This window comes from Lycium ferocissimum, chromosome 6 (genome assembly GCF_029784015.1).
Source record: "Lycium ferocissimum isolate CSIRO_LF1 chromosome 6, AGI_CSIRO_Lferr_CH_V1, whole genome shotgun sequence".
Classification (NCBI taxonomy): domain Eukaryota; kingdom Viridiplantae; phylum Streptophyta; class Magnoliopsida; order Solanales; family Solanaceae; genus Lycium; species Lycium ferocissimum.
The window spans coordinates 68,401,092-68,462,039 of NC_081347.1; the positions used below are offsets into that span (position 1 = coordinate 68,401,092).

Sequence of the window (60,948 nt, forward strand, 5' to 3'; positions counted from 1 at the left end):
AGGAGGTTTGGCGATAGACTGCGAGTCGAAGGGTTTCAAGTTGAGCAGGACTAAGACAGAGTACTTAGAGTGCAAGTTCGGATGTAAGTCGGGTAGGACGAGGACGTGCGGCGGATACTCGGAGTCATCTCGAAGAAAGAAAGTTTCAAGTACTGGGGTCGATCATCCAATGGGATCGGGTAGATTGACGACGATGTCACACATCGTATTGGAGCGACGGATGGATTAAATGGAAGCTCGCATCTGGGGTGTTGTGCGACAAGAAGGTGCCACCTATACTAAAGGGAAAGTTCTACAAAGCGGTGGTTAGACCGACTATGTTGTATGGGACAGAATGCTGGCCAGTTAAGAAAGCTCATGTCCAGAAGATGAAGGTAGCAGAGATACGAATGCTGAGATGGATATGCGGGCATACCAGGAGAGATAGGATTCGGAATGAAGTGATTCGAGACAGGTGGGTGTGGCCCCTGTGGTGGATAAGATGCGGAAGGGAGGTTGAGATGGTTCGGCCCTGTGCAGCGGAGATGCGTTGATGCGCCAGTGAGGAGGTGTGAGAGGATGGCAGTGGTGGGCACACAAGAGAGGAGAGAGGTAGGCCAAAAGAAGGCACCCGGGAGAGGTGATTCGGCGGGATATGGCGCTACTTCGGGCTTACCGAGAACATGACGGTGATAGGGAGGGGGCGAAGGTCGAGTATCATCGGCAGGGACTGGGGCGGGGGGCCGAGGTTTTCTTTTCCCGTGTTAGGAGTATTATTATCCTCGTTCTGTGTGGGTCTTGTCTATTTTTGTTGTTTTATCATGACTTCCTTGCTCTTGTTATTTCTCATTTTCGTATTGCTTTGATTTGCTTGTCCGTATCTGACTCTTTTCCCTTATTTTCTTTTGAGCCGAGGGTCTTTCCAAAACAGCCTCCCTACCTTCCAAGGTGGGGGTAAGGTCTGTGTACACTTTACCCTCCCCAGACCTCACATTGTGGGATTCAACTGGGTATGTTGTTGTTATTGTTGTTGTTCTCAAGGGAGAGAAAGAGACCAGGTTTGATCAAATTAGTATTCATTTTGAATTTTTCAAATTAGAAATGAGTTTTTCTTAAAACTTGTACTACATATGGGGTCCTATTTACTATTATATGCCTTTGGAAAGTGAAGCAAAAGATTTATTTGTTTATTTCTTTCAATTTTTGTTTTTTGTGGTTGAAAAAAGTGTACCTAGTGCAAGTTGGATGACTTCAATCACAATTACATCAACAAATTTTGTTTTCTAAATGTTATTCGGAAAGACTTACAAAATCTAAACAAGGAGATTCTATGAGAATATAATGAGGAAACTTCCACAGCCACTTCATCCCCTATTTGAGAAAAGTGTGAAGTGCACATGGCACAACCTGGCCTGATGTTTTCTTCTATCATTTTTTTCACCCAATCTGGCGTAATCCATGCTTGTCTTTAAGTTATTAGTTCACTTTATACCCTCCACATGGTCATGCATTTTGCTTTCCAATGCACTCATTTTTTATAATGCGATAGGCTTGTACACATCTCGACTATCGACTATTTCAATATATGTTATTTTCCACCAACATTATTACTTATTTCTGCACGTATTACCTCTCACTAGCATAATTATTAACCGCCTAGCTGATTTTTCATTTACTATGATTTAAACCAATCCCGGTAGTTTTTTTTATGATATTCATCCATCTTCATTAACCGTCCAGCCATATCCTTGGGTGCCTTCCTAATGCACTTGGCATTCTTTACTTTTAGTCAAATGAGAGATTAGAGAAGTGCTTGCAGTTGTAGAGTTTCTACTCTTTTTGTTGAAAAAAAAAAAAATTGACTCGCCAAGACAGACCAATTTATTGACTGGAAAACCAAAAGAAAGATCCAACTGACAGCAATATGTATGAGCCCTTTGTCGTAAATTTGGACTAAATGAAGCAATTTCTAATGAGAAAAAAAAAAATATCAACCACTTAGGTAGTAGCCAGCAGCCAGCCAAATTTTGTGTTAAATACTGTAATATAAAGAAGATAGAATGATAATTTGCTGCAATGTTCTTATTGACAATAATGATCTTGACATATATCCATTATCTCAAGATGGTTGTAAATATACTCTGGAGGACATTGTCAGTGAATTATGTACCTCAAATTAGGATGGAAAGAAGCTTTTTTTTAAACTGGAAAGATGTGAAAAATAATTTACATTTTTAACATGTCTGGTATTGACACCTCCGAGTTTCATGCGCCATAGTTACCCTTGACCTTTGCAGGAGTTACTTACAAAATTGCAAAGGCTGCTTCATTGTGTGTTTCTATTATGGCATGTCAACCGTCTCATGATCCGGAGTCTTGTATGTGAAAGCTGATTCATCACTGGATCGCCTTTTGACAACACTCGCCCTTTGCATTAACCGGACCAGTGCTTGCACAACCTCAGACATTGGGGGTCGAAACTCAGGTTCAGGCTGTACAGGAGATAGTTGACCAGATGTCAAAAGGTTACTACCAAGGAGAAAACAGTCACATTCAAATTATTGCAAGTAAAGTAAATGACTTCAGGTATGTCAATGAGCAAGTATTCATTATGGTTGAGTCCATCAGATCATTCTTCACGAGTTGAGTGAGATTTCGAAGGCACCTCAGACCAAGAAAAGCTTAATTAAAAATCTGGCGAGTTTGGTCCTTGAGTATGTAAATTTGCTATGATTATTGACTTTCACTTCCATCAAAGATAATATGGAAGTCGTTTCATCCGATAAGCTTTGTACAGATTAACAAATATTATGCTCCAAATGAAAGATCATGCAAGTAAAAGCTCACCTGAACACAGAGCGCAATAATATCAGCAAAACGGGACAAAGACTTTGCAGGATACATGCCATTTAGTGAAGGATCAACCATTTTTGATAAGGCATCTATATCATGGAGTTGAGGTGTAGCCCATCTCACAAGTGACTGTTCCGATCTCACCCTTGAACTGTATGATTTATTAACAAGAATCAAGTCATTAAAAGAATTCAATAGTGTAAGTTGACTAGCAATGTATACAAGATCAAGTTTACCTATCAAGTGGCTTCCTTCCTGTCAGCAGCTCCAACATTACCACACCAAAACTGTATACATCACTTTTTACAGTGTATATTCCAGATAAAGCAAATTCAGGAGCGCTATAACCGAATGAACCAATCATCTGTGTGGAAGACACCTGTCAAAATTAAGAGATAATTACAATTTTAGGCAATGCTCATAGCAGAATCAGTTAGTTAAACTGATTGACATCTTCTGATAAACATTATAAGCACCATGTACCACCCAATATTATTAACACCCCTGTTAAAACGACAACAAAGACGTAGATTAAATCTGATGTACTAACTCACCTGCCGTTCTGTGTTTGGATTCAAAGCTGCTAACCCACAATCTGATAAATGGGGATTGAGCTCTTCATCAAGTAAAATATTTGCGGATTTGAAGTTTCTATGTACAACAGAAGGGAGACAGACTTCATGCAAGTACCTGAAAAGACAAGGTTCAAATTTTAAGCTAACCCAACAAGAAAAGGGCAAGAAAGGTAAAATACTATACAGCTATAACGTACTCTAAAGCTCGAGCAGTGCCAAGTGCTACTCTAACCCGGGCATTCCAAGTAAGCAATTCGCTCCTCTCATCAGCAAAGTGCAGCATATCATGCAAGCTACCATTTGCGACATGGTCATAAACCAGAAGACGCTGCCCATGCTCAGCACAATATCCAATCAACTGAACAATGTTTGGGTGTCTCAGCCTTGACATATTTGAGACAGCTTCGAGAAAGTTATCTTCCTCCTGCAGCGACAGTGCTGCACTGTCGATCTTTTTGATGGCCATTATCTGGTATAAAGTATAGACAGATGTTAGTTCATAAGACTAATTGACATTTTCAGTTGGCACCTTATATAGAAACTACAAGAATGAAAAAACTAAAAGTTTCCTCATCAAAAATGTTGTTGACACGTGAAATTCTTAAATCATTTATTTGAACAGTTGACATCAAGTTGGGAGCAGAGAAATAGTCAACCCAGTTGGTTCATTCAAAAAGAAATAGCCAGCAGCACATCCTATAATAAACCACAAAGTAGAAGATATATAATGTCAATCTCTGAAACTTCTAAGTTTTGCTTAGGACTACATCATGTAACCGAAAGACAAGGTTATACTCCCCTTCAGTTAATTCAGGCTGAGGAGAGAAGTGAGATGACCATCAAAGTGACCATAATATTAGACCCATCAAACATACTCAGCTTTAGTAACACATAGATCAAGTATTTACCCTTGTAAAGTTTGTCCGAAGACGAATATTGTGAAAGAATAAGGGTTCAACCATAACTTAAAAGGCAATGGATGTAGTAAGCCAAGATCTTTATATGCTACTTTGGATGCCTCAATTACCTGAGGTGGGACATTACGTAATGCAACACTCTTCGCACGTGTAACGGCTTGATACCATGTTAAAGCATCTTAGCAACCCCCAAAAACCTTTAGGGTGATAGGTGGAGCGGCCAACATCTTTATATACCCCTTTTGATGTCCTTATGTAATCAATGAACATTATACAACTCACAAGTATGTGATTCCCCAAAAGCATCAAAACGAAATATGTCCTCGGGTGACAGACTATATTTATTCAATATTGTTCAGCTTTAAATAGTTTTGAATGCACATCATGGAAGCAGGAATGTTAAGATCTGAAATTACCTTCCCATTAGGAAACTCTGCCTTATAAACACGCCCAAGAGATCCTTCACCAATGAGATTTTCTTGACTGAAGCTGTTTGTTGCTGTTTGCAATGCAGCAACAGTATAAGAAGATGCAGTTATCGGAGATTTCACTCTCCTTACAGATCCATTCTTCCCTTGTATCATTTCAACTGTCACCTTTTCTGTAGGTGGAGGCTTCAAGTCAGCTACAGCCGCCGCAGGCTTTGCCCTTTGCTCGTGTACCTCCGTATTCACTAAGATTAAGCAAAATACATGAGAAATGAACAAAGTTTGTTCCAATTTCCAAATGAAGATGGCACATCACAACACAACTGTTAGTCAGCTGAGGGTATTAGCACCAATCACAATATTGAGCCAGGAAGGAAAAAAGTTAAGAGAACACACCTTTATCTGTGATAACTGGACGACTTCCTGTAGAGGGTCTTGTAGCAATTTCCTTGCCCTTTCCCCTCCAGAAGCAAAATACAAGTGCTGCCAGAGCAAAAAGAATTGCAAGAGAAGATCCAAGAGCTATGCCAACGATAGCTACAGTAGTCAATCCCTTCTTTTTATCACCATCTTCTGAAGATGGTTGGCCATCAGAACCTGGTCTTGTACGTGAATTAGGAGGAGAGTGGTTGCGGTTGTTGCGAGATCTTCCACGAGGTGGTGGAGTGTACGGTGGTGGGGGTGGAGCTGGACCATTTGCAAAAGAATTTCCATCATATCTGTCATGTTAGGTGTTATGTTACATTCCTTGAAACTGTAACATTCTAAACCATGTAAAAAAACTATATAGGATGTGAAATCACTTACATGAAGTTAGGGATAGATAGGAGCTCATTCGGGATCCATCCATTAAAATTATTCTTTGCAACATTTCTGCAGAAAGGTTTTGTTTTGACCATAAAAACTCTACTGACATTGAAGCAAACTAGCTAAGCCCATTAATTTAAGAAAAAAAGTATTGAAACTTACAAATTAGTCAAAGGTAGACCAACCAGGATATTGAGACTGCCACTTAGCTGATTGTTCTGCAGATGGCTGCCACAATTGCCAATGTTATGGTAACTCAAACAACGGAACAATAAATCCTATCAGTAGAAAGTTATCATACTTACAGTGTGGAAAGATTTGTCAACATACTGAATGAAGGAGGGAGATCTCCAGAGAAATTATTCGATGACAGATCCCTACAGTAGCAGCAAATAAGTGAAAAATTAAAACTAGTGAAACAGATGTTCTGAAGCCATGAGCAATCAATATAGCCAGAAAGCTCTTCTTAGCAGGAATACTGAGCTCTAATGTAAGTTTAACAGTTTCTTATATGGGATTCTGAAAGATCTAATAAATGAAAACAAAAAGCAACTGAACGTTCCAAGAGGAGCAGGGCACCTACCCTAATACAATCAAAACGATTTTTCACATAAAAAGGGTATGAAGGAAAATAAAAGGTTGGACTTTACAAGCCTCCAGACTTCTGTTCATTAAAATTAAGCAGATTAGATCCTAGATTTGTTTTGAGAAAATATTCGGAAGCACTCATGTCTGTCAATTGCAGGCACGTCAAAACAGATGAAGTTGGACTGAAGTAGGAAAAGAAGCACTTCAAGTGTGGCAATGAATGAACTCTTTTAGAAAGTATTCAGAAAAAAAAAGGGGGAAAAAAAAAGAGAGAAGAACAGAAAAGAAGAATCTACCAGAAGGGATCAATTAAGTTAAGATTAAGTAGAACACTTACAAGGCTCCCAGATCGGAGTGGTTGGTGAACACATCTCCAATTGTTTGCGAGAGTGAATTATGGCTAAGATTCCTAAAAATGAATCATAGGGTTAGCTACTTTGAAACAGTTGCCTGAAATGATTAATGAAAGAATAAAGAAAAGACCAAGCAAATGCTATTTTTGTTTTGGAAAGTGCCAAGTGAGTGTGGCCACTCACAGATAGTTAAGTGTAAACATGCCAGCAATGGAATAAGGGATGTTGCCATTTATATTGTTGTTTGCAAGATTCCTGCATTGACAATGATTATATTGCGAGTGAGACAATCATAAACAGAAAAGTTTTCAAACACACCAAACACTTCATAAGGAGCAAACATTACAGGCTGGTAAGATTGGGTGGAAGCTGATATGGAATTGAATCATGAATGTTGTTGCCGCTCATATCCCTAAAGACAAGAAAGTGCAGACGTTTAATTTTATTGTGACCGTAGGTCCTCTAAGTTACCCTTGACCACTTAAAAAGAAAAAGCTCTTACAAGTTCTTCAGTGAGGTAAGACCATTGAGCATGTATCCCAACGTTCCATTTAGTCCCAAATCAGGAATTCGACTGTTTCAGCAAGAACTAAACATTATATCAATCAAGTCATAACTAAATGTATAGTGATGCACACAAGATTAATGGTATGCAAACTTACATTGAAACAACAGAACTGGCCTGACAAGTGATTCCTTTCCAAGACTCACCACAGGGATCACCACCATTTGACTTCCAATTAGCGAGTTGCGAAGGATTATTCAGTGAACCATACAAGACCTGAAGAGCTTGCACTGCAAATTACAAGAGTCAGGCAACGACACAACCAGAACATCTCTTCAACAAGAAAAACAAGACTCAATATTTATCTAGTAAAACCTCAATCTTTACCAAGAATTGACTCTTAAACTAGTTAAAAAGAAGAGAAACACCCAGAAAGGGCAAGAAAACATATTACCCAATTATCAAATCATGCATTCATTTAACAGTCTTAGCATTCCAATACTAAAGACTCAATCTTTGACTTGCTTTGAATCAGAAACCAAACAAAAAGGGGGGAAAAAAGAACCCCAGAAAAAAGGCAAGCAAATACATTACCACATTAACCAAATCAGGCATTCAAACATCAAACAATCAGAAGAATAATGTTCTTATATCACTACACTCAAGAGTGATAAAAACAAACAAAAAAGCTTCCTCCTTTAACACATTCAACAAAACAGAAAAACACCCAACACTGAAAATCAAACACTAAGCTCAAAATCACTAATCAAGCTCTAATAACAGATCCAAGATTTTAAACCAGTGAGACCCTTACATTACCAATATAGATTCAACACAAGCAAAGTGAAAAAAAAAACTCACAATCATTAGGATCAGTGTTCCCTTCCACAACAAGCCATGAGTTAAAAAACACTGCCAAGATCACCACCACTAGCAAATGGGAAAAAAGGGTGTCATTCTTACAGCTATTTCTATTCATTTCTGCCTTGTTCTTGTTAACTGAATGTTACAAGAATTAAAGGGGTTGTGCAGAAACAAAGCTAAGAAGAAGAAAAGGCATGGTAATAGAGAGACATGGAAATGACAAGGTAATATCGCCAGTAATGGTAGATGTCACCATTGTTAAAAGAGCTCTCTCATTCCAAGCTTTCCTAGTAATGAAGAGAGAGAGAAAAGTCTCCCACTGGCAGTGTGTATCTATACGTGTCGGCGAAAATTGATTTCTTTTATTTTAGAAAAAAAAATACTATTCTACTCCTTCCATTCAGTTTTGATTGTCCATTATAAACTTTATATAATGCACGGTCCCGACAAATAATAAATAAAGTATATAATTTACTATAATACTCATATTAATTGATGTATATTTGTATTGGACTTGAAAAATAATTTAAAATTAGTAATTAATGTTATGGGTAAAATAAGAAAAAAGAAATTATCTTTTTTTCGATATGTTAAAAGTAACAAGTAAAAGTGAAAATTTATTTTTAAAATATCGAACAAGTAAAAGTGAATAAAGGGAATAGTAGCTTTAATTAAATTTGCTTAATTAGAGAACTCCGTTTAATTGAGTATCTTAAATTATAACTGGTCTCAAACTCCAAACCAAATGATCCGTATGCCTCATTACAATTTAAATATATAAAGTAATACAACAACAACATACCGGTGAAAATATAAAAAGTAATAGTATTAATTAATAATTATATTTTTATGTTATTTCTACAGATCTTTTATATTACTTAATACTAAATTTTTAAAAAATATATAACTAAGATAACATTTACACGAACTATAACAAAATCTCCAAATGAGTGTAAAAATTGAAAATTGCAATAGGTTAACAAACATATGAAATGCAATTAATGGGGCGAGTTCATACGGCCGACCAAAATATTTTATTATTAGGGTATTATATATATTTATTATGTCTCAATTTATATGGCACCGTTTGACTTGGCAAAAAATTTAAGGAATAAAAGAAGACTTTTAAAATTTGTAGTAAAAAACAAACCTTATATATTTGTGTGCCTATAAATCATTTTATTAAAGGAAAAAGAGAAATTTTAAAATTAAATTATTTTTAATTATAAAAATGACGGAAGGAGTAGTACCTTTTTATATTTAAATTTTGTTATAAAAGTTAGATAGTACAATATTTGTTATGTACTACAATTTATACGAAAAGCTACTAGTGTTATAACCAGGGGTGGATTTAGCATATATTATGGGGGTTTTGAACCCCCATGTATTTATGCGGATCTTATATTTGTATTGAAAAATTCAATAAATATATAAGAAATACGATATGGGAATCCATTAATAAAGTGTGTTGTTAGTTCGGTGGTAAAGAAGGAACTCTTAAATATTTGTTTCTTTTGGTCAAGTGTTCGAATCCTTGGTCACCTTTAGGTTTTTATTTTGTCTCTTTATATTTTTTAATTTGAAATGAATTGGAACCCACAAGCATCAAATCCTAGATCCGCCTCTAGTTATAACTTGCCTTTGCATGATTTGTGATATTTAAGAAATTAATGTTTGAAATTTTACACATTCATTCTTATTTACTATTTTTAGTACTTTTCACTTCTTTGGACTTTAACGCATGAAGGGAGTAATTTGTTGTCAGTACTTTTTCACGCCTATATTTTAATTTTTTCATGATGGAGAAGATCTCTTATTAAAAAATTGTACTGGAAAGTTTGGTATGAAATAGGCAGTCAACCGGCAAGCAACATCTTCGCAAGGGAGAATGGATATTGCTTTAAAGGGAAGATGTTTCTAGTGGACGATAATACCCCTTTGCTAGAGCCTATTTGCTACTATGCCATTTCATTACCGACGTAGGATTTGGTAATACCCATCTCCCAATTATGACCTTTTACTGGGCAGGAAATTAAAAAAAAAAAAAAATAAGATTTGAAACTTGTGATCTAAAATAATTCATAGATATTTGTGTTACTGTAAATTATTTCATTAAGAATAAAAGGGGAAGTTTTCAGTTAAATTATTTTAAATTTAGAAATAAATCAATTTTTTTTAGAACAAACTAAAAAGAAAAGTATATCAAATTAATTGAAACAGAAAGAATAATAAATAACGGGGTATGAATGGGTGGGCATGTAGAATTAGAGCCCGTTTGGATTGGCTTATAAGTTATTAAACCAACTTATAAACAATTTTAACTTATTTGGGTGTTTAAGAAAAAATAAAACGAACTTTAAATTAAGTTAAAAAGTGCTTAAGAAATTTGGCTTAGCTTATAAGTTTTTAAAAATAGCTTATAGTCGCTTTTTTTTTTTGAATGTTTAATTTGTGATCGGAACATAAGTTGTTTTAAAATTATGACGCTTTTTTAAATGTAAAACAGAAATAAGCTAAAACTAGAAGTTGTTCAACCCTTTTTTTTATTTTTTGGCTTAAAAGCCATTTTTAGTTTTAAATAACTTTACCTTTTTATCCCTTATATTTTATGTTAATTTCAATATTACGCTACTTCTAAAAATTAACTTTAAGACTTTTATCCAAATACATAACTATTTATTCATAAAATAACTTTTAACACTTAAAAAGTATTTTAAGCATTTATATTTAAACGCCACTTTTTTTCATCTAATCCAAACGGGCTCTAAGACTGAACTATCTTTCAGGAAGCTTTATTGAAACTTTGAAAGGGACTAATTTGTAGGGATGTGAATTTGGAGGGGGCATCTTTTTGTCATTAACACTAACTTTTCCTGTTCTAATTTCCACATGTTTGAGTTTGACTTCCTTTGTTGGAAAGCAAATTCTGGTCCATCAAATCAATCCGAATAAATAAACAAATAATAATTCATCCAAAAAGCATGGGAAAACACTTATATAATCAAAGTTTTTCCGTCAAATAAAAGAATTTCTTAATCCAAAATTTTTAAAGAATTTGGTGTCACAACAAAGAAAAAAGTGATTTTCTTTATATTACTACCTACACATGGCTTTGGTGATTAATAGAGAATTGAAGGGAAACACATTAAAATCCATGAAATAGAGTTGTTGAAGATTCTTAGAGTCGGAATTTTACAAGTGTTCCTCAAGTCATGTAAAAAAGATTGTAACTTTTGAACGGACAAGTATTAGCATTTTGGGTAATCTATTCATGAAGAATACTAGTGTTTGATAAGAAATATATATGTCTTTCAGATGCCAATAGTACTTGTGTGATTATGAATTCGCCTAATTATGTAATTTAAATAATTAAATAAAAAAGTAGTAACAAACTTGAAGTGTTGATGCTGATAATATTAGGAATTAAAAATATATACTTGAGTAATTTATGTATCTAACTTATAGTGCTAGATTTTAGATTAGAGAAGACAGTAGTAGATAGTCGTTATGCTCTAGCTATTCAGGTCCAAGTACTTGATTCGGCATAATTACTAGCTAGTCTACTTTTACGATAGTATCATTGCAATATCTTTTCTCTATCTATGTAAGTTTCATTTGGAACTTCTTTTGGTTTTTGACCCGGTGTCGGGTTTCAATTTTGTGACTGATTAATTCAGATAACTTTCACCTTTTTTAGGTAAAGCGTTTTCCAAGTACTGATCCTTAACTCTGAATATTTAACACATAAGTGTTGAGTTCTCCAAAACCACTAACCGACAAAATATTAAGATTATATATAAAAGAAATGATGTCGAAATAATTAACCCCAAAAGTGAATTTTACCTTATGAGGGAGGATTGTCTAAGTCCATATAAGGAGTCCACTCATCTCTTAAACCACCGATGTGGATATTTAACATATATAGAGTATATCATTCAGCTAAATCGATTAAGGAGCCGTTTGGACATGGTTTGAAATCATGAGATGAAACTATGATTTGAAACCATGTTTAGACATGCAATTTGGATTTCTTAAGTTGTATATTTTCTTACAGACATAAAAATCTCACAAGTTGTGAAAACTATCAAAATATTATCAATTCTTATACAATCTTACCAAATAAGTAAGTCATAGTTCATAATAAAATTAATAAGCTACTAGAAGGCCTTTCTAAAACAGAACATCAATTGATCAAACTTTAGTTCAATAAACAAGAAAATTTAGCATGAATAGTAATGTAACTACTCTTTAATATAAGGGAAAAGGGTCAAAATACCCTGGTAAATGGTTGAAAAAAGGGTTAAAAATATCTACCAACTTATTTTGGGTCAAAATATACCCTCTCGTCCTTAAAATATTTAAATTTTTGAAATCATGGTTTGAAGGAAATTATCCCCAAAATAACCCAAAATTATTTTTAATTTCGTCTCATCATTTAAACCCGAAACGCCTACTAACTAAATAATAACTTTTTTTACGACTTGAAGTTTCGTCTTTATTCCCTGATGGACTTAAATTTAAAACCTACATATATAAGGGAATAAAGGATCTTTTGTTATTATTTAATGTGAATTTTAAATGGAGCGGGTTTAAAAATATTTAATTATTTTGGGGGTCCTAATTTATTTGTTTAAGTTAATATTTTTTTGTTTTTTAAGGATAGGAGAAAAGCTATTTTTGACCCAAAAATAAGTTCTTTGGTATTTATTTTTTAGCTTTTTTCAAAGTAGAGGGGTCCGGATTTTCGCCCTTTCGCTTAATATAATTCCCTCCAGATTTTTTCCATAAAGGTTGGTAAATGATTGGTGGGAGTAATTGTTAGAAATATCTACCAACTTAAATTACGTATTTGTTTACAAAATATAAACTATGGATAAATTTTATATTTAAATTTTGATAATCTTGGTTTTAAACCCCAAATACATTTTTATAAATGTCAGATTGATTTTAAATAATTTCATCAAAATGAAACGTATTAAAAGGAAAATGAAAGTAATTATTGAAATATACTTATTTGAAATTTAATTATTATTAACGTAATTAACATAAAAAAGGGAAGATTGGAATATTTTTTTACGACTTCGAAACGTTTCGTCTTTGACTGTTGTTTGATGGACTTAATAGCTTTCTTCGTGGAGAAACATATATACAAGACAACTCTCCTTTTATATTTACATTTACATAAGTAGAAGAAGACAGAAACCTTTTTGTTGACTTGAAATTAGAGGCAGCATCACAAATTAGATACCATTCTAAGACCACATATAAAGCAATGTCCATCTCGTGAGTCTTTTTAGATTCCATCTTTTAATAATAAGCTCTGCGTTTATATCTTTTTGTTCACGAGATAAAAAGACTGTTCTCATTCATGTTTAAGTTTTTCGTGTTTCTCAGCAGAAACAAAAAAAAAAAAAAAAGAGAATCAATTGACCTTTATGGTGAATTTAAAATTATATTTTGTTGTAATTTTTTTTTTGGAGGTTTTCGGATTCACATAAAAAAAGATGTTAAATAGAAAAAACTAAGAAGCCAACAATAAAGAATCTACCTAATTGTTGGATGTTGTTTATTATTGGAGAAGTCTAAGAGCCCGTTTGGATTAGCTAGAAGAAAAGTGGCTTTTAAACCTAAAGTTAAAAGATTTTTAAGTGTTGAAAGTTATTTTATAAATAAGCGAAGCATGTGTTTGGATAAAAGTGCTGAAAACATTTTTAGAAGTAAGGGTAATATTGGAATTAACAGAAAATATAAGGGATAAAAGGATAAAGTTATTGGTCAGACCAAAATGACTTTTAAGCTAAAAAAAAAAATGGGGTTGAGCAACTTCTTGATTTTGACTTATTTTAAGCACTTTTAACTTAATTTAAGTTATTTTCTATTTTTATCAAGCACCCACATAAGTTAAAATTAGCTTATAAGCTGGGTTTGACCAACTTATAAGCCAATCCAAACGGGCTCTAAGAGTAATACAGTAGTTGATTTAGTAGAATATTTAGTTTCTTAATTTTAATAAGAGTCTAATATTGTATGATGAGTCTACTATTTTATATATGTGTGATGATTAATAAAATTTATATGAGACAGTTTTCCATTTATATTTTCTACTCTAAATTTATACATACCACAGTTTTTCATTCATATTCTATATGATTTTGTTGCTTGTATCTCTCTCCAAATCACAAGACTAATAACATACTCCATTTTTCTTTTCGATTCAAATTGTAACTAGTCATACAAAATCATTTCTTCGTTGTTATTACTCTGGTTCTTTTTATAGATATTGTTATCGTCGTTATTGTTTTGTCGTTATCATTTTCCCAGCTGTTAGGCAGTAAATAAGAATCTATCTGCAAGTTGAATAACTCACCTGAAAGCCTCTGGCCAAGTATGACCGTTATCTAGGGGACATTAAATAGAAAGAGCACTGAAATATTTAGTGGTTGGGTTCACAATAATAACATGTCGTACCAATATGTCATTCTATCGAACTTCAATTAACCAACCGGGAGGGTAGACACCGTACATTTCGAAATTTTGTAGAAATCTACATACGAGTCCAACTCATCTTGTAACTCTAAGGTCCGATAGGGTTTTTTTTAAGGTTATTCTACCTTAAACCTTAGCTCATGCCTATATAAAGGGACACATTTTCTTCAAGAGGCATCTCGAATATATATTCCATAAACTCATGGATATTCACAAAGAGATCAAGACAGATCTCGAAAATCCCATAAACTTCCCGGGATATTTACAAAGAAATCAATATGTGGCCGGATATTTCTTGACTATCAAATACTTCAAGAAGATGCATAATATCCTTTAATGGAGTCCAAATACACCCCAAAAAATTCCACATCCAAATCATCATATATAGGTTCGAGAAATACGCTACTAACGGCTCTTGAATCACGGAGAAATTTAGAGAGAAGAATCAAGGGATAAACAGATTTATTTTCACACAAATATTCATCAATACAATCTCTTTATATTTGTGGTTGCATTTATTTTTCACATATTGAAATTTTTTTTGCAAACAAATTAATAAACTGCAGTAACAAAATAAATAAAGGAGTGAGTTCATCTATCAAGATTGTGAGTACAAATCTGTGTATTCCCTTGATTCTTCTCTCATCGATTTTCTCCGTGATTCGAGGGTCGCTAGTGGCGTGTTTCTCGAACGTATGATGATTTGGACCTCCTTGTGATGTATTTGATCGCCAAGAACGCCGGACATGGTTTTGAAAAAGACCTAATTTGATGTCTTAATCTCTTTATGAATATCCCGGGAGTTTATGGGATATTTGAGATATGTTTTGATCTCTCTTTGTGAATATCCAAGTGTTTTTAGGATATTCGAGATGCCTCTTCAAGGAAATATATGCTCCCTTTTATAGGCATAATCTATGGTTTAGGGTAAAGTAGCCTCCAAGAAATTCTAGCTAACGACATTAGAGTTTATGAAGATGGATTGACTCATCTTGTAGAGTCCTATTTCGAATCCGGTAAAATTTCATTATCTACAAATGCCCCCTACTTCAAGGCTTGTCGGAGTGTAGACTTGCCGAAACTCAAAGATGAGACTTGAAGTACCCATAAAAATAGAGCTTCCATCTTGGCGGTTTTGTGGCTCTAGATTGTTCAGATTTGATTTGTACAGGAGAGATGAAGGGCATATTTGGTCGCACTGGGAGTGCCAATTTGTTTGCAACAAATTTTGATATGCGGAAAATAAACTGCAAACACAAACAAAATATGAAGAAACAGGAATATTTTATTGATAAACAGTGCAGATATAATTTTGTTTATTCCTTGATTCTTCTCTCCTAGATTGTGATTCGAGGGCCATTAGTATCATATTTCTCGAACGTAGGATGACATTCTTGTGATGTATTTGATCTCCAAGAACGTCGGGTAGTTTGATAAATACAGGATTTGATGTCTTGATCTCTTTGTGAACATCCCAGATATTTATGGAATTTTCGAGATGCCTTTTCAAGGAAATATATGCCCCTTTTACAGGCATGATCTAGGGTTTAGGTTAGAGTGGCCTCTAAGACCCTAATCGATCTTAGAGTTTGAAGATGGATTGAACTCATCTTGTAGAGTCCTATTTCAAATCCGATAAATTTGGCTGTCTACAGACGCTACCAGCTGCAACGATCGAAAAGAAGTTGCAACGGATAATTAATTTTTTAAGTTTCTATTATAATTTTAAGCAATATATGAAATAAAACGGTATATATTGTTTAACTTAAAATTCGTTTATTAAGTCAATCAGTCAAATTATTTAGAATGAGGTACCAGCAACGTAATTATGACGTATTAATTAAGAACAACAAAGTGTATAATCAAAGTAAAATAATTGAGAAAACCAGAGATAAAAAGACTCTTATTGATTCTCCTGGCTCAGATGATGAACAATATCTGACGATCATATTGAACATGAGTTGACACAAAGTAAGCATAAAGTCGTGTGCAATAAAGTGAAAATTAGATAAATACCATCGTGGGGTAAAGGGGAGAATTTATAGAATAAGTAATAGTAATTGCTTCCTTGATCCTAGCCCGTTTCAGCCGTTGCATGGCATAGATCGTGTCGTTAAATGAAATCTCAGGTATTTCAGTGCCTAGTCGTTATCTGAGTTTTCTTGTGTTGGGGTACTAGCTTTGAACCTTCTCGGATGGATTGTTTCAGACTTTTATTATCCGGTGCAAATGAGGCGCATCCAGGTGATGATTCTCGAATGATTAAACAAGTATTTGGTTTTTCTAACGTTGATTAGTTAAATAGTTGACAATGATCTAATTCGCTACACTTGCAACTTGTGATCAAATAGTCCTCGCTTCCAGTATGTTTTGCCGGTGCGCATATTACATACTTCTTAAACTTTTAAACTTGCGATAATTAAAATAGATTTTGCTGAGATCATTCATTGATCCAATGGTCCTCGATTATAACAAGACAATCATGTTTCTTATATTATCTAGTTAGGCCTTCAAAACATCTCTTTAAGTGCAAGTTACGTCTACTTTTTTAGGTCTACTTTTTTAGCGATAACCATGTTGTGTGTTCTGATAATTTTGACTAAATCATACATGTTAATTAACTCACTTAGATTGTACATAGTAAATTACATGCATCTGGTCACTAAATATTTAAATTGTTAGAAATTAAACACTAATTGGTTTATTTGATAATGTACCCCCATCACTTATTTTTTAGCGTAGAAGTGTCCCTTTGAAACTTTACTTCAAAAATAAGATGCTCATCAAAGGGAATTAAAAAAAAATCTTGTGTTAGAAAAGGATATGCCACTACTGGATAAATTAAATCTTAGGTTTCTGAGTTGCTATTAATGGAAGTGATAAATTAAATCTTAGGTTTCTGAGTTGCTATTATGGAGGCCACGTGTCATATCTGATATTATAAAACCGACGTTAATGAAAATGGCATGGGTGAATCATTTTGGTAACGTCGATGGCATAAATGAGCCAAACTATTAATGAGTAGCATAAATGAGTCATTTCCAATAGTTCGATGGCGTAAATGAGCCAAACTATTGACGAGTCGCATAAATGAGCCATTTCTGATAATTCGAAGGCATATTTGAGCTTTTTTTCATTTTTTTTATTAGTAGCAGGTGTAACGCTCCATCATAGTGTCAAACTGAATCAATATTCAATTATTGCCCTATAACTTTTAAGTCCTCCACTTATTATTCATCACATCTTATCTAAATTTAGCTGAAAACTTAATAAAATAAAAGTGGTAGACACCAAAGCAGTTCAACAACATGTGATGTTATTACCATGTTTTTATTTTTTAGAATAATGGATAAATTTTTTATTACAACAAATAAGCATTTCATTGATTGGGAAATATAATTATGTTAATGACTTACTTTTGATTAATTAAAATTAAAATTTCAAACTAATGAGCATTTAGGTGAGAAGGTAGGGAAAAAGCTCAACCACATGGGGCAGTATATATATTTTTATTTATAGAATAAGTGTATTGTATCTTACAACAAAGCAATTTGATTGACAGGGATAAAGAACTATGATACTTTTGTTTTAATTAATCAAGGCCAATCAATTATTTCTTCAGATTTTTTTAAAATAAAAATAAAAACTGAGTTTTAAAACCCGTCTTTTTTTTTTAATTTGAAAATTTGATTTTTTTTAAACCCATTTAAAAAAAAAAAAAACTAAAACATGGATTAAAAACTTTTTCTTTTAAAAAAGGATTTTTAAACTTTTTTTTAAAAAAAATTGAAAATTTGTTTTTTTTTTTTAAAACTCCGAAAAAGAAAAAAAAGCTGAAAAATGATTTTTTTTTTTTAAATATGGAAAAATGGATTTGTTAAAAATATGGAAAACATTATTTTTTTTAAAATGTCTTAAAAATCTTGATTTTCATGATTTCATTTTCTTAGGACTTTTTATTTTTTCAGCTTTTGTGAAAAAAACTGATTGAAAAAATTTTATTTTCTGGGAAAACCCGAAAACTAAATGTAAGTTTTATTTTCAAATTTTTAAGAAAATTGAAAAAAAAAATAGTTTTCCCCTTTTTATTTGTCAACTCTCTTTGGAACATTAGGACCAAAGATACATTGATTGGGATCCCTTTTAATTAATCAAGGCCAATCAATTATTTCTTCAGATTATGAGCACTTAGGCATTGTATTAATTACTTTGAAGTGATACAGAAAGTTAGACTACCTTGCTTTTTAAATGATTGTTTTTCTGGAAGAGTAGTTCATGTTGAAGGTTGTCAAAGGAACATTAGGACCAAAGATACATTGATTGGGAGTTAGTAAGTTGGCTGGTATCTCAATATTGTTATATAACTAATATTATAAATACCCATATTTTATTTAGCAAAAAAGTTTGATGGTGATATATTTGTTGAAGTGTGTTGACTAATTAACATGAAACAACATCACCACTCAAGTTAACCATTGTGGATATTTCTTTGTTTGAAGAATTATTTTAATCTTTATTGTGTCATTTTCGGTTGCTAAGATGTGGATGGATTATGAACTTCAATAACAGAATAAAGGGATGGACAAGTTTTTTTTTTAAAAAAATTAATTTAACTGTAATATTTAGTCTAATTCTTATGTAGAACTTTTTTAAAGTGCATAAATTTTCGTTATGTTTAACGAAGAAAATTCATATTAAAACTTGTTGAACACTTCATAAATTTTGTAACAAAATTATACATCATCAATTAAATTGTGCTATACACTTAAATTATAGTCAATGGACATCTTCCTTTTCTTTGAGTTTTCGGTTGTGGTAAAGCTGGATATTAACTTGTTAAATCAACTTGTATAAAACTTTTAGGGAGGAAAAAGGTATAAGAAAAAGAAATAAACTAATCCCCCCTCCAAAGCCCCAGATCACTCTTCAATCATGTACATTTGATCAGTTGTTAATATGTAGTAATTAAATTAGTGCGTATTAACTGGAGATTTTTTTTCTCATATATAGACTAATGTGATGATATTAGTATTTGTTTGTGATTAAAAAGAGAAAAAGAATACAGGTGGTGGTTGTCCGAAACATCAATATTAGTACAAAAGGAAAGAAATGTTTAAAATATAATAACTGGTGAAACTTTTGGAGGGAAAATTTAATTTTACTATAATAGTATATAAGTAATGGAGTATATATACAAGTATAAGTCCGAAATTAATTAGCTTTTCAGCTCTCTATTATGTTATTCATTCATTTATTTAACTCATAAATTTATTGATTTTGATCTCTGAATTAGCGAAGCTGAAATATTAAGTTTCTTTTATATTTATTCGATGGAAATCTAAAGCTAATAACACGTCGTTTGTCTCTAAAACGTACATATGATTAGATTTTCCTTACAATTTTCTTCTCTTCTTCGCACATAATTATTGATTTTGTGTTATTGTGAAAAGTACAAACTTTAATATGGTATTAGAGTAGAAAGAGGTGTTGAGATCAAATATCACCATCACCTATCATTTAAAAAATTAAATTCACGTGGTTGGTCTATAAAAAAAGAATCAAGTTAGCCCGCACGTGAAGAACATGTTGATCGATTGTACTTAACTTAATTGGCTACTGAAATAAACTTTTTTTAAGAAAAGAAACTCCTTAAATTTAATTAACAAAAATTTATATATATTTATTTGATTTCTTTCCTTTTCATTTTGCAATGATGGTGTATGGGATCATCTTGTACGTTTCTTGACCATTCATTCGATAACAGATTAGCTTTCACCGTCGAAAGTAACTGGTAACTCTACTAATTTTGTACTACTAAGTAGATGTTAAAATAACTTTATATTTGGAAAAATTCTAAGTCTGTTTTGAATTGAATTAGTGGTTCGATCCTCTCTTTATAAGAATTAATCAACTCTAAAAGATGTATAAGAGACTTTGTATGTCTTTCTACTATCAATATCATCATTAAATTGGATGTTTATTATGAAATTTAAGTATAGAATTTGACCAACCATTTTGAAATATATTTTTCATCATATTGACACGAAAAGAAATATGACTATAGTACTTATTGTATAATTTTAAACATCTAATTTTAAAAATATAGAGTTGATCTATTCCAATTTAGTTTCAAAGATTAGTTAAATTGACTCTGGAAAAACAAAAAATGTCACATAATTAAGACGGAGAGAGTATTTATCTGAATGACTTCTATTTGTTTCTAAATAGTCTCTGTGACATTCCCCAAATAACAAGCATAAATCTATCTTTTTAAAATAATAGTGATACTAATTCTCTCTCTCTCTCTCTATATATATATAATATATAAAATATTAAATAATAATGGCCCCTAATTTGGGGGGCCTCAAGCAACTGCTTTAGTTGCTTCCCCCTTGAGCCGGTAGTAGGGATAGGCATGGTACGGTATTTGAAACTTCGATACGGTAATTTTGATTTTCGATTTTTAAAAATATTATACCATTATCGTACCAAATTAATTCGGTATGGTTTGGTATTTTAAAGTTCGGTTTCGGTATTTTACGGTACGGTAAATCGGTACCATAATTTGTCCGACTTCGACTTACATATACTCATATCGTGGAGAATTATGACTTCCGCTACTTAAAACTCAATTATTATGTACTAAACACCTTACACATTTAAAAATATTCAAAAGAAAATACAAGCAATCCCCTTAGTAAATCAATTACACAAAAAAGACATTTAAATCAAGATAGAGTAGTCAAAGTTCCAACATTTAAACAATTAGTTTTATAATAGTACTAGTTTATATATATGTTAATATTATAATAGTAAGATATATGAATTGTATATGTAATTATATACTCCGGTATGGTATTCGGTATTTCGGTATTTTCGTTATGAATACCGGATACCGTACCGAATACCAAACTTTTTTAAAAATGCATACCAAATACAGTACCAAATACCATAATACCGAAATCGCGGTATAAAAAATTTCGGTTTCGGTATAATAATCGGTATCTACCGTATCATGCCCAACCCTAGCCGGTAGTGATGTTGAGAATATAATTAAGTGTGCTCGCTCTAGGAGCTTAAGCTTTTATCGATGAAATGGTCACACGCTCCAACATGAAAATTCAAATTTTTGTTGAAATGATTAAATTTCTTTTAATTATCTATACTTTTAAAGAAGAGTTTAAAGTTATATATGCATAACCGTAAACACATAGCATGTACAGTACGAGCAAAAAAAATTTGAGAACAATGAATACACAATCAAAGCTCTGTTTTTTCCTGTTCCTCCAATTTTACAGCAACAGATGAAATGTACGAGAAGTGGAGTTTATGGGTCAGACATCCACTAAATTTGTCGCTTTGCTCAACCACAAACAAAAAAATCCAATTTTCCTTGCAGACCAAAATGACCACATGAGCTCCATTATTCAGCTGGAAATATTAATATATGAGCTGGTTTTTTAGACACATTGGTCTGGCGGCCAGCAGTAAAAGAACCCCTTTTCTCCCTTCAGCATTTACCACTGTCCTCTTTCCACTACTTTGTTATGGAGACAAACCATTTACAAGAAATTAAAAAGTACACCAAAACATTTATGTGTGTGTAGGGTAGTCAAATAATACCAGCTAATTAGAAGTAAAATTTAGTTGTTATATTGTTGTTGTGATACGTACATTAATTAGGAGGTCTGGCGTTTGTTCAAAGTTAGATATTCTAGTTAAAGATTTTAAAGGAAACATTAAGCTGAACACACAATTCTTGGATTCTAATCCATGCTGATCATACAATATAATTTTACGCACTCCAAAATTTATAGGACCAATATGTATCCCTGTGACCAAAACTATATCTATGCCTTTCTCGTGCACTTATCCAAAAATTACAAACTAGTGGTAACATGTTTTTAAAAGGATTATACATATATAGTTTGAAGAATTGCAATTTAACTCAAGCATATTTTCACCTTATCTTTTGGATTACTTTGCCAGGTTAATTTGATACGAAGAGTTAGAACCTATCATTATAGGTCAATTTTATTTAATAGTGTAAAAAACGTATGCACACAATTTAAGCTCTATCTAAGAATAGGGACTGAATCTTTCTTTTGTCAACTTCATCATATTCTCTATAAAAAAATAGAAGAGGTTAGAGGCGTTGAAGAAGACAAACCTCTTTGTTTGGTTGTGAGTTGTTAGACGTTTCAATTAGGTTGGTGGATGTAGCCATTAATTGATCAATTTTAGCTGGATTGACTTTCACTACCAAAATTAAGTACTATAAAAAAGGATGATCCTATAATATATCATGCTTGGAAAGTATAATGATTCCATGCATAATTATGCTATAGAAAGTATAATGATTCCATGCATAATTATGCTAAGCATTCCATATCACCTGAAAAACAACAATCACGTACAATAAAAGTGAAACCAGTTAGCTAGCCATGTTCCACAGTATTACGGCCAAGTGATTAATATACATGCATTGCAAAGCAATCACATAGAGCAAAATGAAACCAACAAAATCAGGACGTGAAAAAGGCCAAAGTGGACTCATATATATCATACATCATGGACTATTTATCGATCTTGGAATAATCATGGGTGGATTCGAAATTTAAATTTTATGGGTTTTAGATTTTAGGATAGTCTCGTCAAGTGTTAGTAATTGAATTATGAATTTATTTTTTGTACATATTTAGTGAATTTCTTAATACGAATACAAAATTCGACATTTTTTACATATTTAGTTGGATGGGTCAAGACGTGTTAGATAAATAGAATTAATCTAGGAAGAAATTGCACGGTTTGTGCTTCTAAATGTGGATTGGTCTTAAATTTTGTGCTCTTCAAATGGGCTGGTTTTTAGTTTTTGGCCTTCAAAATCGAATTTATGTCGAGCGAGACATAAGCTCTTTAAGGGTGCGGGATATAGCTTATGGGATATTATGATGTAAAAATATAAACTTATGCTTCACAAAAAGTTATTTGTTATGAGGGCCAAAAATGAAAGACCAGCACAAAACAGGGACAAAAGTGCAAATGACCCTAGGATAAAAGGCCCAAAAGAAGCTTTTATTGGAGTGATTTGCACGGATTAGGATCCAGGTCATTTGCACTTTTGTCCCTATTTTATGCCGGTCTTTAAACAATTTTTTCGTGGGGCATTGCACGATTTCCCTTCAAAGGCACCGGTCTTTAATTTTTGCCCCTCAAATTGTTGGTCTTTAATTTTTTCCCTTCGCCTAATATCTCGAGGTTTTGGGTTCGAACCCCGGTTCAGTAAAAAAAAAAAAAAATCGCAAGGTAGAAGTTTGTAACAAAATTAGGCCTATTCGGGAAAAAAGTTAAGCCTTAAGACAAAACTCTGACTTAAGGCCTAACTTTTGCCCAAAATTAGGCCTATTCGGGGAAAAGTTAGGCCTTAAGGCCGACTTTTGTCCAAACTCTTACTTATAAGGTTCAAACTCTACCTTTGAATTCAAAACTCTGCCTTGCGATTTTTTTTTAAAAATTTTTGGCTGAGCGGGGGTTCGAACCCAGAACCCCTGGGTTTTTAGGCAATAAAGACCAACAATTTGAGGGACAGGGACAAAAATTAAAGACTAGGTGCCTTTGATGGACATTCTGCGCAAAACAAAATCTATTTTTACATCATAATATCTCACAAGTTATGCCACGCCCTAAAATATTTATGCTCCGCTAGACATAAGTTCCATTTTTTGCGCGGATGTCCTTTCATTTGGGGTGGTCTTTAATTTTTGCCCTTCAAATTGGTGGTCTTTAAGTTTTGCCCCTCGCCTAATACCCCAAGGTTGTGGGTTTGAACCCCAGCTCAGTAAAAAAAAAAAAAAAAAAAAATCGCAGATGTTTGGATTCGCAAGGTAGAATTTTGCAAATTCTGGCTTAAGGCCACTTTGCCTTCCGAATCCAAACTCTGCCTTGCGATTTTTTTTAAAATTTTTGACTGAACTGGGATTCGAATCCGAAACTAAGAGATTTTTAGCGAAGGGAAAAAGTTAAAGACCACCTCAAAAATTAAAGACCACCCTCAGCGAAGGCCAATCCTGCAAATTGCCCCATAAGTTCTATTTTAAAGGCCAAGAAATTAAAAACCAGCCCATTTCAAGGGCAACAAAATTAAAGACCAGCCCATTTGAAGGATATAACGTGCAATGAAACGGAAGTTGGGCCTAAGCGTATACCCGCCAAAACTGAAAAACTTTTCTAATGAACATGTTGAAAGTTGAAACTGCTAGATTAGGCTTTGGATAATCCTTTGATGTTATGAGTATGCCAACATTTTTTTTTTTTTAATCACATGATTATCATACTTTCTTATGCAGAGTTATGCTTCACTTTGCAAGTCCGAGCATCATTCTATGTGACATTAAAGTTTGTCCAGTGAGGAGGTTCATTTTTCAGAGACTAGAAGTTTGGAAATTATAATTTACTACTATACAATAGGGAAATTTTCCATAAGAGGTATATTGATTTTTTGTGTGTCAATTTGTTATTTAGAGCCCGTTTGGATTGGTTTATTTTAAGTGCTTTTAAGTCAAAACAACTTTTAAGCCATTTTGTAGTATTTAGATGAAGAAACTTGTTTTTAAGTCAAAATGACCAAAATAAGTCAAAAGCCAAAAGCTGTATTTAGATGAAGAAACTTGTTTTTAAGTCAAAATGACCAAAATAAGTCAAAAGTCAAAAGCTACAATTCCTAACTTATGCTTAAAATTCACTTAAAATAAGCCCATCCAAACGGGCTCTTAGTACTCAAAACAGCAGCCAAATATATGCTGCACATACAATGTAAGATAAGAAAATTAAATCACCAAGTCAACTTTGTTGCAAAACAAGCTTGTGTACATGTCTAAACCAATGCAAAATTAAGACTAGATATTTAATATTATTGTTACACCTTGTGTTAAAATTGAATTTATTTTGTTAGCACCAGTATTGATTTGGTTTTATTTGAGCCACTAACATCTATCGCTATAAAATTTATCGCGACCATTCAAAATTCTAAGTAATAAATAATATGAAAAGACAAAAACTATAAAAAAAAATTGAGAAATATTTATAAATTATATTACAAATAAATATTTTTATGTATAAAATATTTCTAAAATTATATATTATGTCGAGTTGGTTTGGTTTGGTTTAACTTCTTTTAGTTAAAACCAAACCATACCAAATCAATTATGGTCGGGTTTTTTTTTCCAATATCAAACCAAACCACTAGTTGGGTTTTTTTTTCTGGGTTTGACTCGGATTATTCATTTAGTACGGTTTGTCGCTTTTCAGACACCCCTAAATTCAGTAGCATAATGTAGTCTTGAAAATACACTCAAGACATGTCAAGATCCACAAACTCTTTAGTATTATTTTCTAACTAGTAAAATTGCTTGCGCTTCGCGTGATCATAAAAATCATTAATGAATATTACAAAAAATTCAATAAGCTAATAACGTATTTAGATACTATACCTCTCTTTTTACTTTTATGAAAATGGAAATGCCCATAAATAACATACGTTTGGGTTCATTGATACGTTGGTTTATTAATTTTGTTTATTTAGCAGGTACCTCTAATTAAGGAACGTCCAGTTAATTATACTATTATATCAAGGAAGCTTTTTAACTTTTATGTAATTAAGAAAGATTCAAGGAGATCTAGAAATAATAAACGAACTCAAATTAAAGTATTTAAATTCTTATTAGTCATATATCAGAAGATAAAATGTATATACATGAAATAAAGCATAATCGCCTGAATTCTTTCAACCATCTTTTTTCAAAGTTGTCAGAACTTCGAAATGCCTAAAACAAAACAAATAATCATCAGTTCGTCAATTATTTTTGAAGAAGAGATGCTAATTTATTAATTTTTTTTATTGCAAACAGAAAATGAAAAAGAAACTACACTAAGTTGACTAAAAGACAAAAAAGGCTATAAAGAATGTAATTTTAAAATAATATTCAAAATTAATGCCTAGTACCTATTGATGGTGGTAAATGGTAGGTATCCCATAAAATTAGTCGAAATGCATGAAAGTTGATCCAGACACCACGATTATTTAAAAGAAGAAGAAGAAGATTAGGTCTGCAAATTCACAAAGCAAATGAGTGTCATCTGAGTAAGTAAAAAGTAAATGAAATGAAAAGAACAAAGAAGAAAGAGAACAAAGCAACATCAAAGGCAAAACACAATAATAAAGAAGATAAATGGAGCGTACATACTAAACAATCATGTAAATTCTTCCGGCATTTTCTTTTTCAAAAGAAATACTCCAAAATGCCTTAAATAAAATAAATAATCGTCCATTAGGTAATTAATTCAGAAGCAAAAAATGTTAGTAAATCACTAACGATCACAATCGTGAGTAAAATGAACCAAGAAATTGCTTAGACAATTGAAAGACTACAAATAGGTAAAGAATAGAACTTTTTCTGGAAAAAGAGGAAAGGAAAATAGTTATTATGTTTTGGCGATACCTTATTATCTCCGTGGTATCCTTTTCGAAACTTAAGTGGAAAAAAGAAGACTGAAGTTATTTTGTGGCAACCCTCAATTTGGAGCCATAACTATCCAAAGAATCAATAGTAATGCCACAATAAGGAAAAATATAAGAAAGAACCTGCAACTGCAAAAACCAATGATGAAATCAAGGGAAGAAAATGGATAGGAGGAAAATAAAGAGTAAAAACGCAAAATAAAGAAAAGGGAAAAAGAAAAGCAAGCAAAAGCAAACCTGTTCTTCAAGTTGACGTAATGATGATGCTATTTTTGCTAGAGTAAGAAATAGCAAACTTATTGTGACTTGATTTCTTTTAATCAGATAAGTTGGTAAGATGATAGAGGTTGGAGAAAGAGGAAACCGGTTTCATATTAATTGGTATGTCGACACCCATTCCGAATGGCTGTGTAATTTTTTTCGTTTGCGACTTTTCGGAGTTACTTTTTTTTATTTATTTATTTATTTTTAATAATAGTGTTGGTTTTCTGTTTTAAGAAAATAGAAGGGAAACTCCAAAATTTTGAAAAAATAGATAAATCTATTTCCTCATCAATAAGAGATGCCACGTGGCGGGCCTAGTGCCCTGCTTTATATAGATATATAGATTCCCCATCTACATATATTTCTTCTTCATCAATTTCATCACTATAGATATCATCGTCACGGATCGATTCATGTGGCACTTGAATTGTGTAACGAACGTAGCTATTATTCACACTCATTCGAGCCGTAGCCCGTGTTGGCTGCACTTCATTTATAATTTTTCCACTAGTTTGATGTGGAATATTATGAATACCGAAATAGGAACAATATTTTTGATCTTCAGACATGTTTCTTGAAGAAGAAAAAGAATTCTCTGCTACTTTGTAAGGTTTTCGGAAAAGGAATACAAAGGTCAAAGGAAGTTTAGAAATGGAGTTTAATGATACTAGGGAACTATATTAGTCTATCCTATTTATACAATAGGTATAAGATTATTACTGAAATGGGATTTGGGGATTCATTTTGAGTTCCCAATATTTTTGTTCTCTTTTCCTACACGCTAGATCTAGGATTTTACGCAAATAAAAAAAATACGAGTCTTGCGAATTTAGCATTATGTAAATAGCAAAATTATTTCAATATTTTTTATGAAAGACTTTAATTAAAATTTTAATTTAATTAATTAAAATATAAAAATCACAAAGCACATTAAGATTTTCAATCAATATAAATATCTAGTTAAATCGATAGTAATAGTTTTAGGTATATTATGTAGGAAGAATTACTTAATCGTTAGATGATGATTTATGAAAATGCATCATTAAGTATGTGTTAATGATGGATATACAATTTGGCAAATATATACGTCTTATGTACTTGTATTTATAGTTGAGAGGCATACTGTATATGTTAATCTAAAGACTGTTTGGTAAATATAATTATATAAATTCCATCTCTTTTCTTTTTTCTCCAATATTCTTTAATTTTGCAGAACTCTAGGGGAGTTCAATGGCAAAGATTTTAGATGTATCAATACGTTTCAGGTTGGACAAAAATGATACTAATGCTTAGTCATATCTGCAGGAAGATACGTCCAAGCTTCATCTATATAAATATATTACTAAAATAGTCTGCGCTTCGCGCGGTACAACATGCGACATTAGTATATAAAGAATATTGTTGTAAATTAAGTGTATAATTAACACTTTTGTAAATTTACTGGTTTATATACATGCATACAATAATTAATGTTATATATTTGATTAAATAATGTTATATATTTGATTAAATAAAGCTATTTTGTATTAGAAATAGACTTAGATGAACTAATTTTCCATTAGCAGATCTTAAATTAGATAAATCAAGAAGTATAAGTATAAATGAATATTTTAATCATTTGTTTATTTAAAAAGTATTTTAGACTTCAGATCTAAATAAATCTAATTTAACATTTTCATAAATTTATTTTAAGACTTCTTTTATATTTTTATCTGTTTTTCCATTCTAATCTAATAACAACAACAACAATATAGAAGAATTAAAGGGAAAAATAAAATCAAAGCCATATAAATATATTGTAAGAATCTCTTCTATATTTTCAAAGAGTTACATAGTGTTTGGGAAACAGAATAGCTACTAAAAATTAAGTGATATATCATAATGAATGAAATAACCAGATTTTACAGCTTAACATTCTACAACAATTCACCTTTTGTCTTCATTATCCATTGTTTTCTTCGTTGATCAATTAATTCCTGTCTTTGCATTTATGTGGAGTATAACTAAGAAAAAACAACACAGGAAAATTCCGCATTCCTCTTCAATGTTCTTTTTGTACATAAAGCTGCGACTTTACATAAAGACGAAAAAGATATAAAACACAACATGGAGTTGTATTTGTAACTTTTTTACGATTATAACGTTACATCAAGAACCTTAAAAATTGTCTTGCATCTCCCGTCTTTAAACAATATCTCCATCTTCAACATCTCAATGTGATCTCGGTCTTCAACAATTAAAATTCGATATGGGAAATTTTCATTTTCATCTATTTAGAAGGCCTTTTACTACCGTTGAAAAATTAAAAAGAATGAATAAAGTTTATACAGTAGATTAGTAAATGGGAATATCATATCATTATGTTATTACTAAAATGTATTAAAAACTCGCAAGATTATATAAAATTTAAGTAAATTGATAAATTACCATGAAGTTGCAGCAAAGCACCATCCAAGTGATTGTATCGACTTGACTTGCAATGAATATATGTGCCAAAACAGTAGTGTAGTTTTACAATTTTGATTCGACCAATACGGTTTTGTCTAGACAATCTTTCCCAAACATAAAGCAATTGTCTCTTGCAATTTTAGCAATATATGATCGGAGAAGAAGAACATATTTACAAAGAGGGCTTTTGGAACGATGCAATCAAGAGGACTCTTGTTGCTCAAGTGTTCTTGCACAAACTCATACCTCCTCTTGCACAAACTCAAAGGGTATGAATCACGATTGTTGTTCCGGAAATGATGGTTCAGTAAGAAACTTTTGGAATTCTGCAATTAAGTGAAGTAAACGGTGCATTTAATCTTTTTCCGAAACTAGCCTTTGTTTCCCGAAACGTTTCCGTAAAAGGCTTTAATTTGTGTTTAAAGAATAAGTTTTACAAAGGGAAAAATAAATAAAACTAAAAAAAAGAAGGAAAAAGATAAATAGGTTTCTTGGCCACGTCACCGGACTTATGTCCTGCTTTTATACAGATAGATATATAGATTGAGCTGGTATATGTATATATAGTTTTATTTATACTGTAAACATTTAGCATTGTCCAAATTTTAGTACCAAGATTTAAGATGTACACATAGAGAAGATTACACATATATATATCTGCTCACCACTAGGCTGAATGTTACAGCTAAATGAAGAAACAACATATTAGAAGGCTATAGGCCAAAACGTGAAAGTACTACTATATATAAGGGAAAATCCCCAACTTTTGTAGTCCTCACATGATTTTTTTTTGTCCATTTTACCCTCAATTGATTTTTTTATTACCTTAAAAGTTATCACCTATTTTGGTAAATTTGAATAACTTATGAGCTTTTTAATACTACAAAGAGTGATGACGTGTAAAAGGTGATAGTGACACTACAAAAATCTATTTTTTTAACCAAATTTAATGTTTTTTAATCCATTTTACCTCTAATTGGAATTTTAATTACCTTGCAAGTTCTCACCTATTTTGGTAAATTTGAATAACTTAATGGGCTTTTTTAATGCTACAAGGAGTGATGATGTGGAAAAGGTGTGACACTACAAAAAAAAACTATTTATGCAACCAAATTTAAAATTGATCAAAAAGTTTGTTGTCTTTCTCCTATGTGGAAATGATTATTAAAATTTTCCTATAAAACTTATTATAGAAAAGTAAAAAAAATTATCGTGACATTCTCTTTCTACCTTAGTATATGCTTAACTATTAAATTAAAAATTATTTTAATATATAGCTAAAAATATTTGAAAAAAGTAATTACATACACGTTTAAGAAATTAGAATATAAATCTCTTACTTTTTTTATGGAAAAAGGAAAGATTAAAGTAAGAAAAACAAATAAGTTCATTAACTTTTCAGTTCCTTGTATGATTTAATTTGAATGAACATCTACAAAAGTATATCGTCATATCAAGATGTTTATTTATTTAATTTTAAATGCATGCATTTGTTTGAAAATAAAAAAGAAGTCTAAAAATACTCTAAGGGGTCGTTTGGTTGCTAGTCGAAATAGTCCCGGGATTATAATCCCGGGACTAATTTATCCCATATAGTCGGATTATTTTATACCATCTAAAAGATGGTATAAAATAATCCCAAGATAAGTGGGTTAAGAAGGTATAAGGTGGACTATTCAAGTAGCTAATTTTTATACCACGTTTGGTACAAGTATAAATTTATTCCAGATTATTTTATACCTTATACCAAACGCAGATAAAAATTAGTTATTTGATAACCCACCTTATACCTTGAACCAAACGACCACTAAGAAAAATGTTGTTTTCTAACTTACAAAAACTTTTATGTGATTCAATATTTTAGAAACATTGAGAAATTATCGAACTATTATAACTAATATAGTGTTACAAAAATAAAACAGAAGGCAATAATAGCAAAAAAAAAACACACATATAAGATTGTAAATATAAATTTTAATGTAGTTTGGGTCCGAGCTTGGCCAGATGATACTAGTATACAAGAATATGAAGTGAAAACACATGTATGTTCATTCTCTTGACTCATTGGTCATGTTGACAATTGGAGCATTTTACACCATCACACATCCATATTGACTATTAGAGTAGTGTAAACTACAAGTTCATATTTTCAGTTTAGCCCCATGTAACGGAAAATTAAAATCCAGCGAGGATTTGGTTCATCCGACACATAACACACCCTCATCAAGAATCTACAGGTATATTATATTGTGATTTTGGTTCGCTTCATCTTGGGGTCCAATTGTAAACCTTAGAAATCTGTCTTTTAAATACAAGTTACAGTACCATATAATACACCTTGATCAAGAATTTTAAGAAGTTTTTCTAGCAAATTTGCTTTCCTTCTACCGTGCAGCTAGTATCCACGATGTAATCCATCATAATCTTTTTATTAGAATCATCCACCATCTGCAAAATTCCAAGTCAGTAGCTACAACTAAAACACGAAACAAGTTGCAGATAGGTTTATCGATGAGGCAGAAGTAATACTCTTTCTGGTTTAACTTCTATACATTGAAACTCATTAAAGAAAACCCATAATTAATGTAACTAGCAACTTGACAAGTAACCTGCTATAACATATACTTAATTTGCAACTATTGCGTAAAATTCACCTACACAGTTAGTGGATGGATAGAAGATAAATCAACAATCTTTACCTTTGATGAGAGGCGCTTCAAATTATCCCATTCAAAATCTTCCTTACAGTATGCTGATCGAACCTTTATGAAGATATATCTAATTCAGGTTGATGTCATGATTAAATTGATTCACTAAACGAGGGAAAAGAAAAAAGGCTAGAGAGTAAACCAACCTCTAAAATGCGCAAAGCTGGACGAAGAAGCCAACGAATGTCCCCACAGATTCAAGTAAACATTAGTATAAAAAAAGTCAGAACTTCTGTTGAAGATCAAAAACAATCTAAACTTTTAGATGATATTGGTCGCACAATACAACATGGTATCAGAATTGAGCTAGAGTTGAAAAAGTAGCAATTCATTAATTACAGAATCAGACTTGGACGTGCACTCTTTTGGGATGTCTTTGAATTTGAATATCTAAGAAAAGATCCTCTGAACTCTATAAATTATAGTGCTACTAACTCTTTGACAGGGACAACAAGAATCCTACTATCCTAGTGAGCAAACCTCTTAGAGAAGAATTAAGGTTTACATATTTGCCAGTGAATCTGGAAATAGTCTATGTATGTACCTAGATTTTTATGTCTTGGGGATTCCCTCATCAAATCTGCGCAAAACTTATCCCCATCATTCAATGAGTATTTATCCAGAAACTCTCTCAGCTCCTCATACGCCTCAGGATTGTAGCTCTGCCATGTGAAAATATAGTTAATACAGACTACAGAGTAACTAATTTTAAGAGGATTTAACTTATACAGCTGTGAGCGTTTTTTTTTTTTAATTACTGTTAGTGCATTTTAACCTATTGTAACAAAACCTGCCTTATTTTTCAGGTTATCAATCTTACTTTTAATAGACACTTACATGCAGTTCTGTTAGTTAATCTGACCGTCTATGTATATATAGAAGTTAAACTCTAAAGGAAAAGACCTATAATACATCTTTGTTCAACATCCTTTTAAGACATGCTTATGAGATGCATTTTTCTACAACTATTTGCTAAGTAGGAGATAATGAACCTGAAGCTGCGCAGCAACAATTTTAACTGCAATATAATTGAAGAAATGGTGTAGATGTTGGGCTGCTGTGGATTCCGGTGATGTCCCAAATCCTGCATAAGCCAAACATATATCTCATGTACTACAGATAGAAGCTTATATACGAGCCCCAAAGTGTATCCTAGAGGTCAATAAAGTGAGTAAAATTCACCGGAGATTAGAATTTAAATCTAAATAGAAACAAAAACGCTAGGATAGACAGAGTTACTTAATATTTATGCTGACAGAAGGTAACAAATACACATCAATAACTCAAACACCGCCGTACCAAAATACAAACACTTAAATCTGAAATTGTAGGAGAAGAAAAGGTAATAGTGATTACACACCAGGGACATACATCTTGTGACACTGGAAACGTGTAGATTGGCAAGTTCTCTGCTTCCATGGCTTGAACGTGTAAGCTCTGGTTTCTGTTTGAAGTGTTGAGGGGAATAATGAGAGCTGCGAAAACACGATTGCTGTTGAGTACTCCATTGATACCAGTTGTGCTAGGCTGTTTGTTTGGTAAACACAGAGTACTAAAATGTTGAATAAGTTGATTTTCAATAGCCAGCGGTCATAATGAAGAAAATCCTAGAAAAAAGAAAATGAGGGAAAAAAAGATAGAAATATCTCTGGTCCAGTGCATAAATATCTCAATGTGAAAAGGAAGTCTGCTACTAAAATTTTTGTTGGTTCATGAATTGTGGATCCCACTCTATCCAATGCATGAGCCATATTTTTTGCCATGTTAATAAACTAGAACCAAGAGATAAGAGGTCTTACTGACTTCAAGTCAAAGCAAAGTCAACGTTATCAACTGAGGACTTGTCTCTCTATATCGATTTTTTGAGTTATTGGTCCTGAGGAGCATAACATGTAGGGGAAGAGTTACATGGTCCAAGGAGTTTAAGTAAATTTTTTTCATTCAAAATTATATTGTGCATACAAGTGAAATAGTAATTTTCTTCTATAAATAAATTATTGAATTGCCTTAAAACAAGAGAAACCTTCTATCGTGTGAAGTGAGAGTGCATTTATCAAGAATTCGGTTAAACCAAGTGTTTCATAGTTGAACTATATATACACGCAAAAAAAAAACAAGTAGTGTTAGATATATATGTCAAAATCCACTGTCTTAACTCAGTGCTTATATATATGCATGGAAGAACAAACACACACAAAATGGAAAAGAAAAAAACTTAAAAAGAAAGAAAGAGGAGTCTTTTTCATTCTTCTGCTTGGCCGCACCAACAACAAAAATTCACACGTACATCCTGTCAGGAAGCATATTTTCACATTCCAAGAATCCAAAATAGAATATTGGGACAGAGAGTTTGCAATTGGATATTTTATATCTTCTTCAATAATGTTAGAATATTCACCAAGTATTAAGACACAGCAAAATGGCAAAAGAACAAACCGAGATAGTAGTAATATTTTTTTGAAGACGGCATACATGACAACTGAAAATATGCCTTCAACATTTTGTTATATCATTAGACTATAACTACTCCCTTTTCTTCTCTCTCTCCTATAATCTTCTCATAATAATGAGCATTAGAGCAAAAACCCTTAGCCTCATTAGTCTTAGTTTTTTTCTTTTCATTTTCAGTGGTGAAGCCAAGTCATGTGGCAATGGTTGTGACATGGCTATAGCGTCGTACCATAGTTGGCCACGATCTAATTTAACTCATGTCAGTCAAATATTCAACCTGACAATTCCAGACATTCTTAAATACAATCCTGAAATTACAAACCAAGATAGTATCACTAGTGACACGAGGATTAATGTCCCATTTTCTTGTGATTGCATAAATGGTGATTTTTTAGGACATACTTTTGTATACAAAACTGTGTTTGGTGATACGTACAAAAGAATTGCTACTATGGCTTTTGCAAATCTTACGACGGAACATTGGCTCAAACGGGTAAACAATTATGACCCGACTAATATACCGGATTATGCCATGATCAATGTGACCGTGAATTGCTCGTGTGGCAATGGAGAAGTGTCTGATGATTATGGGTTGTTCGCCACGTACCCTCTTCGTCGGGGAGACAACTTAACGACGGTGGCTGTGGCGTCCGGTGTGCCAGCTGAGTTGCTGGAGAAGTTCAATCCGGATTTGGATTTTGGTTCCGGGTTAGGAATAGCGTTTGTGCCGGCAAGAGGTTAGTGAGCAGATTTTTTTTTTTTGTTGTTGTTGTTGTTTGTTTGAATTGAGGATTAGTCTATACCTTTAACGTTATTATTTCAAGTTGGACTACCACAAGAAATCACAATGTAGCTTTTATTTAAGTTTTAAATTATATGCACCGTTATTGTAAGAAATTTTTGAATAAACTCATTACGTATTTTGGCTATAGCAAGTGGCAACTGAACCAATAAAATTTAACATCTACTTTAATATATTTTACTATGTTTAGATTCGCATATGAGGACAAATCAGCACTCAGTAATAAAACTGCCATAATTCTATTTTTACTGTCACACTTTTGAATTCGTAGAGTTTTCTTCTTTTCCTTATTTCTTACCATAAAACCGAAGATATATACTATCATGTTACAGAAGTAGCCAATAGATTATTACTAAGTTAAAGGTTCCCCATAAGATCTCTTGAAAGTAAGAAAGATGTAAGTAGACCAAATAAATTAGGCTAACTACACATATTCCATTGTCAGCTAATAAAAGAAAGCATTTTATTCTCTTTCAAAGTTCATCAATCAGCATATCAACTCTAGATTCAATTTGTTAGTATTTGTTTCCTTGCCATAAAATTTTGAAGAAAAGAAAAACAAACAAAAGATAAGCACCATGATTCCATGAACCTCAAATTTTTTCTTAAACTAAAATTAAAAAAAAAAAAAAAAGAAAGAAAAAAAAGAAAAGGAAACTTCAGAGTGGGCCTGAAATATGTAAAGATCCGTTGGACAATACCCGGCCCATTCATTTCGCGATCCCGTTGGATTAGGTGGCGGGAGATATAACCGTTTATCCCAACGATTCAGAGAGAGAAAAATAACCCAAATAACATTTGCTAGCGTACGAGTTATTCATAAGTTATCTACTTAATCAGGGAACTAATTGAACAGCTTGAAAAGGTAATTTGTCTGTTTAAACTTTAAAATGAGGTTTAGCATATTCAAGTGCTTGATCAAGAAATTAAAACCAGTTATAATAAAGATGTAATTGTGGGTGAATCATGAGTACTAATCGACTACAATCAAGAGTCCCGGCTGAAATGAAGAGTATATAGTATCTTAAATCTAATTAAGAACAAGGAGCTCAAAAGTTAGATCTTTATTGTGTGTGTGTTTTTAGTAGACAAATATGTGAGACCTATCAGGCCAAAACACACAATACCTCATTAAGTATAAAAAGAGATGAAAGTAAGTATTAAATGTGCCCTAAAGAAGCAAACAAGTGGTAATAGAGCCGGATTATAAGGGTGATACGGTGAATGGATATTGTAAGTTGTGGCTTTTTTGCAAAAGTTTCAAAGTATTTTTTTCAAAAGATTTGATCTGGAGACAAATAAATCTATGGTAGGATATTTAATGCATTCCTTTAAAAAGAAAGTTGATACTTTCATGTACCCTATTATGTCCTAGGAACTGGTAGAAATTCTCATTTGTTGAATTTGGCAGACTGCTGACTTAGTATATTTTGTTCTTACCCCGTCTTCCTTTAAACTTCCATTTCAGATTCACATGGAAATTTTCCACCCTTGAAGACGAGGTATTGTCCAAACTTAATGGAGTACTATTCTTTTGATATCTGCTCAGTTTTGATCTGTCTATGATAGTTATCTAATAGAATACCTGGCTTATTGATTTTGCAGGTCAAGAGGTTGGCTCTATTTCGCTTACTGCTCTGATGATATAAGTCTCAACTTTTGAGTTCAAACATGAAGTTGGATAGTAATAGATTTTGTTAGGCAGAATACCTAAAGACCCCCCTAAACTTGGCACGTTTTATTCAGATCCCTGTAAACTATACTGGGTCCTAATCACCTTGTAATAGGCTTATCTATAATCGTTACTCCCTCAAACAATAATTGGTCCTAACTGGTCCCCTAATTACCCCCTCAAACAGTAAATTATTACCATCGCTTACTAAATGATACCATTTTGTTAGGACTTTCACGTGGAGCCATTGCTGGCATAACAGTGGCAGCAATTTTTGGGGCTACCTTCTTTGCAGTTTGCCTTTATTTTTTATTTTATAGGAGCAAGCAAATAGAGGAGGAATCATTTCTCCAAGGATCATCTGATGAACACTTCAATGAGCACTTCCGTGAGTAATTTATTTTATAGTGATGTATCCTTTCCCCAACGAAAAGATAATAGTTTCTTCTTAAAGTAGATTGATTAACAAAATTTCCTTAACTACTGATGCAGCAATACTTTCTCCAGTTTCATGTTTCTTGTTTCTCTTGTTTTTTCCATGAGTAATCATCAGGCTAACTGTAAGTAAGCCTAAGATATGTCTCCTGCTGCATATTTTGCTTGAAAGCATTTATAGTTAAGTTAAGCCAACTGTGCCCGCCAAAGAATAATAATAACAATTGATGAACCACTGTCTTCAAAGCCTGGTATTCAGTATGGTTTAATGAAATCCTTAATGCATCAGGTCCTCCAAATTTGGAGAAATTTACAGTATCAGGTCCTTTGTTTGGTGTTATTTCTCCAAGGCCGACAGGGATCACAGTGGATAAATCAGTGGAATTTTCATATGAGGAACTCGCTAAGGCTACAAATAACTTCAGCATGGAAAATAAGATTGGTCAAGGTGGCTTTGGATTAGTCTTTTATGGAATGTTAAAAGGCGAGGTTTGTGGATATTCTTGTCACAATATTTGGAATAAACACTTAAATACTCCTACTCGTTGGTATCTACTTTGATTTGCCAATGTCTTCTCATTCATAATACCAGTATAGGGCTAACAACGTAGGGCGTAGTAACAGTGAGCATGGAGAATAAAGCAGCTTGAAGATCTTGAAATATAAATGAAGAAGATCAATTTATGATTAGTAAAACATCCGAGGTTTATACATGCAAAGTAGCATAAGTTATAAAATATGGTTGTTTAGCTATAACCAGAGCAGCATATCTAAATAGGTCATGGAGGCTGCTAATCGTAGATGTAGCCACTGAATGAAACATTGTTCATTGATTCAACGGAATAAAACACATTTGAATCAGAAGATAATGTATCTTTTGCCTTTCTTTAGCTTAGGTCTTCTTCTGACTTGAATGCAGAGAGCAGCAATTAAGAAAATGGATATGCAAGCATCCAAAGAATTCTTTGCTGAGTTGAAAGTCTTAACACATATTCATCACTTGAACTTGGTAAGCTTATACTCTTATAATGATTGAGAATATCAGCATTTCTTGTATTGGTATTATTTTCTTTGTGCTTGTGTTTCCTCTAAAGTAAGCCCAACAGCTGGTTCAAGGTTTGAAGTTCAAACATGCTTCTATTTCCTACAGGATACAAAATTTTCTGTAATCAACATTTGAATTCAGCTCATATTCCACACTCTCTATTAATCAAAATGCAGAAACGCCAGGTGACGTGGCTCTATTGCGTCAAGCTATTAGAACATGGTGCCGTCCCAGTAACATAGGACTTTCGTCCATATGTCAATTAACTATACTTGGGTTTTATTCTTTCTATCCATGTTTAAGAAATATAAAAGGAATGGAAGTTACATATGATAATCACCAGAATGCCTCCTTGGGAGCCTGCATCAAGCAAATATCTTCTGTGCAATGATCAGAATATAGTTCATTAATTTCATGCATGCCTTTTTGCAGCAGTCCCTTGAAAAGCGAGCAAGATACAGAACTTTCTCTGCCAAGTTTAAAGATAAAAAAGATACTTGCTCTGATTGAGACCATGAGATGACATTTTTATTTTTAAAACCCATTGCAGGTACGCTTGATTGGATATTGTGTTGAAGGGTCTTTATTCTTAGTTTACGAATACATTGAAAATGGAAACCTTGGTGAACACTTGCGTGGATCAGGTAAGTAATATTCTATTACTTCTTTGAAATGCTGTAAACCATGTTTCTATAGTCACTGTGCTGCATTTTTCTCACTCTTCTAAATCCATCTCGACCTTTGACTTTCAAGGCCGGAATCCGTTATCGTGGTCTACTAGGGTGCAAATTGCTCTTGATGCAGCTAGAGGACTTGAATACATCCATGAGCATACTGTTCCTCTATACATCCACCGTGATATTAAATCTGCTAATATTTTGATTGACAAAGACTTCCGTGCAAAGGTTGTGAAAATTGTGATCTTTAAACTAAAGATCAAACTCTTGGCATATAATTGCATTGAAAGATCTTGATCTTTTGCAGGTAGCAGACTTTGGACTTACAAAGCTAACTGAAGTTGGAAGTACCTCTTTTCATACACGCCTTGTGGGTACTTTTGGTTACATGCCTCCAGAGTAAGCGTCTAATTCCACGTGGGCTTTTAAATACCTATGTTTTCTAGATTCTCTATAATATGATGATGTCTGCAAATGTCATCAATAATACTTCTATGTTCTATCTGCTAAAATATCTAGCGGTTACTAAGATGGTATTCAGAACCTCTGTAGTAGCAATTAAATGCAAAACCCCCATATTTCTCTCCTTTTCCTCTATTTTGATCAGTCTGGCAGGTCATTATTGTATGCAGTTGTTTCAGCATATCCTGATTGATTTAGCATATACATTATCTGAGAGAAGGCATGACAGTTGAGTAGTTTTGTAAAATTTACGTTATCATAGGTCATCAATGGTAGAATATTGAAGTTGAAGGAGTTGGCAGTCATTTCCTGCAAAACTGTTCAAATTTGCCTTTGAGAAAAACTGTATCTTTCAAGATATTGCTGCTAACTGAGTCAAGACGTGGTGCTACTCTGAAACAATACCATTGGCGCTAAATTCTGTTCTATAAAGAAGTGGTGAGGTTCAATAAATTGTCAGGTTCGAACACGAGACAATGAGGAGGGAAACTGTTTAACTTATGTCATCTTATGTTTCCATATTTCGTCACCTAGAAATACTGATATTAAGCAGTGTGGTTCACATAGCATAGTTGTAGATAGGAAATTTTCTAATTTGTTTGTGTGTTGGGTTTTCCTTATTATTATATTTTGTAGTTCCTTTTTAAATGGGCCTTGCAAACAGGTATGCTCAGTATGGTGATGTTTCCCCTAAAGTTGATGTCTATGCTTTTGGAGTAGTACTATATGAGCTAATATCTGCTAAAGAAGCTATTGTCAAGACGAATGAAGTTATAACCGAATCGAAAGGACTTGTTGCTTTGGTATGCCTTGTCACAATCTTGTTTTACATAAAAATTCCAGCCTCTAAACCACTAAGACAGTTTTGTTTTATTTGCAGTTTGAGGAAGTTCTCAACCAGACTGGTGCCCGAGAACGGTTATGCAAATTGGTTGATTCCAAACTCGGAGATGACTATCCATTAGATTCAGTCTGCAAGGTAGAGTATCATTGTTATTCATGTGAAACATGAACGTTTGCCACTTATGTAAATTAGTTGGTTATTTTACTTGCAGGTGGCACAGCTTGCCAAGGCTTGCACACATGAAAATCCTCAGTTGAGACCTAGCATGAGGTCCATTGTTGTAGCTTTAATGACTCTATCATCCTCTACTGAAGATTGGGATATTGACTCCTTTTATGAAAATCAAGGCCTTGTCCATCTCATGTCAGGAAGGTAGCAATAGCCGCTTGTGTTCATTCAAGCATTCTCAAGGCCTAAGGAACCTCATGTGCTTGAAAGTATTAATTAGTATCTGTTTATATAAATACTCACGAGTATTTTACCTTCTTTTTTTAATTTTTTTCCCTTTCATCGTTACTTTTCTGTTATTCTTTTTCTTTGTTTTGTAAAGGTTAAGTTTTTCAAAGAAGTTTGAAAATTAGAAATTGATCACATTTATACAGCCTTTTCTTTATGTCCTCCACCCCAAGGAATCATCTGTTGTCCCCGTTTATCCCTACACGACTCGTGGGCCTTCAATTTACAGTCTACCAGCTACTCATAGGTGGTGGGCAGTTAAGACTTAAGAAAATATTCTCTGGAGCCCTAGCGAATACGATACGAGTCTTCATAAGGCAATCGGCCTTGCTTTTGAGTCCAAAATGAATCATTTATAGATAGCTTACCAATTAAGGCAATCTCTCGCTCATCTAATCAAAACAACCTCATTCCTAAATATTACCACCTACTGGTTGTCTATGCTAATACAATTATTTCCTGATTCATAGCCATCTCCCATTCTTTGGCTGAATTTTAAAAAAAAATTAATTTTAAGAATGTATAATTTATTGCAAGCTTCCAATTGTAGGTTGTAATATGAGTAGGTTATCAACCTGTGCACGTTTCTCCATCCCTTTGAACCAGCCGGGTCAAAATTATTTGTCTTTTTTTATTAACAAGATAATATAGAAGAAACAACAAGTAAACCCAAATGATTGTGTCATTCTATCCCTCTGGCAAGTATCAAATAAAATATGATGGCTCCTAGTCCTAATTTTAAATGTTCATAGTATTATACTTGATCCAGGTGTAATCTTCAATAGAGTAATATTTTTACTTCTTTGTTTTATCTCTTGGTATGACTTTGTTGATGCAATCTTGACTTTGATGGCATGAGGTGTTAACCTTATTTACCATATTAATGTTACCAAAATTTAACTCCATCTATGTGAGCGTTGTATGCTCGGTTCAACATAAAGGACAAGTCTTTCGTTAGGTGAGGACTAGCTTTAAAAATAATCTTAATATCATGAAGATACAATATTCAATTCACTAGAATGCGCACCTTCATTTACGTGTTCAACACCTCTGTGGGACTCCGAAATTTTAACAAGAGGATTTGAAGAAAACGCAAAACGTTATAGCTAGAAGCTTTCCTATATTAGGGAATTGAAGAGTTTATATCTATAAAAAAAAAAAAAAAATCCTATCTATATATAATAAGTATAAAGCTAGGGAATAAAAAAGTGAGGTGGCATATCTCAATGGCCACATCACTATTTATCTTTTTTCTCAAAATTTTGAATTTTTTTCTTAATTTTCTGTCCCAAAAATTTGTTAAAATTATAGGCATTTATTTCATTTCTTGAAACCCCTCTATAATATACCAATTAAGACTTATTAATGGGAAACTAACTGCCTTTACATTGTTTTCATGTCGATCCGAAATTCATGGGTAACACGAAAAGGAAAATTATCATTTCTGTTGCAGATCTGATATAGGGTTGATATCATCTTGTTCAATTCATGTTCATTGTGTATTCTCCCATTTTGATTTATTTGCCTTTACATTGTTTTTTTTTTTTTTTCATTGTTGATTGTAAACGATTTTTTTCCTTTTTCTTTGCTTTTCACGGGTGTATTAAGTGTGCTAAATTATTAAAAGAATACGGATGTTGAAGGGAAAGTTCTCATTGTATCGAAATTGATTTATCTCATTAGTTTCATTATTTCTGCAAATTAGAAGGGTTGTTTTTGAAAAAATAATATCAGTATATTTAATTATATTGGTCTAGAAAAAGTTGTTTGATTAAATTCAACCATTATGTCTTACTTGTGGTTCACGATTTAGCCCCCAATGAAAAAAGTATGAACTGTGTTCAAATAATTTTAAGCACGGATAACCTTATTTTATTAATATTCTAATAGGATAGTTTGAATATGAATTTGTCAACTAACACGAATATGCTGAAATTCTTGTATGTACATCTTCTTTTAAAGTGGTTAGTAAACATACAAATTACTTGTGGTAAATGGTTATATGGGTTTGAGTTGGTTAAGAATGGAGATAACAAGAATATAACCATTCCAATATATCTACTTTTGGCTGCGAAGCGTATTGAGCTCAAATCCTATTTTCTCAATAAACAACGGACAATAACTTAAATGTTTTTATTTTGTATGGTAATTTTTAGTTATAAGATCAAATTTATGTAACTTAGTTTTCTAAACTTATTTTAATATTCCTAAAATTATTAATTAGATAAAACTAAAATAAACGTCATTACAATCCAAATTATTAATAAGCCCATACTAACCTTAAATGTATGTTGTTTGTTAGCATTTTCTTTCTCTCGAAAAAAGGGATAACATCTAAAATAATTATTAGCTTGGTCATTTCATAAATTTTCAAATATCTTTTACGATCACACTTTTGTTAGCTTTTTATTTCTCTGAAAAAAAAGAAGCAATAATGTCTAAATTAATTATTAGCATGATCATTTCGTAAATTCGCTAACATCTTTTACAACAGCGCAAAGCGCAAAAAAATTCACTAGTTTACATATAATTTATGAACGAAAGAAATATAATTGCACCTCTCTCTTTATCAACATTTAACTCCGACACTGACCGTGGGTATTGTTGACTGAACTAAAAGTTCATGATGAGATATAGAAATTCCTATCATCAATCCTAACTAATATAGATTTGAGCCTTATTTGATTGGTTGAACTTTAACAAGTTAAAGATCTGTGCATTGATAGTGCACGACTTTTTTGCACCATTTATTTAACAGGCAATTTGCAGGATTGGCCTTCGCTAGGGGTGACCTTTAATTTTTACAATCAATTGGTGAGTATTTAACTTTTCTTTCTTGTTAAAAATTTAATTTCGGGTTCGAATCTCTACTTAGTCAAAAAAATTTAAAAAAATCGCAAGGTAGAGCTTGGATTCGCAAGGCAGAGTTTTGCCTTCAAAACTCGACAAAACTACGCACTATTTTTTTTTTTTTTGGTGGTTAGAACATAGCCTCGAATTATTGGCGGCAATAAAAAAAAAGACCACCAATTTGAAGGACAACAATTAAAGACCACCCCAAATGAAGGACAATCCACGCAAAAAGAAGAATTTGATCTACTAGAACAAGCATGTCTTTATAAGAAGCATGGTATTTAGGTATTGTATTTGTATCCCGGAGTAATATACTAGTATAAGTGGTCAAACTGTGCTGATAGTGTAAAAAATCTTCACATTGTCAGTAATATAACTTAAATTTGACCAAAATTACCTAAACACGAAAAAGAAAGGATAGGGAGATGGCGGATTTGGGTCCTCTCCATTTCCTCAAGTACATAATTGGATGAGTGACACTAGTCTTATTTATTTATTAAAGGTCTTAGATTAAATTAATTTGATAAGCATCTTAACCATAGTTAAAAGTTAAAACAATAAATTTTGAGAAAACACTCTTAATTTTTAGTAAGAAAACCTAATCTCCACAAACTTTGGAGCCCATAAACATCATTAATAATTCCATTTTATAATTACCTCCAACAGCAACTACGTATCAGTGATCCCCAATTATCAAAAATATTGTTGAGCATCAACATTACTACATCAGTAATTCTTCACAACCCCACCCTCCCAGTTAAAAAAAAAAAAAAAAAAAAAAAAACTGAATTCATAGGACCTTTTTTCCCTATGTTTATGTTATAGCGTCATTAGTAATAGGATTTTTCTTTTGTTTAGTTCTTTCTTTTCTCTTTTCTGAGCATTGCTAAAATCAATGAGTTTAAACTTAAAATCATACATGTTCTTTCACATGGAGCACTAATAGTACATTATGTTTGCATAAGTGGTGCGCTTTAGTGACTAGAATATCTTTTTTAAAATATAACGGAAAAGGGCAAAAATGCCCACGAACTTTTAGAAAAGATATAAAAATACCATTTATTCATCTATTTTGCTAAAACTACCCCTCAATTCAACTTTTTGGGCCGATTTATGTCCTTAGACTAACGGACAACACTAATTTATTTTTATTTTCAAAATACGAAAAATTTGGAATTTTATAAAAATATCGAAAAAATTAATTTTTTTTATGGAAAAAGCTTGTGTTTAAAAAAAAACCGAGAAAACTATCTTTTTTTAAATCTAGAAGAAAATTATGGAGTATTAGTTTTGCACATTTTACTTAAAAAAAACAATCGAGTTTTTCGGATTTAAAATTTAATTTTCTAAAAAAATTGGGTTTCCACCCGTTAAAAAAAAGTTTTCCAAATTTAAAAAAATTCCACATGTTTTAATGAAAATCCAATTCTGTTTTTTTTTTTTAATATATATATATAAAAGGCTTACTACATTTGTTTTTAAAAAAATGGGGTTTTGAAAAATTATTTTTCCTTATTTTACAAATAATGATTTTTCAAATTTCTTTTTTAAAAAATAAATCAATTTTTCAGTAATAAAATATCATGTGTAATTTAAATATATTTTTTTTAAAAAAAATTAGTGTTGTTCGTTAGTCAAAGGGAATAAATGAGCCAAAAAGTTGAAATGAGGGGTATTTTTAGCAAAATAGATGAATAAAGGGTATTTTTATACTTTTTCTAAAAGTTCAGGGGCATTTTTGTTCTTTTCCGTTAAATTTCTAAAAAAATATTTGGGAGTTTGACTAAAGTGCAAACTTATGCAAACATAATGTACTATTAGTGCTCCATGTGAAAGAATATGTATGATTTTAGGTCCAAAGCCAAAGATAATGTACTATTTTGGTCCTTTTCTCTTTGAATATTATAATGCCTAAATCTGATGGATTTTGACTTGGAAGTTTAAAGTTTGTGTCTAAAGGTAGATAAGTTTATAAAAACAAACAAATATAACTTCAATGAACACTTTTTTTTCAAATTGAAAATGAAGATTTGCTAATGCTGAATGGCAGAATTGATTAATAATAAGAATGAGATTCAATTTTTTTCCTTTAAAAGCTTCAGTTTTAGGGGGGCGGCGGGTGAGGTTTTATGATGTTCCACAATTTTAATACTTGGATGTAAAATAAAATTATGATACTAATTGGTACTAAAATTTGTGGAGATATAGCTTTTCTTACCAAAGTTAAGAGTGTTTTCCCTAAATCTATCCTCTTAACTATGATTAAGATGCTTATCAAATTAACTTAATCTAGACCTTTAATAAATAAATAGGACAAATGTCACTCATCCAACTATATACCTGAGGAAATGGAAAGAAAATGTACTGGAGAGGAGTCAAATCTGAAGATGGCAGGCCAAAAGATTTGGCATGTTCCGACGTCTACTAAAAGCCAAGTGCATATAAAATGCAAATAAACCAATTATGGTGATGCGTTGATTTGAAGGGTCAACTACTGGAACCAAAAAACATATTGCTAAAATTTTCTTTCTACTTTTCCAGGAAATCCCATGCCAACCTTTGGCTCAAAAGTTCTTGTCTCCCACTTAAAGTAATGCAAGATTCAAAGCTAATTCTTTTTTTATATTGGACTAGGCCATGTTGAAAAATGTTTAAAAAGTCAAAAACTGAAGCTGTCAACTAACATAACCTTTGGAACAAAAAATGTTAACACAACCTTAATACATCCATTGGCATTTTAGCCATTCTCACCAGCATTTTCCCACCAGTAACTTTCATCAAGATTCTTAAAGAGTTCAACAATCTCAAGCCATTTTACAGCTAGCATAGAGTTGAAAGTATGGTTTTTCAAGAAAATAGAAGGTTTGAGTTAGTTTTAGGCATTTTAGTAGCACTAAATATTTTGTGGGTGGCTAAATCTCAGTGCAGTGATGATTGTGATGCACTAGCTTCATTTTATGTATGGAATGGTACAAACCTCACTTTCATATCTAATTCTTTTTCTACCACCATCAAGAATATTCTTAGTTATAACCCTCAGATAACAAATCCAGATATTATTCGATACCAAAGCAGAGTTAATGTTCCCTTCTCATGTGGCTGTGTTGATGGGAAATTCATGGGCCATCAGTTTGGTGTGAAGATCAGGGCTGGTACTACTTATCCAAGAATCGCCCGGCTTTATTATTCGAACCTTACAACAGTTAAAAATTTGCAGGAATTAAACAGTTATGATCCTAACAATGTTCCTGCAAATTCTATAGTAAATGTTATCGTGAACTGCTCTTGTGGGAATAGTCGTGTGTCAAAAGATTATGGACTATTTATAACTTATCCTCTTCGCCCTAATGAGAATTTGGTTACAGTAGCCAATGAGTTTAATCTACCACAGAAGTTGCTGGAAGACTATAATCCTGAAGCAAATTTCAGCAGGGGCAGTGGTCTGGTTTTCATTCCTGGAAAAGGTAATTAACTCTTTACCAAGGCTTCTATCCTCATATTCTTTGGATATTTTAAGTACAATTAGTCAGACTCCGAAGAGTTTTTACAGTAAGATGTGCAGAAGCATTAAAAGGGAACCACGCTCACTGTATATTATGACGTGAAGGAACAATTTTGTGTACTATATTTACAAACAGTCGTAGTGAGTTTTCAGATGATTTGACATGCATGAAAAATTTAGTGCAAGACTTGGGATTGTCACTTTAATATCTGTTAAATTCTGAGTGTGGGCTGACATTGTACTAGTTTTTTAATAGCCGTTAAATTCTGTGTGTTGGCTGATATTGTACTAGTTTTTATCTTAAATCTCTATTTTTGATATGTACTATGTTGCAGATCAAAATGGAACTTATCCACCATTAAGGACTTCTACAAGGTATTCTCCAACCCCAACGAGTTCTTAATTATTTCTTGAATGCTATAGTATTGGTAGCTAATTGTGGTTTCTTGCTTTCCACAGCTCAAAAGGTTGGCCTTATTTTAGTGCTCCAGTGGCATCTTTTTCAACTTTTCAAGTCTGAGGTATCAAAAATAGCTTTGAATGTGATTGTAATCTACTAAAACTAATTTCTTGCCAGGAATCTCTGGTGGAGCAATAGCTGGCATATCGGTTGCAGCAGTTTCTGTTGTAGCCCTTTTAGCGGTTTGCCTCTATCTTACCTTTTATAGAGGCAGGAAAACAGAGGAAGAATCGTTTCTTCACTTGGAACCTTACAAACATAGTAGCAATAAGCATGTTCCTGGTAATTTGATTGTTTTGAATCTGCTGTTGCATACTTAAACTTTTTTATGAAAGCAATGTGTAGTTCATCCTTTGATAAGTTTATAACTAGCTACAGACCATGAAATTTTCCTTAAATGACTCAGGTCATGGAAATTTTGAGACTTCTTCAGAAGGGGGTCCTCTTAATAAGGATGCTTCTCCAGAGGCCCCAAGGATCACCGTGGATAAATCTGTGGAATTTTCATATGATGAACTTGCTAGTGCCACTGACAACTTCAGCACAGACTACAAGATTGGCCAAGGTGGTTTTGCATCTGTTTACTATGGAGAGTTAAGAGGCGAGGTTCGTTTTTATTCTTGTTAGATAGAAATGATCAACAATTATTTGGATACGCAGATTGATGATCATCAACTTAGTTCTAGCTGCTTTAATATGTCACATATTGCACCATTCACATAATTGTCTCGACTCAGCAGGCATTTCTTCTATTTCCTTGTCAAAAGTACTAGCTTGGGTTTTTCTATATTCATGCTGCTAATCTCCTTTGTCTCAATAATATACAGAAAGCTGCTATCAAGAAAATGGATATGCAAGCAACAAAAGAGTTCCTTGCTGAGTTGAAGGTTTTGACCAATGTTCATCACTTGAACTTGGTAAATTCATAACTCATACTGATATATTATCTGCAATACCTTGATTATTATAGTCCTCTTTGGCACCTATCCTGAGTTACTATGGTAAAAGATGCCACCACGGATGGCGAAGATTACAAATTTCATCAATCTTTTAACTTCTCCCTAATGCAATTTTGAAAAATTTGAGTGAATATTTTCTTTTTTCATAAGATAAATTTCCTTTTCAGAATTTGCATTACTCAATATGCCAATTCATTCAGTTCTTTGAGCCACTGGCTTGATAATGAGATACTTCTCATTGGGAAAGTCAGGATTGGCGATTAATTCAGTTCTACCATGCTTGAGATTTAGCAGATAAAGAATCCATTAGCCTCATAGATCATTAAAGAATATGAGGTAATATTTCACATGTTGAAACCCTTGCAGGTACGTTTGATAGGATATTGCATTGAAGGATCTTTGTTCTTAGTATACGAATACGTTGAAAATGGAAACCTAAGCCAACACCTGCGTTTAAGTAAGTTCAGTCCTTCTCATTGCACGAAAACTTCATGTCAACCAAATTTTCAAATGTCTCATAGTTCCATATCCGTCTTGTACTTTTCATTTCCAGGTAAGGCACCATTGCCATGGTCTACCAGGGTGCAAATTGCTCTGGATGCAGCTAGAGGCCTAGAGTACATCCATGAACACACTGTTCCTGTTTACATCCATCGCGATATTAAATCAGCCAACATTTTGATCAACAAAAACTTCCGTGCGAAGGTATGGGAGTTCCAATACTAGAACCATGAAACCAAAAACCATGCGTATTAACTCATTTGAAGGTAATGTTTTGCCTTGCAGGTTGCTGACTTTGGGCTTACAAAACTGATAGAAGCTGAAGGTGGTTCATTGAACACTCGTGTCGTTGGTACTTTTGGTTACATGGCCCCAGAGTAAGAATCTATTTTCCTATGGTATTTGTACTTGTTACATATCTCTGAACAAGATCAAATTATTATTTTCTACTTGCATTATGTGCAGGTATGGTCAGTTTGGTGATGTTTCTCCCAAAGTAGACGTATATGCATTTGGGGTGGTGCTTTATGAATTAATATCTGCTAAACAAGCTATTATAAGGGCTGGTGAAACTGCTCCTGAATCAAAGGGTCTTGTTACAATGGTAACTTTGGATCATTTCTTCACTCACCAATTAAATTCTCATATCTGAACCACAAAAAAGGCTAAAACTTTAACTGTAAATTGGGAGTTTTTTTGCAGTTTGAGGATGTGCTTGATGAGGTTGATCCTAGAGAAGGGATATCTAAATTGATAGATCCAAAACTTGGTGATGATTACCCCCTGGATTCAATCTGGAAGGTAATAAAAGAATATCTTTACGAGTGCATTAATGTTACAGGATTCATATAGCCGCTTCAACTAGTTTGAGATTGACGTGTACTCATTGAATTGATTGATCAACACTAAGGGGAAAGTTCGTTTCTCTTTTTTTTTTTTTTTTTTTTTTTTTTGGATCTTTACACAAATAGCAGGCTGGATTTATTTTTTATTTTTTATTTTTCATAACCGGTATGCATCAATATACACTGATTATACACATATCATTCATATATTATACATCTGTCAGTTATATTTAGTTAAGCAGTTGGGTGAACGACTATACAGCTTAATTCCTCTTCTTTTTTTCCGCGATAATGAAAGTAATTAGGTTGGTTTCACTTGGCAGGTGGCTCTTCTTGCCAAGGCCTGCACAAATGAAAATCCACAATTGAGGCCAAGTATGAGGTCAATAGTAGTGGCTTTAATGACTATATCATCCTCAAGTGCAGATTGGAACATTGCTGGTTTTTATGAAAACCAGGGCCTTGCCCATCTCATGTTAGGAAGGTAAGAAATTCCAAATTGGAGTTTATTGGGCTACTCTTGATAAGGAAATTGGGCCAGAAGTTTACAGAAGTAACACTAGTACATTTGTTTACATCAACCTCATGACACATATAGAACTTTTGCAATATTTTAAAATTGGTATTTAGTGTTGTTTTTTTTTTTTTTTTGGGGGGGGGGGGGAGACGGGGGGTGTGTGTCGGCGGGAGGTGTTGCGGGGGGGGGGGGGGGGGCTTTTCCACTGGTTTTTTGTTTTTGTTTTGGGGCGTGGGTGGTTATATTTTGCTCCTTTATTACATGTCATTTTATGAACAAAGATAAGGACATAAGTATTCTGTAATAGCTGTCAAAGTAGCCCACGTCCGTATAGTGGAAAGATGACAAACAAATAGTGTAAAACAGGATATTTTCAGATTTATTATTATTATTATTATTATTATTATTAGTAATTGGAAAGTTAACTGAACTTAATAAGACTACTAGACGGACAGCTTGGTCCCGGAAGTATTTCGTGTTCATGTAAAGTCTGGAGAAGGATCAATCATGAGCTGATTCATGCAAATATCTCTTTTTTAGGTCGCTATTTAAATTTTATCTCTATTTTTAAAAGCTATGCAAATATAGCCCTTTCAAATAACCTTTTCGGATAAAATTAGACTCGAATCTAATACATACTCATATATTGTTCAATCTTATAGATAAAATATTATATTATTATCCAACGTCTGCAACACTTACATATTTAGAACTGTAATCAAACATTTTATAATAAGATTTTCAGTTTGCTCTAAAGAGATTTTTAGACTATATATGGTCTAGATGGTCCATTAATTGCAAGAAAAATAATAGGGTCATTTACTAAATAATTGACCTAAAAAGGAAAACTGATGAAAATTCCACAACCCATTGGGATATGATGTAGGCACTTTACTAGACAAGAGTATATATGGTTAGTTTTATGGCCCCGAACCTGTGATCATTAGGTCATCTGAAGAATAGGAGTTACTTATAGTTATCATGCAAATCAGCTAATTACAACTTTACTAAGAGGTGTTATATACTAATAAATTTGACTGCGCTTCGCGTGGCTATAAAAAGTGTTTTCTTCTATTAGTTTTTATAAATGAAATAGTATTTTACATTATAAATGCTAAAGAATTAAAACTGACATGGCAATAAAATAAAAGCTTTATTTAAAAAGGAAAGAAAAGAAAATATATAAGAGAATTATCATTTGAATTCTTGCTTTTGTTTGGTTTGTTCACATACTTGGAAAAAAAAAAAAGAGTAACAAAATTTTATTTGATACACAATTTAGAGTTCCCACTAAATTTTCTGATTCTACCCAATTGAAAATTTTTGAAGCTTTACCGTGAGTACGAAGCAGAATATTTGACACCATATAATATCAATCTTACTTGGCTTTTCTTATTTGTTTATGTCATTGAGTATACAATGGTTCATCTATAATTTATTTGATCGCATTAATGTATTCGTCTTATCGTTAGATGTGTGAATAACACTAACACCTATTCCTAATAATGTTTAAATTTTCTTCGCTGCTTATAATTATGTGTTGACTTGTCCTTAATTTTCAAATACCCATCAGGATACATAACTGCAACGTCACATATGTATAAATAGATTATCACTCAAGCCTAAAATTAATTTTTTAAGGAAAAGAATGAAAAATTAAGCTGCAGCTTCATTTTCTTGCACATAACACATATATAAACACAATAATGAGAATAAATAAGAAATTGGGTCAAATCTATAAAGTAGTGTTGAGCAGTTTTCTCAAGTGTCAGAATTTTTCTCTCCATGATTTTTGTAACAATATCTAACATCATTTATATTTTGATTTAATCAAATCAATTAATAAAGAAGATAAAAAAGAAATGTAGAATCAGAAGAATCAAAAAAGAAAAAAAAAAACCAAAAAATAGTTTTGTAAATCTGGACTCTCAAGAATCTTCCCGGAATATGTATTGGTTTCTTCTTTATATATTCTCTATTACTTGTTACTCTTAAAATTCAAAATAAATATGCAATAAGTTTTTTCACCTAAAGTAACCTACATGAATGGTAAATGATAGGTTTCTTCAGCTAATGTAATCTACGTGAATGAAATAAATAAAAGAAGATAAAGAGCCATTATTTTTTTAAGCAAAATAAAGGATATTAAAAGTTGCCAAAATATCAACCCTTTTGTCCACTCCAGAAAATCATCTCATGAGATTTTATATAAGTTAGTGTATGATCATACACTAACTTTATTTTAGTTTTTGATTTTATATTATAATTACTTAGCTAATGCAATGGATAGTTAACATAATTTAAACCACTCTACCGTCACAACGGTTTAGAATAAGTTTAAAAGTAAAAATTAAACTCAGTCCATTAATATATACAATAATTCATAATTAATACAGTAACTTATACAACATTAATGAATATCATTGTTATAGAATTTAATGAGACTCAATAAATAGAGTAGAATATTGTTAATTAATTAATTACAAAATAAGGGAAGGTTGGGGCGGGGAGGGAGGGAGGGGGGGGGGGGTAATGAAAATGTCAACATAAAAAAAAAGAGATAAAAGAAAAATAATGACACAATTACAGTAGGTCGCATCACTCAAGTTAAATTATACATACGAAAGCTATAGAGACTATTAAAATTTAGGTTATGGAAATAAAGATGTGTCAGTTATGAAGGGGAAATTTTTACTGTAAGATAAATGAAAAAACCAAAGATATGCAAACATACATATATATATGTGTGTGTATGTGTGCATAAAAATATTTCAAAAAGGGAATAAATAATCAGTTTTAATTAAAAAATAAAAATGAACCGTCAGGAATATGAAAGGAACCAATACACCATAATTACAAATTAATTACAGCCAGGAATGTTTTCAACAATCAGCATTAAGGATATTAAATAATAAGCAGTTATAGGGATAGGAAAAGAGAAGTAACAAAACAAAATCTAAAGAAAACAAATAGCTACAATTGAATAACCAAATAAATAATTTTGAAATTACGGGAAAAAAAAAAGCACGGGAAATAAAGCTGGAACAACAAAAAACAAAATCTGTTGCTACAGCCAAAGCACGTCAACTTCGTATATAGCGCATATATATTAAGCAAAACGAACCGTAGACATAAACAAATAAATTTAAAGAAATATACTGAAGAATATAAACAACTAAAATTACTTAATAAACAAAACGAAAAAGCTGGAAAAAATTATGGAAATACAAATCTAGAATACAATTAAAATTCAGAATCCATTGGTACTACCGTTTGCCCATAGGCATATTAGTAAGGTCCAACAACTAATTAAGTAGAATTTGACTCAATTAAAACTGAAAAAAAAAATCAATTAAAAAATTTAGCAAGCACTTCACAGAGGCTTCTTTACTTTTCTAACCGAGAAAGTAACTTACCAGTTTCTTAGGCGTGAAGAATGTAACATGAACTCAACACATGTATTGTTTTGGAGTTCATACAGGTTAGGGAATGAGAACTATTGTTTACACAACTACAAAGAGCCCGCAACTTAAATGACTCAAAAAGTGGGCCAGGGTATCAAAATAATCCAGTAAAAAAAAAAAGTAACCAAATTATCCTTTGCGCTAAATTAGTACGTAATAGGACCAAACTGCAAATTTACAGTTAAGTCTTACTGCGCACTAAATTAGTGCGCAATAGAGGTTATATATATTTTATTTTATTTGTACAATTTTAAAGTTTCTCAAATTCACATTTTTTTCATAGTTTGACTAAAGATTAGTCATGTTTTAAAACTTCAAAATATCGATATTTTATGTAGAACTTGATGTCTTTTTTTGCGAACAATAATGTCGGCTCATTACATCGAGTATATCTAAACATTTGGATCATTCTTTTAAGGGGTTGTAAAGTGTCCCGAAGTAAGTTTTGTTTGTTTGAATCTTGTTATATTTAGGTTTAAGTGTTTTATTATTTAGTCAAGGCATTACTTTATTTCGAATGTACAAATAAAAATATTATATTCAAAAATAATTCATCCAATACGAGAGGTTCAGAATAATTCAAAAATAATTCATTACAATAACAAAATAATACCAAAATATTTAAAATAATACGTCAAGTACGAGAGGCTCTTCTACTACGAGAGGTTCTCCCACTAGGAGACGTACTTCCACCACCACGACCTCGTAGGCTACCCCTTGTCATGTCCCTCCACCAAGGTTTGATCCCTAGTGGTTGAGGTAAAAAAGTGGTCAAGTAGCTAGACCACCAAGCCAAGTTGGCATTTAAGCAAAATGCAGACACTTTTTATGTTTTATAGTGTTCACTAATGCTATTTAGCTTGTTTTCTCAAATTGAATTTGTGAGGGGGGGGGGGGGGAGGGGGGTTGAAATTCAAATTGAATGAGATAATGGACGTTTTTTGGAAAATCAGCCTGGCCAGCAGTTTGACCCACTAGATCTCCAAAAAATACGCAAAATAAAAAAAAATGCGTCAAACGGACAACCGAGCGCAAAGTTATGACCGTTTAAAATTTTATCAATTTACAACTTGTTTTTCTCCCTCTACTCCTTAAAATAAAATTGCCTTGACTGAAAAAACAAGTTAAAACTTAATAAAATAAAACACTTATAAACCTAACAATAACAAGTCACCAAACAAAACTTAATTCGGGGTACTTTACAACCCCTAAAATGATGAACCAAACGTTTAGGTATACTTGATGTATATTGAGCCTACATTATTGTTCGCAGAAAAAGATATCAGGTTCTATATAAAATATTGATATTCCGGAAATCCCGTGGTAATGAAGTTTTGAATGTCAATTTCAATGGTGGAAATTCAATTTGAGAAAACAAGATAAATAGCATTAGTGAACACTATAAAACGTAAAACATGTCCACATATTGCTTAAACCTAAAGATAACAAGATTCAAACAAACAAAACTTACTTCGGGGCACTTTACAACCCCTAAAACGACAATCCAAACATTTAGGTATACTCGATGTAATGAGCCGACATTATTATTCGCAAAAAAAAGATTTCAAGTTCTATATAAAATATTGATATTTCAGAGTTTTAAAACATGACTAATCTTTAGTCAAAGTATGAAAAAAAAAATGAATTTGAGAACTTTAAAATTGTACAAAAAAATAATAATAATATAACCTCTATTGCGTACTAATTTAGTGCGCAATAGGACTTAACTGTAAATCTGCAATTTAGTCCTATTAGTGTGAAAAGGGTAGGTTGATTACTTTTTTTAACTGGGTTATTTTGCTACGCGAATCCACTTTTTGAGTCATTTAAGTTGTGGACTCTAACTACAAAAATAGATACCGAAAAGGTGGGATTAAAATGATCAGTTTTTGGGGGTCCTGAACCAAAATGCCCTAAAAAAAAATAGTTTCGACCAAAATACCCCAACAAAAAAAAAAGTTACGAAATCGCCTTTTAGCGCAAAGAATTATTGCGCTAAAGTGTTAACGGAGACGGCTCCGTTAACTCCTATAGCGCAAAGAATTTACTGCGCTATAGTGTTTTTTCTTTTTTTAATTTCCCTGCTCTTTTGGTTAACCCTTCTTTCGTTACACTTTTTAACGTACTTTGACCATAGATTAATCATGCTTCGGGACCCCGAAATTTTAATATTTTATATAGAACCCTACTTATTTTTGTGCGTTTAATTAGGTAGGATCAACACATCAAGGATACACAAAAGTTCGGATGACCGTTTTAGAGGTTGAAAAGTGCTCGAACGCCATTTTCGTTCAAGGATCGGTGACATTAGCTTGAAGTTCTTTACGAATACTTAAATTTGTTCATTAATAATTAATCAAAAGTTAGTCAAAATGGCAGCGTTCATGCAAAAAAAAAAAAAAACTTAATTAAATTGCATCATTCATAACCTTGAGTAGATGAAAATACTTAACACACTAATTCACTCATTAATAAGAAACCCATGATATATTAAAAATACAACCACAACATTCTTGAAAAAAACTTAATACTTAATTTAATACCTAAGAGCATAACGATATATTAAACTTAAAACTAAAATCACAACATTCTTAATCATCATCAGAGTACAAGTCCTCAATATCGTCCTTAGAAAAATATTGGCGGTTTCTTAAGACACATCTTTTTCAGTAGCAGTTAGTTCTCTACCGGTTGATGATGCTTGTTCTTCGGCCAACTTTAGCATGTAAAATCTACATCGTCTTGCCAGCATTCTGTTGTTTTCTTTTCTAATCCTTTGCACGGCAAGCTCGCAAGTTTCGCACCTACTTGAGGCATGGTTAAGGAGTACCTTGTTGGGATTGGAGCGTTGAGATTTTCCAAGTCACAAACAAGACGTTCTGATTCGGCAAGCCGATGTGACCATTCTCGGCGTAAACCGCAATAATATTCCCGCGGATTTGAATATTTCACACTGCAGAAATCATTATTACGCTCTATAAGAAGGTGGGGATTTAGCTCATCTAGTTTGAAATCACTAGTATCGCTCGAAAAAAAGCGCCATGATTTGAACTCTCATCGTCATCGCTATTTGGTTCTTTTGGAAGGAGTAAAGACCAAGCCGAGTTTCTACTACTCGACATTGAATATGGTGTAGTCTAATAACAAAGAAAGGGCTACTTATATAGTTGCAAACCCCAAGTACCCCCGAGGGAGGGGGGGGGGGGGGGGGGTCTTTATGACCCTACCTACTTACCTTATTGTAAGAAAAATGTTAATCTTCATCGGACATTTCACAACCGAATCCCACTTGGATCTAAATCTTGTGCTACCATATATACCATATTCTACCCTATGGTAACGTATTTGCATCCGATTGTTCTCTTCGCGAAAACGATTAAGAGCCAAATTAAACTCTTGTGGAGTTCCGCGAGGCATTGACATAGCACGTTTTTTTGGGCGTTTAAGCCCTACTGACGCTAACTTGTGCTCCAGTGCTGCAGCCTCCCTAACACGCCAATCCCACTCCTCTCATTTTATTATTGTATTCTCGATTGAATCTATCGTTAGGGTTATTTGAGTAATGAAAATCATCATCATCTAGTTCCCGCGTCCTACCCGTCATTCAAATATGTTTTTGTCGGAGTGAATGATATAACACGGTTAATATCTCTAAATTGATCAAAAAATGACATAGTAGCTCAATTTTGTGTGAAATGTTGTGTGGTTGGTAACAACTATTCGTCAAATTACGTTATATAAAGTTTGATTCGAATCATGACGTTTTTCTCGTTTGATAGGTGAGGTGACAATGGAGGAGTTTGTATAGCGCAATAAAATTATGCGTTATATGGCATAACGCAAGAATTTATCGCGCTATAGCGTCATAGCGCATTATTTTACTGCGCTATACCGTCATAACGCATTATTTTACCGCGCTATACTGCTGAAAATTTGCATAACGCTGTAAAATAATGCGTTATGCATCACCTCCACACTTATTTGATTAGACGTAACACTGTAATTGCATGCATGCGTTGGTTGGTTATAAATACCGAGTTCGCATAACGCAAAAAAAGTAAAAAATTCAAAGTTTCATCTAGTTTTTGCGTTTTGTATTCCTCCTAAATTATTCAAAGTATGTATGTATGTTCCAAGAATTAAAGTTTCTTTATTCTCGACGGACAAATTATATTCGAGGAAAATAATTTGCGCTATGATTCTTCCCCAAAATACCATGTTAAGTTTCCACTTGACTTAAAAAATTCTCAAAACTACTCCAAGCCTTGTTTAATAGATTACAAATTAGTAGAAGTGATTTTGATCTAAATATAATTGGAAAATATCCAACGTCATTTACGCCGCAAGGTGTAACTAGTTATGGTCGTGGTACATTCAAGACGATGAATCGTTGACTCGATTTTTTTGAAGGCGCCTTATGATTATAGGAAATGCATAACTTTAAACGTCCTTGAAATATATATAGAGAAGGTCCCCATTAATCGATTTGAATTCATGGGTAGGGCTCCTGAAGCCCCGTCTATAATTCAGGCCGAAGTCACTCAAGCGGAACCTACTTATCAACACAATTACTCGATGAGTACCTATCAAAGCATTTTGACTAGCCAAATGCCTCTGGATAGTTTAAGTCATCAATTTGACGGGCAGTGGTAAATATTCATTCTTTTTAGTATTGTTATTATTATTATTATTATTATTATTATTATTATTATTATTATTATTATTATTATTATTATTATTATTATTATTATTATTATTATTATTATTATTATTATTAGTAGTAGTAGTAGTAGTAGTATTGTTATTGTTATTATTATTATTATTATTATTATTATTATTATTATTATTATTATTATTATTACTATTGTTATTGTTATTGTTATTATTATTATTATTATTATTATTATTATTATTATTATTATTATTAGTAGTAGTAGTAGTAGTAGTAGTAGTAGTAGTAGTAGTATTTGTTATTGTTATTATTATTATTATTATTATTATTATTATTATTATTACTATTGTTATTGTTATTATTATTATTATTACTATTGTTATTGTTATTATTATTATTATTATTATTAGTAGTAGTAGTAGTAGTAGTAGTAGTAGTAGTATTGTTATTGTTATTATCAACAGCAAGAGTCGACCCCGATTCAGTGGCATTCCAATGAGATCCCATATCTTGATCATCTTCAAGATCGCCCCGCATGCCTTTGTCTTTACTAGGGATGATGATCATATTCGGCAAAAATTTGTGGAAAGAGCCGGTGGATCCGTAAAACAAAAGGCTCATATTGAAAAAGGGATGATTTTCAAATTTCGAAAAAAACATTGCAAAGGGTCGTTAAGATTTATGGCATCCAGGGATGAGGGAGTTTAAAGTTGACGATTCCACACGAAAACTTTGGCGATCGGTCCGCAAGCGAAAGTATCAAGGTCGCGAATGGATGCTCCGTGGTAAGGAAACTGCCAAAAGATGTGGACTATTTCAAAGTTCTACACAAAGCACACTTGTGATATGGGTGACCTCCCAGGATGATCATTGCAATCTAGATACTAATTTGATTGCGCGTGTATTAGTTGGCGACATTAGAGAAAACCCAAGGTATCCCCTTCGCCTAAGTTTCTTTTATTTTTTGTGTTAATATAATGTTCTGAATCGTTGTTATATCCGATATTTCAAATTTTTCGAGGTACCCTATTAAAGACCGTATTAGAGCCGTCTTGAAAGTATATAACAAAAACCTGTCACTACGATAAGGCGTATCTTGGGCGTAGGCGTGCACATGAAATAGTCTACGGCAATTGGGAGGGCTCTTTCAAGACGTTGCGAGATACATGGCGGCTCTACAACACTTCAATCATGGTCTTCGTTGTTGAATGGAAGCTCAAATCGAAGCCCGGTGTGCCGGTAATATTTTCGATTTTGTATTTTGGGCCTTCAAACCATGCATTGATGGGTTTGCTCATTGTCGGCCGTAATATCAATAGATGGAACACATGTGTACGGGAAGTATGACATAAAGGCGCTAATAGCGGTGGAATGGATGCAAATGGAGCTATATTCCTCTAGCTTTTGCAATTGCGGCTAATGAGAGCATTAGTACGTGGGGTATGTTTTTGGACTACTTAAGGCAACACGTTATTAAGGATCGCATGGGAATATGTGCGATATCGATAGAAATGCTGGCATATTGCACAATATGTTCAATTGCGGTGGCAACCACCCTTTGTCTACCATCGTTATTGTTTAAGGCATTTAAAGGCAAACTTCCAAAAGGCATATCGAATCCCAACACTTTGCAATTGGATGTGCGCGGCGCAAATGTGAGCATCGAGAGAAGAAGTTTAACCCGCAAATGGACATTATTAGGCGGGCGAATGAGGAAGCCTTCCACCGGTTAAATGCAATTGATAAAGACAAATGGACATTACACAAGGATGAAGGTAGACGATGGGGTATGCTCGACAACAAACGAGCTCGAGTCATTCAATGGCTTGTTGAAATGCATGACGGGGACTACCCGTCATCGCAATGGTGAGAATGACATTTAAGCGAGTTGTGGAGCGGTTCGTCGAGATCAAAAAGAGGCCAAAGCACATGCGAGCGAAGGTCTAAGATGGATGCCAAAACCGTTAAAACTATTCGAGTACCACAAATATAAGGCTCAGAAACATGATCGGATGGAGTACAACCCTGCCGAACGCATA

At 32.8% G+C, this 60,948-nt stretch overlaps 4 protein-coding genes across 5 annotated transcripts; 2 read left to right on the forward strand and 2 right to left on the reverse strand.

The window, feature by feature from the left end:
• Positions 1 to 2,037: 2,037 nt before the first annotated feature.
• Positions 2,038 to 8,198, reverse strand: LOC132060182 (protein STRUBBELIG-RECEPTOR FAMILY 8). The gene is made up of 16 exons (XM_059453085.1): positions 7,867 to 8,198; positions 7,163 to 7,295; positions 7,003 to 7,074; positions 6,847 to 6,912; positions 6,684 to 6,755; positions 6,485 to 6,556; positions 5,865 to 5,936; positions 5,722 to 5,787; positions 5,560 to 5,625; positions 5,149 to 5,471; positions 4,741 to 4,997; positions 3,605 to 3,876; positions 3,387 to 3,522; positions 3,069 to 3,211; positions 2,827 to 2,983; positions 2,038 to 2,471 (listed from the first exon to the last, which is right to left on the reverse strand). The coding sequence occupies exons 1-16, from the start codon at positions 7,982 to 7,984 to the stop codon at positions 2,322 to 2,324; spliced, it is 2,175 nt and encodes a 724-aa protein (XP_059309068.1). The 5' UTR covers positions 7,985 to 8,198; the 3' UTR covers positions 2,038 to 2,321.
• A 23,459-nt stretch (positions 8,199 to 31,657) lies between these two features.
• On the reverse strand, positions 31,658 to 33,935 carry LOC132060184 (chaperonin-like RBCX protein 1, chloroplastic). The gene is made up of 6 exons (XM_059453088.1): positions 33,653 to 33,935; positions 33,285 to 33,376; positions 32,837 to 32,954; positions 32,439 to 32,455; positions 32,284 to 32,346; positions 31,658 to 32,032 (listed from the first exon to the last, which is right to left on the reverse strand). Exons 1-6 carry the CDS (start codon positions 33,798 to 33,800, stop codon positions 31,949 to 31,951), a joined length of 522 nt encoding a protein of 173 aa, XP_059309071.1. The 5' UTR covers positions 33,801 to 33,935; the 3' UTR covers positions 31,658 to 31,948.
• Positions 33,936 to 34,827: 892 nt separating this feature from the next.
• Positions 34,828 to 41,175, forward strand: LOC132060957 (lysM domain receptor-like kinase 3). Its single transcript, XM_059453849.1, has 12 exons — positions 34,828 to 35,480; positions 37,014 to 37,047; positions 37,151 to 37,158; positions 37,447 to 37,605; positions 37,942 to 38,141; positions 38,572 to 38,661; positions 39,248 to 39,341; positions 39,451 to 39,602; positions 39,682 to 39,773; positions 40,501 to 40,639; positions 40,717 to 40,815; positions 40,892 to 41,175. Exons 1-12 carry the CDS (start codon positions 34,859 to 34,861, stop codon positions 41,054 to 41,056), a joined length of 1,854 nt encoding a protein of 617 aa, XP_059309832.1. The 5' UTR covers positions 34,828 to 34,858; the 3' UTR covers positions 41,057 to 41,175.
• A 5,307-nt stretch (positions 41,176 to 46,482) lies between these two features.
• Positions 46,483 to 50,909, forward strand: LOC132060185 (lysM domain receptor-like kinase 3). 2 transcript variants are annotated; one of them, XM_059453090.1, is made up of 12 exons: positions 46,483 to 47,453; positions 47,827 to 47,866; positions 47,951 to 47,958; positions 48,069 to 48,233; positions 48,358 to 48,557; positions 48,779 to 48,868; positions 49,277 to 49,367; positions 49,464 to 49,615; positions 49,697 to 49,788; positions 49,877 to 50,015; positions 50,114 to 50,212; positions 50,580 to 50,909. In XM_059453090.1, exons 1-12 carry the CDS (start codon positions 46,829 to 46,831, stop codon positions 50,742 to 50,744), a joined length of 1,866 nt encoding a protein of 621 aa, XP_059309073.1. In that variant the 5' UTR covers positions 46,483 to 46,828; the 3' UTR covers positions 50,745 to 50,909. The 2 variants fall into 2 exon arrangements, with proteins under 2 accessions (XP_059309073.1, XP_059309072.1); XM_059453089.1 differs by lacking the exons at positions 47,827 to 47,866; positions 47,951 to 47,958.
• Positions 50,910 to 60,948: the final 10,039 nt, after the last annotated feature.

Excerpts from the sequence above, each read along its gene's own strand:
- LOC132060182 (XM_059453085.1), bottom strand. The coding sequence starts at position 7,984 with ATGAATAGAAATAGCTGTAAGAATGACACCCTTTTTTCCCATTTGCTA. Across the intron at positions 2,984-3,068 it reads GGAAGGAAGCCACTTGATAG|TTCAAGGGTGAGATCGGAAC; the intron begins GTAAACTTGATC and ends TAAATCATACAG. Across the intron at positions 2,472-2,826 it reads TTATTGCGCTCTGTGTTCAG|CCTGAACCTGAGTTTCGACC; the intron begins GTGAGCTTTTAC and ends TCTCCTGTACAG.
- LOC132060184 (XM_059453088.1), bottom strand. The coding sequence starts at position 33,800 with ATGGAGTACTCAACAGCAATCGTGTTTTCGCAGCTCTCATTATTCCCC. Across the intron at positions 33,377-33,652 it reads TCACAAGATGTATGTCCCTG|GATTTGGGACATCACCGGAA; the intron begins GTGTGTAATCAC and ends TGGCTTATGCAG. Across the intron at positions 32,955-33,284 it reads TTGTTGCTGCGCAGCTTCAG|AGCTACAATCCTGAGGCGTA; the intron begins GTTCATTATCTC and ends TTCACATGGCAG.
- LOC132060957 (XM_059453849.1), top strand. The coding sequence starts at position 34,859 with ATGAGCATTAGAGCAAAAACCCTTAGCCTCATTAGTCTTAGTTTTTTT. Across the intron at positions 38,142-38,571 it reads ATGGAATGTTAAAAGGCGAG|AGAGCAGCAATTAAGAAAAT; the intron begins GTTTGTGGATAT and ends ACTTGAATGCAG. Across the intron at positions 39,774-40,500 it reads TTTGGTTACATGCCTCCAGA|GTATGCTCAGTATGGTGATG; the intron begins GTAAGCGTCTAA and ends CCTTGCAAACAG.
- LOC132060185 (XM_059453090.1), top strand. The coding sequence starts at position 46,829 with ATGGTTTTTCAAGAAAATAGAAGGTTTGAGTTAGTTTTAGGCATTTTA. Across the intron at positions 48,869-49,276 it reads ATGTTCATCACTTGAACTTG|GTACGTTTGATAGGATATTG; the intron begins GTAAATTCATAA and ends AAACCCTTGCAG. Across the intron at positions 49,368-49,463 it reads AAGCCAACACCTGCGTTTAA|GTAAGGCACCATTGCCATGG; the intron begins GTAAGTTCAGTC and ends TTTCATTTCCAG.